The sequence below is a fragment of the Myotis yumanensis genome, unplaced genomic scaffold, assembly GCF_028538775.1.
Source record: "Myotis yumanensis isolate MYYU_CA2020_CCGP unplaced genomic scaffold, mMyoYum1.0.hap1 SCAF_5, whole genome shotgun sequence".
Classification (NCBI taxonomy): domain Eukaryota; kingdom Metazoa; phylum Chordata; class Mammalia; order Chiroptera; family Vespertilionidae; genus Myotis; species Myotis yumanensis.
Window position 1 is genome coordinate 72,680,538 of NW_027223756.1, and position 72,089 is coordinate 72,752,626.

At 40.1% G+C, this 72,089-nt stretch overlaps 1 protein-coding gene and 1 non-coding gene across 2 annotated transcripts; both read right to left on the reverse strand.

Moving 5' to 3' along the window:
* Positions 1-8,648: 8,648 nt before the first annotated feature.
* Positions 8,649-8,755, reverse strand: LOC139011989 (U6 spliceosomal RNA). Its single transcript, XR_011471778.1, has one exon. It is a non-coding gene; the product is annotated as a U6 spliceosomal RNA (small nuclear RNA).
* A 3,779-nt stretch (positions 8,756-12,534) lies between these two features.
* MTMR9 (myotubularin related protein 9) lies at positions 12,535-44,707 on the reverse strand. Its single transcript, XM_070415496.1, has 10 exons — positions 44,126-44,707; positions 35,162-35,270; positions 30,813-30,938; positions 29,499-29,672; positions 27,600-27,817; positions 26,611-26,772; positions 23,754-23,895; positions 22,205-22,425; positions 20,815-20,966; positions 12,535-17,735 (listed from the first exon to the last, which is right to left on the reverse strand). The coding sequence occupies exons 1-10, from the start codon at positions 44,305-44,307 to the stop codon at positions 17,572-17,574; spliced, it is 1,650 nt and encodes a 549-aa protein (XP_070271597.1). The 5' UTR covers positions 44,308-44,707; the 3' UTR covers positions 12,535-17,571.
* Positions 44,708-72,089: the final 27,382 nt, after the last annotated feature.

Here is a 72,089-nt window from a genome sequence, read left to right on the forward strand (position 1 = left end):
ATCTATTTCCTCTCTTCCCCGTGGAAATAGTCTGGCATGAATACCATTAGCCTTCTGCTTCCCCCAGCCAAGGGCAGACACTTCCTCCAGACTTGAGTGCTGATTGGAATGACAGAGAACCTAAAGATGGCAGGTGCTGTCTTACCAGCAGAGGCCCTCCAGAGTCAGTCCTGCCCTTGGCCTCTGCCTTGGGTTCCTGCCCCTTTCCAGGCTGGTTCTCCAGCCTTGTCAACCAGTGTGTCCCTTCCTCATATCCTTTGGCTTAAGTCAGCAAAGTAGGTTTCTGTTCAGTGATAATATTCACTTTCCCTCCATGGTCAGGATTGAGTACTGGCTCTGTGGGAGCACTGGTCCTTGATCCTGCTTGGCTACACCAACTGTGGGAGCACAGGTCTTCAGATGCCAGGTATTAGACGGAGCATACACGAGAAGTCATAGGCATATATAGGAGAGACTTTATTGTACACCAAGTAGCCATTGCTACTACAGGAACCATCAGACAAAGTAGTTCTTCAAAGTGGCCCTGCCCACCTGGCTGGTCAGTGGCAACTTATGTACCCGCTCAAACAAAAGAGACCTCATGCCAATTCCTGACACTTGTGCCACATTAACATAAATAGGTTACATCCTTGCCTGCACGCATGGGTATGGCAAATTGGCCTTGATCATCCAGCGTACTCTGATTAGGGTTCCCACAGGCTCTCAGATCACACACCCAAATAATAAATAAAATAAGTATCTTCCAGTCCATATTAATATAAATAAATAAGAGAAGGAAGGAAGGGAGGGAGGGAGGGAGGGAGGGAGGGAGGGAGGAGGGGTAAGGAACAACTATTTCTTTTTATTTTTAATCTTTACCCAAGGACATGGTTTTATTGATTTTTAGAGAGAAAGATAGAGATGTGAAACATTGATCTGTTGCCTCCCCTACATGCCCTGACTGGGGATCAAACCTTCAACCTTTTGGTGTACGGGATGAAGCTCCAACCAGCCAAACCACCCAGCCAGGGCACAAGTATTTCTTGCAGAAGAATTCCTACTAATAACTGTGGAAAGAAGTAGACATTCCCCATAAGCACACACAGCAATAATTGCTGCAGGCAAGATCCACAGAGAGGTGCTCAGATTAATGGGTGAAGACTTCAAAGAGAAGCAGGATATTTGCATAATCTCACGGTATTTCTCCCCAAAATAGATGTTTATCGATAACAAAGGGAAAAATAGTAACTTGATGGTGAAGAACTGCCGGAAGCCGGCAGGAAAGAATAAACAACCCAATCCGAGAGGTGGCTGCTGATTTACATGCGCTGTCATTTAAAAAATAAAAAAGGGGGAATTTGCTGGGAGCCAGTCCATCCTTGCTACTTGACACAGTCGCTGCAGGGAAGAAACATCTGCACAGCATATGTTTCAAGGGACTTGGCGTATATGGCATACTGTTCTTAATATGTTTGCTCACCTTCTTGGCGCTATGTGTTTTAACCAAGGTCACCTCTCCGAGAAAGGTTGTTTCCCCAGGTGGGGATTTTTCCCTGAAGTTAGGGAGGGGATAAAACCCCTTAACTAAGTGCCAGGTGGGTAGTTAATCACTTTAACTACGAACAATCACGCTTAAGCTACATAATCTTTACTACCTGGAATGGAAATAAGAAACGCCCTAACCTTTGGAATAGAAATTGACAGGATTAAAATCGACTGGTATAAATACAGGTGTAACAAGACAATAAACATCAGATCCTAACCAGAACTTGGCTGGAGATCCCGACCAGAACTTTGGCTAGAGATCCTGGCTAGAGGTCCTGACTAGGCTGCTGATCAACTGAAGGCTGTCTTCGTGTCATTCCTTCTTCGCCAACTCCGTCCACACCTTTGGGGACCCCTGGACCTGCTGGGGTTGGACTCCAGCAAAGAACACTGTCAGTCATTCCCTTAACCAAGTTACTAAGGTTAACATCATCAGAAATAAGACTTGCACCGAAACCGGTTTGGCTCAGTGGATAGAGCGTCGGCCTTTGGACTGAGGGGTCCCGGGTTCGATTCCGGTCGAGGGCATGTACCTGGGTTGCGGGCACATCCCCGGTGGGAGATGTGCAGGAGCAGGCTGATCGATGTTTCTCTCTCATCGATGTTTCTAACTCTCTCTCTCTCTCCCTTCCTCTCGGTAAAAAAAATCAATAAAATATATTTTTTAAAAAAATAGAACATAGGTGATCAATTTAAAAAAAAAAAGAAATAAGACTTGCTAACATCACATACATAATGATTTGATTCACTGGGAAGAGCATTTCACCTCTGTCATCTCTTTCCTAACGATGCATAATCCCAATTCGTTGTAGGCAGCGGGAAGGGCAACAGGTGTATGATTAGTGGGGTAGACCAAACCTGGGCTCAGCAACCTCCGTACGTGGGTTCTGGCTAAGAAAAGAATTCAGATCCAAGACCCAGACTGTAAGAGAACATTTATTTGGTAAATCACAGAGGTAGAAGAAGTAATTTCTACAAGAAATGGGCTTAGGAAATAAGTTACAGGGGTAAAGGAAGGAGCCTTGGAGTTGGGGAGTGAGGAAGCAAATGGTAACACGCAGGGGTTGGGGGGCGGGAGGGGGGAGGGAAAGGCATGGGCACACTTCCAGGAGGGAGAGCCCACTAGGTCCTCTGTTCTAAGGGTTTTAAGGATGGACATTTTAGGGGAGTTCCCAAGGAAGAGCTCAATAGAATACTCAGTAGCTTTCCAGGTGTGGCTATTCAGGGTTGTAGTCTCCACTGATTGGCTGGCACCAGGAAGGGGGTCATTATTCCAGGCAGCTGGTGCTGAGGTCAGTTGTGGCTGGTTTTGTTGCTTATCTGGGCCTGGAGCTGAAATACAACTGAGGCCTAGATGTTATCTAGGGAGGAAAGGTCAGGGGATCCAAACTTCAAGACCAGTGACAGGCTGGGGGAGGAAAAATCACCCTGGAGGCAAGGTCTTACCCTACAATTGATTGTCCATTGCTAGGCACCTGGGGCTTTCCATCCTGGTGACCTTCTGTACCTGGCCATAGTCCCTGCTCTGTTCATGTCTGTCTAACTGCCTACAATAATCTAATTATGAGAAAACATCAGACAATACAAATAAAGGCACATTCTACAAAGTAACTGACCAGTGCTCTTCAAAAGTCTCACGGTCAGGTAAGATAGGAACTGTCCTAGATTAAAGAACAGTGTGTGTTACATGCGACTGAGTCAGCTATGACTCCTAGTGACACTGTGAACTAGTGATGTCCACAATGTCCTCTCCTCATTAGCCCTGCTCAGCAATTGTAGACTCATGCCCATAGCTTCATCTACAGAGTCAGTCCACCCCATACTTCGGCTTCCTCTTTTGACTAAGTGTAAGGTGGGATCCTAGATTGGATCCTGGAACAGAAAAAAAAAAATTAGTTGAAAAAACGTTGAAACCCGAATAAAATTTGTAGTTTAGTTTGTTTTTTGTTTGTTTGTTTGTTAATCCTTGCCCGAGGATATTTTTCCATTGATTTTTAGGGAGAATGAAAGAGAGGGAAAGACAGAAAAATCAATGTGAGAGAAATATAACACATTAATTGGTTGCCTCCCGCACAAACCTTGACCAGGACCTGGGCCAGGGAGGAGCCTGCAACCAAGGTACATTGAACCCAGGACCCTTTGGTCCATAGGCCAATGCTCTATCCACTGAGTCAAACTGGCTAGGGCAAAACCCTCAGGACAGAGGACCCAGTGCATTCTCCCTCAGTAAGCATTCCCATGCCTTTAGCTTTTCCCCCCAGGCATGTTACATTAGCTTCCTCACTCCCAAGCTCCAAGGGCCTCCCTTTACCTCTATATCTTATTTTTTTAAGCCCATTTCTTCTAGGAATTACTTTTTCTACCTCTGTAATTTACCCAATAAATGTTCTCTTACAGTTTGGGTCTTGGCTCTCAATTCTTTCCTAGCCAGAACCCAAGTACCACAGTTGCTAAACCCAGGTTTGGTCTGACCCCACCAGTCTAACACCTGGTGCCCTTCCGCTGCCTACAACACTTCTAAGAACCGATCCCTGTCTTGCTTTCTCTCACCTTCATGTAATTTTCCTTACACTCTCTCCTTAATCTCAAATGCATAAAAGAAACTGCAAACTGTTATTCTCAGAAGCATTTTTATGTCTGTTGATATCTTGCTTCCAGGCATATCTTCAGTTTGACTCAGATAAATTTTTATAAAACTTCTCTATAGGCTTCGACATTCTTAGGTCAACAGATGAAAGCAGTGCTGGTAACATAAAAATAATCATCCAACACATATTCTGTAATTCATAACCTCTTGCTAGAAAGAGATTAATATTTCTGAAATAAATGCTTAAGGAATTCTTTAAGATTTGCTCTAACAAGCTAGCTACCCACCTCCCCACTCACTGTCTGCTGACAGTCAGGAGGGTAGTGACATTGAACCAGACTTTTTCTTTTTTTTTTTAAATATACTTTATTGATTTTTTACAGAGAGGAAGGGAGAGATAGATAGAGAGTTAGAAACATTGATGAGAGAGAAACATCAACCAGCTGCCTCCTGCACATCTCCCACTGGGGATGTGCCTGCAACCCAGGTACATGCCCTTGACCGGAATCGAACCTGGGACCTTTCAGCCCGCAGGCGGACGCTCTATCCACTGAGCCAAACCGGTTTTGGCCAGACTTTTTCTTTAAGCATCTCTAGCCTAACAATTATTATCAAAGCCAGTGGTTCTCAAAAGTTAGCATGTGAGAGAATCACCTGGGAGCCTGTTAAATCACATAATTCTGGTCCCCACCCCAGAGTGCCTGATTCAGTAGATACAGAGCTGGTTCTGAGAAGGTATTTCTAGCAAGCACCCAGAGGAGGTTCCTGCTACTCGCCCAGGGACCACACTGTGAGGGCTGCTGCTCTAAAAATTAATTCACTTTTCCAGTTTCTTATTTGACAATGTTTCCCCTGTAATGTTAGCATATCAAATAGGCCTAATTAGCTTAATTCCCTTCTTTTCTAAAGAGAGAGTTCCTTTGAAATGTTTCAGGGATCCTTCTGAAAATGTCAGAGTTATTTTCAAGTTAAGAAGAAGAAAATTTAATTTTGAATTTTGGGAAAATTTATCAAACATACCAAAAGTTTTAAAACACTTGGTCAAATAAATACAGTCCTAGGTCACTATGAACTAATATTTATTTAATCATGGTGACAAAGACGTTGCAGGCAAATACAGAAAGTTAAATGGTTGTAAGCAAAATTTAGCTCTTTTAATATTAAGAAGACTTGAAACCTAAACAGTCAAAGACCTGATGTCACAGGATAGGAAATAATTTTAATAAAACACAGAATCTTTGCTTTCCCTTCAGAATTCCTTAAGAGCATACCAATAGTCCAGGAAAACTTGGCCCTTTTGACAGTAAAAGAACCAAACTTCAATTTTGCACCAGCTTACTTTTGATATTTAATTTACTTAATTAAGTTCTTTTTAATGATATTTAGCTTGACCACACAAAATTTCTTTCTCAAGACTCCTTTCCCACAAACTTCTACAACATTGCTTGCCCCTTTTAGTCTGTCTCTTTTTATTTATTCAGAAATAACCACCTTGTTTTATGAGAAACTATTTTCTTTTAATTCCCTCAAAAATACATTTCCATACCTTGTACCTTTTTTTGGTTGTTTGGTTTGTTTTGTTAATCCTCAGCCAAGCATATTTTTCCATTGAATTTTAGAGAGAATGGAAGAGAGGGAAAGAGATAGAGAGAGAAACATCCATGTGAGAGAGACATATCAATTGGGCATTAACTAGAATTCTTAAGCCTTAGAAACCTTAATTTCTAATGACAACTAAAGAGTAAGCAATTAGCATTCTTTAGAGTAACAAATTTATGAATACTTTCCTAACTTCTAGAAACATAGGTGTTTTGTTTTGTTTTGTTTTACTGGAAAATTTATTTCATAATTTTTAGAAATATATGCTTTTCAACAAAGCTCAAAACATATTCATGCCTGGCCAGTGTGGCTCAGAGGTTGAACATCGACTTATGAACCAGGAGGTCACGGGTTGGATTCCAAGTCAGGGAACATGCCCAGATTTGGGGCTCAATCCCAGTGGGGGTCAGTCATGCAGGAAGCAACCAAATAATGATTCTCTGTCATCACTGCTGTTTCTCTCTCTCCTTCTCTGAAATCAATCAAAATATATTTTTAAAAAACCATATTCATTACTAGATCCAAATTTATTTTTCAGTTTCTCTGCAATAAGAAGTCAACATTAGATAGACTTAGTTTTATTTAACAATTAATGTCTCAGTATTGTGGATGAGAAGGGGCCACATGCTAACTTGACTAGCTCAGGGAAGGCCTGCGTGGCAGCCTTGCACATTCAGAGACCTAAAGTAACCAAAGGATAGTCTGAAATTAAAAATTTTTAAATTAAAAAGCAGTCTGTGGTGGGTAGTCATGTCCTAGGCTGGTATCTTCCCTGACAAAGATCAACTTTGACCTTACCCGAGTCTATTGTCGTTTTGCATCTATGATAACAGACCTTTGAAATGTCAGGATAACTTCCCTTTTTTCAGATTCCTCAGGGCACAACCTATGTACCAGGGCAGAGACTGCAAATTCCCGCATTGGAATTGTTATCCTGTTCATTGTTGACTGCTAACTATCCTATACCCACCCTTGTAAAAGAAGCTTGTGACTAACATTTTACTTTTTATCCAATCCCAGAGCTTCCCTCCCCCCTTTGCTTCCTCCCGCCTCCCTAATCTATCACCAATGGATTTCATGTAACCCATTTATGTCTCCTCTTTTGATTGTATGTATAAAACAAGATGAAAAATTCCCATCCTCCAGAGCATTATCTCAATCTGTCAAGATTCTGCTACTTGGCAATTGTTGACAGTTTGGCCCAAATAAACTCACAACAATTCTTTACAGGTTTGAATGTTTCTTACATTAACCATATTTTATCTTATTTGTATATTATATATTCAATAAATTTAACTTGACTCACTACATAACTTGACAAAACTCTTACGGTTTTTAGTGACCAGAAATGTTTGGGAAACTATTTTTTTGTGTGTTTTTTTAAAAATTATATTATATTTTTGGGAGCTATATTTAAGTACACACGTCACATAATTACTGCTATTAAGTTTTACCTAAAAAAAAAAACCCCACTCTTATTCTATTTACATCTATTTAATTGTTTTCAATAATTATATTTAGGTTATTTATGAACATTTTATCACATCAAATTATTTTTCTTGTTCACAAATTTTGCAACAGAGATAACATGAGCTTCTTTGGCTAAAAAACCCAGGTAGGATAAAAGTGTTATACTTAATGTTTATAATTCTAAATCCACATCTATTTAACCAACCAAAACTTAAACCAGCTTTAATATAAAGTATTTTCTTAGCTGATGTCATCCTGAAAAGCATTTGGGTTAGTTTCTATTATTTGAGAATTTTTAATATAATCACTTAACTCCTTTAAGCCAATTAAACAGAACTCTTTACAAACCAATTCTAATAATATCCTCTGCAAGTAGACATATATTCACATATAAGGACAGGTGCAACCAGAGATAGTTTTGTGGGTTTTTAAAAAATTTATTATTTAATTAAATCTTTATTGTTGAAAATATTACTTATGTCCCCTTTTTTTCTCTTCTACCCCTTCACCCCATGCCCCAGGCTGTCACCATATACTGGTACGTGGGGGTTTATTTCTGGGCTCTCTAATCTGTTCCATTGGTTTTATGTCTGTGTTTATGCGAGTGAGTACCACATTGTTTTGATTACTGTAGCTTTGTAATATATTGAACCCTGACTGGTACTGGCACATCATTCTTGTTTATTAACTTTTCTGAGTCACTTTGTTTTCATTTTTATATACAGCAGAGAGTTTGGTTTTGCTTTGGTATAAGACAATTTGAAGATCTTTTCTTTAAATAAATGAATCAAGCCCATTAACATTTTTATACGTCTGATGTTTGGTTTTAATTATCACATTGTTTTGTTATATTTACCATGTTTTATATTATATTTACTATACTTTTTAAAAAAATATTATTTATTTCAGAGAGGAAAGAGAGGGAGATAGGAGCATCAATGATGAGGGAATCATTGATCCGCTGCCTCCTGTACTCCCCCTACTGGGGATTGAGCCAGCAACCCAGGCATGTGCCCCTGACCGGAATCGAACCCAGGACCCTTCAGTCCACAGGCCAATGCTCTATCCACTGATCCAAACCGGCTAGGGCTACTATACTTCTTTATGCTATTCCTTTGGAGTTTTTATTGTCCTGGATATAAAATGATTTGAATTTTTTCTGGAGATAACTTTATAATACTGTATTTGAAGGTTGCTATAGGCACCTTTGTCCTAACTCAATGTTCTATAATTTGATTTGTTTTACTTAAATGATATCTGACTTTTATTAAATGACAGTCAATAAACTTATTCTATTTTCTCCCTCTTTTCTCTTATTAAAAAATGCATTGTCTCAACTTTGTCTTAGTTTTGGATCTGTAGTTACAATATATTTTAGGCCCTAAGCTATAGTTTTTCCAGTCATCTCCAAATTGGATGAAACTCATCCTTTCACAGATGTCTCAGGAAGCACTCTTTTTTTTTTTTTTTTAATATGGAATGCTTCACAAATTTGCATGTCATCCTTGTGCAGGGGCCATGCTAATCTTCTCTGTATCTTTCCAATTTTAGTATATGTGCTGCCGAAGCGAGCACAGAAAGCACTCTTGACTGTACCATTACCCAGTTCTTGTATGCTTAAAAACTTTCACAACAGCTTTGATTCTTTATTTTTATATATTTTATTGATTTTTTACAGAGAGGGAGGGAGAGGGATAGAGTTAGAAACATCAATGAGAGAGAAACACCGATCAGCTGCCTCCTGCACACTCCCTACTGGAGATGTGCCCGCAACCAAGGTACATGCCCTTGACCGGAATTGAACTTGGGACACTTGAGTCCACAGGCTGACACTCTATCCACTGAGCCAAACTGGTTAGGGCAACAGCTTTGATTCTTAAAGTACAGATTGGCTGAATATAAAATCCTTGGCTAACAGTTTTTCTTTGTATTTCTCAAAAATACTGTTCTCTTTATTGTCTTTCTTTATATGTTGTTGTTGAGAATCTTAATAGCAACCTCACTTTTTTTTTTATCCTTACCCGAGGACATGCTTAGAGAGAGGAATGGAGAGAGGCCTAGAGAGAGGAAGAGAGGGGCTGGAGAGAGAGAGAGAGAGAGAGAGAGAGAGAGAGACGATGGCTTTCCCCCATGCATACCAAACAGGGATCCGGCCTGCAGCCCAGGTATGTGTCCTGATCAGGAATCCAACTGGCAACCTTTCGGTGCACTGGATGACGCTCAACAATTGAGCCACTATGGCCACGCCCAACCTCACTTTAAGTGACTCTTTTTGCCTAGAGGATGCTTTGGAATTTTTTTTCTTCATATTTAAAGTCCAAGATATGTCTTGCAATTGACTAATCTGTATCCAATTCCACTCAGACCTTTTATTTCTGGAAACTTTTCTTGGATTATATGTTTAACTGTTCATATTTCACTTTTCTTCTTCAGGGATTCCAATTATTCATACACTAGAGGCCAGGTGCATGAAATTCATGCACGGGTATGGTCCCTAGGCTTGGCCGGTGATCAGGGCCAATTTGGGCCTTCCTTTCCTCCACACCATTCCCTGGTGGTCAGTGCACATCATAGTGAGCAATTGAACTCCCAATCTCCTGGGCAAACTCCCAAGGGACAATTTGTATATTAGGCCTTTTTTTTTTATGGTTGTGATTTCTTTATTACACAAACAATCCAGCCATTAGGAACACGTTGTGTTGCTATGCAGCGCTGCTGATCGCCACCAGGAAGCTGTCATTTCTGCACCCGGCTGTTTTGTAGACAAGTCTTCCCCATGGGGCTGGGCTGGCCCCTCAGCGCGCCGATTCCGCTGGCACCTGGGAAGTGTGAAGCCCGTGCCTGCGGCGTGGGGCGCTGGATGTGGTGCCCTCGCCTCTCCTCAGGAAGAAACAGGCCAGCCCAGCTCCTCACCGGGTCCGGCTGGGGACTAGGAATTGTTCTCAGAGCCAGAGGTCAGAGCCAGGGCAGCCCCAGACAGGGCTGGCCTTGAGTCCCGACCAGTCCCAGGAGTAAGTCCCTGCTGGAGCGACACTTCCTGCCCCTGGGTGGTCCGGGAGGAGGCAGGTCTCGTGGCCAGGCAGGCCAGGAAGAAAACCTGCACTTTCGCACTTTCTGCAGTATCGGGCTCTTCCCAAGGCCAGTTCGGACCCAGCTGGGCCCCTGCAGGGCTGAAGGCAGAGAGGCCGGGCCAGAGTTTGTGCTGCACTTGGAACTCTCCCAGCTCTGGTCATTCTCTTCACGGGCCCATATTAGTCTTTTATATATAGAGAAGATTGGCTCCTATGTGTGTGTCCTCTATGTTGACCACTTTCTCTCTGACCTTTGTGCTTATTATTTTCACTCTTGGCCTTTCATACTTTTGTTTAATAATTTTTCATTTGAATCTAGCTTTCCTTGAGTACCTTAGAATTCATCATTAAGATGACTTTGTGGCCAAAACCGGTTTGGCTCAGTGGATAGAGCGTCGGCCTGCGGACTGAAAGGTCCCAGGTTCGATTCCGGTCAAGGGCATGTACCTGGGTTGCGGGCACATCCCCAGTGGGAGATGTGCAGGAGGCAGCTGATCGATGTTTCTCTCTCATCGATGTTTCTAACTCTCTATCTCTCTCCCTTCCTCTCTGTAAAAAATCAATAAAATATATATTAAAAAAAAAAAAAAAAAAGATGACTTTGTGGAGGTTAATGGGGGGATGAGGACACATTTGTAATACCTTAACCAATAAAGAAATTAAAAAAAAAAAGATGACTTTGCTTTGTCTGTACTCTTCAAATTCTTTTCTGAGTTCATTTCCCAAGTATCTTCCTGTTTTGTTTTGATCCTGTTTCTGTTCTGAGTTTTGTAATTTCTCATTTGAGGTGTTTTTTCATATCATGTCTGGAAGTTGTGTTTTTGTTTTTTTTTAATCCTCACCTGAGGATATTTTTCCATTTATTTTTTTTTAGAGAGAGTGGAAGAGAGAGGGAAAGACAGAGACAGATATTGATACGATGAAAGACATTGATTGCTTGCCTCCTGCACATGCCCTGACCAGGTCCTGGGCCGGGGAGGAGCCTGCAACTGAGGTACATGCCCTTGATTGGAATCGAACCCGAGACCCTTTGGTCCGCAGGCCAGCTAGGACTGGAAGTTTTGTTGAAAGGCAAATATTCCTTTTGGAATGTGATAGGTTTTTTTTTTCTTTAATATTTTTATTGATTTCAGAGAGAGGGAGAAGATATAGAATCAATGATGAGAGAGAATCATTGATCAGCTGTCCCTTGCATGACCCCTACTGGGGATCGAGCCCGCAACCTGGGCATGTGCCCTTGACTGTAATTGAACCTGAGACCCTTCAGTCTGCAGGATGCTCTCTCCATTGAGCCAAACCAGCTAGGGCGGTGGGGTTTTTTTTATTTTTATTTTTTTATGTTTCATTTATTGGGGGATAATTTTTATCAGCTGAAATATTTTCTCCTTTTAATTTTATAGTTTTGTCTGATGCCACCTGTTTTCTGTTCACTTTGTGCTTTTAAAAATGTTTGAAATAATTTCAAATTTATAAAAAGGTTTTCCTTCTATAAGTTTCATAAGTTCTTTAAAGAATACAGACAAGGTATTTTATAGAATGTCCCTCAATTTAAGTTTGCCTGATCTGTCTTCATAATTAGATTCAGATTGGGCTTTTTATTTTTTTGTCTTTGCAAAAATGCGATGCTGTGTTCTCTGTGAATATCAGAAGGCACATGATATTGATTTGTCCCATTACTAGTGGTGCTAATTGTGCTTGGACAAGGTGGTATCTACAAGGTTCCTTCACATAAAGTTATTCTTTCCCCTTTGTAATTAATAAGTATTTTATGGAAAAATACTTTGAGACTAGATTCTTTTCCTCACAAGCTTTATCCTACTAGTTTTAACATCCACTGATGGTGACTGCCTAGGTCAATTATTACTGTGATGATTGCCAAATAGTGACTTTCTAATTTTATCATTCTACATTTCATAGTTGACAACCTACTTTGAGTAGCTTTCCTTTACTCTCAATTATTTATTCATAAAAATACATACCGAGTAAACAGTATGTAAATACATACTCCTAATACCTGTGAAGTTCTTAGGTGGAAAGATCATCAAGTCTGCAGCTTGCCCTCAAATGTTTCAGCAAAATAACATACACACACGTATACACATACACACGTTAACTCAAAGGTGAAAAAATGTAAGTTATTCAATTTAGGTGAACAGAATATGGGAGACCACTGTACTACTTTGCAACTTTTTTGATGGATCTGAATTTTTTAAATAGCAATTTTAATTGAAAACTGCCACAACCTTCACAAATATTTGAAAAAAATTAAAGTCAGCCTACAGATTTAATTTACCAGTTTTTGAATATATTCAAATTTTATTCCCATTGTCTATAGAAATTTAAACAGTAGCATCTGTGCAACACTCCTCTGAGGCAGAACACCACACACAGATCTTACACACTAAGATAACAGTACCACGTTTGACAACACTGTTTCTGGGTTCAGTAAACCAAGCTTGACAAAGCAGCCAACTCAAAATGAATGATTCCAGTTGTAGGACTTAATGAATTTATCACTTAGGGAACATTCTAAATATTAAAGTGTTACACAGACTTATGAAGGTTCAGTATTTTTCCCAAAGACTATATAAACAGGTTCATAATACAGAAACCTGTACATTACAGCACTCTGAGGTTGAGCAAAGCATATGTTATAGACACATTTACCATACAGTGCAATTTTATTGTATGAGACATGAATAATAGTGCAGTTAATTCCAAGAGTCACATTCAAATATATCAAGAGTACATTCAAATACCCGCTATTGAAGAAATACATATTCTTTTTTAATAACTAAGTTGTGCAAGTACAACATTTTTAGTGTAGATGGTGATAGAGCTATAAGGATCCTAAACAACAGAACTTGGAGTGTTTGTGAAGAATAATCCACCTCTCCAAAGATATATGTGCATTTTAAAAGTGAAATAAATGTTTTGGGCAGACAGACAGACACAGGCAGTGTTGTACAACTTGTTTTTATTACAAACCACAAATGTAGTTAATCGATATACTCACAGATGATCAACCAGGATGACTCTAAAAGTCAGTAAGTTCTCATCAGGAATTATTTTTCAGGACAAAGTAGTGTCTACAGTGAGCCCCACTATCTTTAACTAAATTAAGCACAAGCTAGAGTTCCACAGTGCCATTCAAAAATAGGACCTTGGGTTTCGTGGAGGGAATATAGATAAGAAGTCCAGATTTTCTACAACCTAATCATAGAGTTTCAGAGGGTCTTTTTTGGGCTGTTGGTTTAAAGGAAGCTGATGCTATGGGCACTACATTATAAAGACTGAGTGAAGGTAAAAGCAGTTTTATTCATTAAAACAAAATTTAGAAAACTGATATGGTCAGAAAATCAGCATTTCATATCATCTGAGAATAAATAATAATGGTGAAATCAGTCTTAATTTTTTTCAGTTAGGATGGTGAATTAACATAAAAACACTATTTGGTAATAACTTAGGATATCAGCTCTGGGAAGGGAGGGAAGACCTGACATACTAAGGAATAATAAATAACTCATCTATATTGCCTTGAGGTATAACATAAACCCGGATCAGATGTACTGAATGACTTCATTTTCTGGTAAATTTCATAGCTGCCAGAACAGAGGATCAACTATTAAAAAATTGCTCAGTTTTGGTCCAAGAAATAACTTTCTGATAAAGAGTGCTCATAATACCCTCATACACTTTTCACCCATTAAATCTGGATATGGATAAATACCAAAACTTTTGTCTCAGGTTAAGATCTTACAATAAGTGAACCTGATAACCCAGTTAATACTGACAATTAAAATAGCTAATCCTGAAACCAGATTAACTAAAAGACATATCTTTAAGCAGATTTTTAAAATGCAGCAAAATGTCCCTAGTTTTCACTTCAGGAGACAATCACTGGTTAAATCTTTTCCATGATATTGATTTTTTATTTCATATAAATACTAACTGAATCAAAGGCTATAATCTCACTAAATTTCATCCTTTACAATGAAAAGCAATGACACATCACCTCTTAAATCAGCGTTCAGAGTCAAAGAAAAGTTTTTTAAATTCCCCAACAGAATCTGAATGACTGTTTACTGTCTTCTAAAACTTCCCTAAAAATCACTTTAAAATCTTGTTTCAATGGCTTAATTTTTCTTAGAAATTAAACACATTTATAAGTTGTTTAAACCTGTTAGATTTAATTTCTGCTTGTTTTCTTCCCATTAAATAAAATCAAAATGAAAAATTTTGACCAATTAATTGCCAAAAAGTCTAATCAGTGAAAGTTTCAGCATTTTTATATTATCAACCATGTTTTTCTGATTTAAAAAAATAATTTAAATATAAAGATCTTTGTATGCTAACAGGAATGATAGCAATCCTTTATATTTTTAAGATCTTTGTGGGGAGTACTTTTTGCATCCCAAAAATGTAAACCAGCAGCCTTCACTACAAATGAATACGGAAGATGCCTAATATATAAGAACTCATTTATCTCACTGGATTTTTATTGACTCGTATGGGCCAATTTGCTTGCTCACTATTTCTGCCATCATTCTCTTCATTAAAGATTTTAAAGCCACATTTGTCAAAGACAATTGTCCAAACATAATGTTTTACAAGTATCTTCTCAAAAGCATATCTATTGTATGGTATTCTTCTTATCCAACGGATGGGTGACTTAATAGTATTACTAACAACCCTCTTTGCTATATTTTTAATGCACTTGTTTTTGACAGAATTCTTGAGTTTGGGAAAACCTTAATCTTCACATAATTAGATGACTCCTTTGAAAGTGCACTCCTTTACACCAAAGTTTGTTTTTATAAGCTATAATCAGAACTGTGATTTGGGCAGTCTATATATACAAAAGCCTAAGCGACTGTCTTAACGTTCGACTGTCCGACCAGTAGCTATGACCGCAATGACCACTAGGGGGCAGACGCTCAACACAGGAGCTGCTGAGCTGCGGTGACTTGGCAGCTGCAGTTCTTGGGTGACACACCTGGAACCAGAGAGGAGGGAGACCGATTCTGGGGCGCATCACTCAAGAACTGCCCTCTTGCAATCCGGGACCCCTTCGGGGATATTGGAGAGCCAGTTTTGGCCCAATCCCCGCAGGCCAGCCAAGGGACCCCACCTGTGCATTAATCCATGCACCGGGTCTCTAGTCTCTAATTATAAATTAATACTAAAATGCAAACTTGTCCAAACAGCTTAAGACTGCTGTCTCAATAAAAGAAATAAAACGAAATTAAAACACTATGCTATTGTACTCTGGCTCACACATAAAATGTGCATCAGGAAGGTGGGTGTAAATTAATGGCATACAATTTCTCCATGACCAAACCTAATGAAAACTCCATCTAAAAGTTAAAACCCATAGAAGCCCTATGGCCAATCAATAACACTAGTGGGGGGCCACTTTTTAAAAAATTACTAAAAAAAGAGAAATGTCTAGGTTTTCCTATGGGTCCATTAACAGAGAAGGGGCACCTTCTTCATATGTAATCTTGGGACAAAATTAGGAGAAAACAAAAAAGTCAGCTGCCTGAATAAAGCAGCAAGCAATTTTGAGGGGCCATAAAAAAGCTAGGGTGTTTCCTCTTTTAAAAAAGATAGACATTTCACACAATACAGAGGTATATATAACAGGATAGTACACCTCCTTTGTTCCTTGCCTTAGCCTTTTGGTGAGGGCTTTAATGCCCGAGATTCACAACTATAGCCAAGAAAATAAGTCGAGAACAAAACGGAGTTGATAGGAGAAGGTAGGCACATTTACCAAAAGAGAGTTCTGACTGTGAATTGTTGTCCAGCCTTTTGCTGCAAGTCTGAGGAGACAGAAAAAAGATAAAACTTGGGCAACTGGGGATACAAAGAATTTGTCACTTTCTAAAGCTTCTGAATGTGGCCAGAGATTCTGATAGAGTCAATTTATAAAAATTGTATTTTTAGCTCAATACATAGCTCTAAAGCAGGGTTCAGACTTGGTATGTTTTACACTGAAATGGTTATATGTAGATGGGGTAGAAATGGTATTAATGATTATTTTTCAACTATCTTTTTAAAGAATAACGGAAATTGACAGTATTTGTTAAAATGGGCAATTCCACAAAACAGAAACGTACATGGAAAGCACTGAATTGCAAACTTTGAGTTTCAGGCATGAACTAGCACAGCATAAGTATTGTCATCACTTTTCCTCTAACATTGAAACATTTCAATCTGAAGTTTAAAACATAGCTGCATCATGTTCATAATCTTTCACCTCCACTTAAATTACATTTGCCTAACATATAATGGACAAATCAGCAGAGCCCAGATACATTTTCAAAGGCTCACACCACCATGAAAGTTGTAATTTTAGTATTCGTAAACACTTAGAATACTTAAAAATAAAACAAAACAAATAAAACATACACATATATACATAAACCAGTACAATAAGAATGTCAGACAAGGGCAGTGTATCTCTGGTTTAAGGAAACCATATTTGTAGCTTAATTATAACAAATTAACATCTATTATAAATGATGGTTCAATGTTACATCCAGCATCTGATACATATTTAATATGTATGATAAAAACCTGAAAAACCAATTCAACAGTAACAATACCATATCAGTAACAAATTCCTACTTTATTTCTATATTGCACATACTTTTACTGTCTACTGTTAAATTTACTTCTTAAGGTAAATAGCAGAGGACTATACCTGTTGCCCTTGTAAAAATAATTTACCTTGAATAAATATTCAGAATTTCCTCTCCTGACAAACCAGAGTGAGACTGAGTTCATCTTTGTTATTCCAAAACTATTTTAAAGAGAATGGCAAAGGTATTGGAAATGGCATGTTAAACATAACATTCTTGGTTTATCTACCATTTCAATTTTGAAAAATATTTATATTTTCAAAATGTTTAAGCGTCTAATCTTTTTTTAAAAATTAACATATCCCCTAAAGAGATTAGCCATAACCTTGACTGGTCTGAAGCACTGTTTGGAAAGTAGACACAGAAAGCTTATGATGAAATGGTGCATAACACTAATGGTATTACATAGGTCACCTGGTTCGCATAAAATAAAATAAAATAAAATAACTAGCACCTCCTTCCTGCTCCCAAAGTAAAAAGGCCTAAGAGGCCACATGAAACATGTGTAATTATAGTAAATTGCATTCATAAAGTATTGAGAAATCCATTAGATTAGAGGGTTCTCATATCTAAAGCCTTAAGTTCAAGACTACTATGTAAAAGTGAGCTAAAGATCAAAAGGAGAAGTGGGATACGGGTGTGGGAAGGTTCTACACAGGTGTGGGGACACCTTTCAGGGACTCTCCTGCATCCCATCCTTAGTCTCCAGTTCTGCCAACTGCCTCCTAAGGAGATTTACTTTTGCTTGTAATTCCTTATTATATTCAATGATGTTAACCATTTCTTCATATGCTTCATCCAAATACTTGGAGGATCTGTTCCAACGCAGGAAAATACCTATTGAGTCCAGGAAAGGAAAACAGAAGGGAGAAAGATACATACAATGGATTAACACTAAAGGTGTGGATAATATATAATTCCATGTATTAATTTTTTTCTTTTTTTCACAGTTCACATCTATGTTTTATTATACTCTAAAATACACAGGAACTCAAGCTACTAAAATAACATAATTGAATAGAGTATTCAAGAAATCACTATTTCTATGTACATGCTCAATTCTTAACCCCGCCCCACACACAAAATTATGAAATAGATCAAAGTACTGTTCTCTAATATATTCAGGAAAACAAGCTGATAATTTAAAATGGCATAAACTTTCCATTTTTTAAAAAAAATATATTTTATTGATTTTTTTACAGAGAGGAAGGGAGAGAGATAGAGAGTTAGAAACATCGATGAGAGAGAAACATCGATCAGCTACCTCCTGCACATCTCCTACTGGGGAGGTGCCCGCAACCCAGGTACATGCCCTTGACTGAAATCGAACCTGGGACCTTTCAGTCCGAAGGCCGACGCTCTATCCACTGAGCCAAACCGGTTTCGGCTAAACTTTCCATTTTCATAATGGAAATCTTTCCCCCCACAATTACAGAACTTTATTCAGACCTGTGAGACCTTCTATATGTGTGAAATCACTTTTGCTGGAAATGTAAGTTACAGAAAAGCAGAACCACACAAATTTGTTATTTAAATCCTAAATTTCATCTCTCTCTCTCTCTCTCTCTCTCTCACTAAACAGGCAGTCTTTCAATTATGCAGGCAATTGATTCTTTCCCCAAATAAAAATTATCATTTTATTGTTGACTAAAGGAGACATTTCTCTCCTCTACATAGACCTATGTTAACTATATCATCTCAAATTAATGGCTTAAAGATATCAAAGTAAGGACGAACAAAAACTTTCCAAGTTGGCAACACGGCAGTGGCTGACAGGTTTACAAATGTTTTATGGTTCGTTAAAATATACTCCATAAACGAAACTCCAAACTGCCACGGACCCTAAAGAGTCTTTCTTTTAAAAAAAGAAAAGTTTTTTATTATTTTCAGGAAGGGAGAGGGAGAGAGGGATACAAGCATCAATGATGAGAGAGAATCATTGATTAACTGCCTCCTGCATGTCCCCTACTGGGGACTGAGCCCACAACCCGGGCATTTGCCCTGATCAGAAATTGATATGTGATCTCCTGGTTCATGGGTTGATGCTCAACCACTGAGCCATACTGGCCAGGCAAGAGTCTTTCTATATATGTCCAAACGCTACTCTCTATCAGAAAGGTAGAGAAACATAGCTTAAAGATTGACTGACCTGCGTTGATTTTTCCACATATATGAGCCTATTTTTAAAATCCTGTTCTTCAATACAAGAATTACTTAATATTAATGGTTAACTATGATGTAAATGTAAACAGCAGAGAGAGATAATAAGAGCAGTCTCATTATACACTCCATATACCTACTACGAGAAGATTTTATGTAACACAGAAAAACTAGTTTAGGTCATCCAACTCCCAAATCTGGTTTTTCTCCCAAGTAAGCTAGTCTCTCATTTCAGTTATTAAGCATGACAGTGGCTTTAGGTAAACTGTCCCAGACGTCTTAAACAAGAAGTACAGCTGAAATCTCCCATTGGAGAGATCACTTCTCCTGCACCGGTGACCACCTACAACAATCAGGAGAGTAAGCAAAGAGAAGTTCTGAGCAGCCTCAAGTTCCCAAAGCACTAACACTCAGGCTTAGAGAACCCCGAGACAGAGGCCATTTCCCCATAATTCTGACGAGGAGACACCCCCACAGATAAGATTAGAAGCACAAAGTAAGGAGGAAGAAGGCAGCTCTTGAAGATGTGCTAAAGAACAACCAAGATGTGAGAGCGGATGTCCAGAGAAGTAACAGAAACAGATTTGATCTCAAGCTGAGAGAGCCAAGCAATCTTTGACACATATAGAGGGCAAACCGCTCTCCACACATGAATTGTCCTTGAGAGCATATCAGAACACGGTAGAACAACTAACATTCATGAAAATTCAGTTCAATTTACCAAACAGCTGCCATCCTTGTGTATATGCCTGATGCTGTTTTACTACAAAGATGAATAAAGATAACCTTCAAAAAATGATTAAAAATAAATTAAATGGTATATTTCAGTCTTTCTTTAATGAATGGCTAATATATATATTTTTAAATATATTTTATTGATTTTTTACGGGGAGGAAGGGAGAGGAATAGATTTAGAAACATCGATGAGAGAGAAACATCGATCAGCTGCCTCCTGCACACCCCGAACTGGGGACGTGCCCGCAACCCAGGTACATGCCCTTGATCGGAATCGAACCTGGGACCTTTCAGTCCGCAGGCCGATGCTCTATCCACTGAGCCAAACCAGTCAGGGCGAATGGCTAATATATTTTAGATAAATTTTGGCTATTAAAAAAAAACAAACAGGCTTTGGTATTTAAGAAGATAAGCTTTAGGAGTCTGAAAAATTAATGTAGGTGAAACGCCTCCTTTAGAATAGATTTGAAAATTAAGCACGGATTATTGTTCGACATGAGCAATGCATTGATGGATGGCACTGGTATGTGTACAGTGTAAACCCTAACTAGAATGGCTAGCTCATTCACTCTTCAGTAGCATTTAACAGAAGAGCCTACCCTAATGACTGCTTAATAAAGGAAACCGAAACCATCTCCTAGGAGCTTACAATTTATTCCTGTCCTAACTGTCTACCAACTTTTCTTATACAAAAAGTTACTTTCCCTCATTTCCATTAGGATGGATTCTACTGGGGCGTGAGGGTGTGGGGTGTGGAACCCAAAAGGAAAGTATCAAATCTTGGCAAGGATGTGAAAAAATTGAAACCCCTGTGCACTGTTGGAGGGATTTTAAAAAGGTGCAACAGTTATGGAAAACAGTATGAAGGCTCTTCAAAAAATATTGAGAAAAAAATACACACAGGACTGAGAGTGAGGTCCACCTTACCATCTTCAAATATCAACAACCACATGTCCTCACAGGCAGCTAAAAGCTCATCCTTGACTAATGATAGAAAGTTTGCAAAGGATGCATGGCTTACCCTCCCAGAGCTGAAGACTCTGTGGAGCAACCGAAGGCCAGATGACAAGGTTGTTGGCTTCAAAGAGAGGATTGGTGAATTTACTCAGTTCACTGGGCCGATTGACCCAAGACCACAGAGACATCGTTTTCTGCTGTAGCTTCAACTTACATCTGATCAAGAAAAAAAATTGCCATTAGAGCGGTTAATTTATAACAATCATCAAATGCTTCTCCTAATAGGACAATTTCTTTTCTGTATATTAGAAGGTGGAATGCAAGATTTTTAGTAGCGGAATAAAATGTTGTAAAATAAAAATATCTGTCAGAAAATTCACCACTGTAATTCTCAATAACAACAAAACCAGAAGAAGGAAAAAATGAGAATCTGGTCATGTCATACACAACATTGTATCTGAAATTGTATTTTAACTCAAAACATCTAAATAGATTAAATTAAATATGTATCTTGATATAAATATAGATTTAATCTCTATTCATTTACAATGAACAGTCTTCACAATAATCCTGAAATTCTGTAATGCTCTTTATCGTGGAATAAATTGCTAGGGATGAAAAATAAATGGGCACATTTTAGAAATTATGCTAGTAATAATCCACATAGTCACAAACCCCATGTAATACTAGCATTTAATTGCTAGGACAGCAAGTCCCATACTATGTCCCCAGGAACCAGGCATGATGAGGATAAGGAACCATTGCACCACTGCTCCCTCCAGCCCCTGGCCCCAAACCCATGACTAGCCAATCACTGAACTTTTTCAGGCTAAGCCCACCCTACACAGCTTCAGAATCCTCCTCAATTAAAGGGGAATCAGAATGTGAGATAATATCTATTTGTGAACCCTATTTGAATGTATGTCTGAGAGATATTAATAGGTACAACACCAAAAAGAATCCATAGTCAAACACATTATTTAAATGCCGAATTAAAGTTATACCCACTGGTTTAACAGAGAAAGGCTAGAGCAGGAATAGGAAGACCTGTACTCTAGCCCGACTTTTACTGACCAGCTGGCTATGTGTCCCTGGACAAGTCATTTAACTAATGTGCACATTACCTTCCTAAATCTATAAAACCGGATGGAGAGTGCAGTTATATGTTAAGGCTTCTTGCAGATGTAAAATACTATAATTCTATGTGAAGAAATTATAATTTAAAATAGTTACCCAATTTATTCAAAGCTTTTTAATCAGTATATGGACTAATTTTAATCTAACGAAACAAAGTCGTAGAATAGGCTCATAATAAGAATACATACACTTCGCATAATTTATACTAACTGTAATCTCTACCATCTTATAAATAACATTAATGCAGAAACAACTCTTTTAGGGAGTGGCCAAAACAACATAAAATGAAATGGCCCCCATGTGAGCAGTGTACCCACCTTTCACTTTCATTGTTGCCCAGAAACGTTCCAAATTGTGAGGCATAAGCGTGCTCAAAGAGCATGATGAGGAAATTCTCATTAAATTCAAAAGAACAAGGGAACTGACGAAGTATCTGCCACACGCAATCCAAGAAGAGAAGAAATACAGGCGACTCCCATTTCTGCTTACTATTACAATAGGCCGACTGTGCACAGCGCTGTTGGAACGGGTGACCAGCCTATAAGAAAAGAGGGAAATGATAAGGAAAGAGGGAAAAGACAGTCAGACCCTAGTGAAAGTCCACATTCTATTAAAATTATTTCACACAGGTGCAATGCAACTCCTATTAAATGGAACATCATATAGTTTTGGTGACTGCTATTTAGATTAATGATTTCTTGGTTTAAAACAATTTCCAACTACTTAACCATAAGAACCCAAACTGTCCTTGGAATGCCAAATGGAATAATGAACTTCAGTAATGATAAACTTATAAATTTTTTGTCTGTGTAATTTGGAACATAGTCAAAGAACATAAGCTTTTCAGGTACAAAACAAAGGGCAGTTAACACCTTCTATCTATCCAAAGCATTGCAGACTATTGTCAACTACATAAGCCACACCACTAAATGGAGATAAATATGGGGCTCTGTAGACACACTCTATAAGTCACTCCTGATATTGTTGTTAGTTACATATGGAAAAAAAGTTAGTTATTGTCATGAAGAGATCTTTATGAATATCTTTATATTAGAGATAAAGCCCTCCTTAATGTCCCTCTTTTCCCCCAAAGAACTAGAAGAGTCTGGTATCTACTGACCAAAGGAAATTCAAGAATCACTGGCTCTGGCCCACACAGAACCTGAGTACCACCCTTATCCCAAATCACACCCTTCTAGGAATTTCTTATCTTTGGGTCCTTAAGTGTGACTAAGATAATGCCATGACCATTTTCCAGTAGCTAATGGGATTTTATGCTCATTAAAATGCCAATATATAAGTATATCATACTCATTTGTTTATTTGCTCTGTAACATAAGGAATGTAGTCCAATAGATTTCTACCAAATATTTAAGATGGTCTGGGTTAAACAGAGATAGTCAGTTATCAGGCAGGGTAGACAGAGTACATGTAACAGTATTAACGCATAATAAATCCAAATTGTAACTAGAAAAGCCAGAAATTATTTTCTCCAGAGATACTTCCATTCCAAGATATATTTAAACAGATATTTTTAGTTACAATTGTTTACTACGTTACACAGTGTATGTACATTCACGAATTAACCTCTGCTTTGGAGGATTTCCTCCTGTTTATGAGGCCTTTATTTCAGTTTTCATCCACAGCCTTATGTGACAGCAGTGCTTTGTACTAAGGATAAACAGATGAACTGGGCAAGGTCCCTGACCTCAAAGAAGTCACTTTGTTTTGGTCTAGTTCAGGAAACAAGACACAAAGAAAATGGCCCTAACCATCAAAATGTCATACATTATATCCGCTCCCACACACCAGGATCACGACATCAATTATCAGCTGTTCCACTGCACACAAAACAGCTTTTCTCACCTGCAGCCACTCTCTTTCTATCAGGGCCTCAAAACCACGGATGGTCCTGCTTCTTGGTTCCAAGATGATCTGGGCCAGGGAGGTCACCTGAAGTGTGGAATCAGTGCCTTCTGTTCCATGAATCAATATGGATGCTCCTTCCCTGATAGGAAAATTCAGGGTACAAATGGGATACTCCCAACATGGTATGAGTCCCAAATTTCACACGGCAAGAACCCCTTCAAGCTATAACAAATTTTACAGATTTTTTTTTTTTTTAGCTAAAAGTTTTCTATCTTTACAAAAACAAAAGCAGTCCTTAACACACACAGTAAGCACTTACCTCGTCTGCTTTAATAGTCGATTAAAGGCTTTTCTCATTGAACCTAGAAACATACTTAAAATTATTTTTCTGTATCTCTCTGACCTTGATTCTGCCTTCTCACTATCAGCTAGCTGACTGTAAGGACGCCTTCATCAATTATAATGGAAACAAGTCTTGAACTATACTTTGAGAAACATGAAACAGGAAGAAACAATAATAAAACATTTAAAAAAATAAAATTGTCAATCAATCTAGAAAGGAAGTGGCAATGATACCACAACACTTAGGATGTCTCTGGGACCTCAATATTCTAAAGAGTGTGGGACGAAGCATCAAAAACTAAATTAACTACTTCTCCCCTCTCCTTCTTCCATGTTTTATATTGAAATGACAGTGAAGAAAATTTTAGGCAAAAAAAGAAAAGAAATTCACCACTTTCTCATAAAAGTTTCATGTTTGATTATTACTGTTAATTGTCTTCCCATGTACATATATACTTTGTATAGCTGCAAGGAAAAGTAATTTATTATTATTTCCACTTTTATTATAAACATTTTCCCATGCATCTATGCCATCTTTAGAAGTATTGTATTAATGGTTATTAAATATTGTATTAAGTGAACAACTATAATTTATTTAATCCTATGGTTGGATATTAAGGTTACTGCCAATTTTTGTTACACGGCAGATAATGCACTTAGCTTTTTGCCTTTTGCTGAATTGAGTTAATTTGAAAATAAGCTCCCTGATGTTCACTTATGGCTAGGCTAACAACTCATTTGTAGCATTAAATCTAATGAGTAGCCTGAAAAAGATATGAGCAAATATTTTAAGGCTTCTGATATATACTGAATATATATCTTGTTATCTGTGGTATATTCTGAATTTAATTTATTTAACTTAAGGTCAATTTTTACATTTTTAGTAATTAAATATAAGGGCAGATTTTTATGTAGGTACAAGTAACAAGCTAATATATATCAGAAAAGGGAAACAAAACATTGCAAAATAACCAAAATCTTCAACTTTCCTAGGAGTGTGGAGGTTCTTGTTTGTTTAAGGCAGCAGCTCAAACTAAACGAAGGTGGAGATAACAAATATTGTTCTGCACCTAGACCTGCATCATCTCATTATTATGGCTGAAAACTTGGACAACATGGTGATAAGTGTCTATTACAATTCGTGTTTCATAAGAAAACAGGAGCCTCTGTATTTATCTTGTAAGGGGAAATCTTTTAAACTTAGGCTAAAAAGAAACAAAACCCTTAATAGTAGCACCTCATCATTCTGTATTATTCACTTCCCATATTTTATTAGATAAATGAGCTTCGTCTAAAATAAAAGAACAGTGACAGCCTGGGAATCCTGACTGCAAGCCCATTCTTGGTTCTGTCACTAACTTACCACGTGATTTTAAGCAATCCATTCTATAATCAATTTCTCACTAACCATAAAAAATTACATATATCATTCCCTAATTTGGAAGCATCAATAAAACAAATTAGATTCTCAAAGAAAAGTGCCATCCAACTATGTGGTGGCAATACTTATACCTACCTATTGTTTCAGTGGGAATCCCCTTCTTAAAAAGGGCATGCTAAGCTTCTGCCACAACTTATACCATGCTTCTGCCTCTGTTCAAGTCTTCTGCCTCAAGTCTCAAGGATTAGCAACCTTCAACTGAGTGAATAAACTAAAATCACTTCATATACTTCACATCACTACCATCAGGTTTTCTCAACTTTGAGATCCTGATATAACTGCACACATCGAATAGTTTGTAATAAGATATCTGAGATTAGAAAGGATTATTTTACTGTGTAACAAAATCATATGCTTCCTTTCATTGTAAAAAGGCAAGCTTGGCCCTCAGAGAAGACATAGAAAAACTTCTCACAGTTTCAGAAAAGGAAAATTGGTTGATTAGTAATTTAAGGACTGTATAGAAAAAAATTAGGTCTTTGGTACTTAAAAAAAACTTGTGTCATCAAAGACATATATGTACATGGTTCACAATTCATTCAACAAACATTAATTATCAATTAAGTGACAAACTCTATGCACATACATCATCGATAACTGAATGCCATTGACTATCTTATAGTAATTTATAAAATGATCTGAACATAAGCTATAGAATAGGCCCAAACTTTATTGAGCTTCACTTTATTGCACTTTGCAGATATTGCATTTTTTACAAATTGAAGGTAAGACCCTCTACCAGCATAAAGATTACAACTCACTGAAGGCTCAGATGATGGTTAGTTTTTTTAGAATAAAGTATTTTCTAATTAAGGTAGACACTTTTTTTTTAAGAATACTATTACACACTTAAAAGACTACAGTATAGTTAAACATAACTTTTAAACGCATCGGGACACCAAAAATTCGTGTGACTTGCTTTATTGAGATAGTATTCGATTTATTGCAGTGGTCTGGAACCAAACCCACAATATCTCCGAGGCATATGTTAATATATAAACATATGTCTGGATAAAAGCAAGTCTAGTTAGCAGTGCATGTCCCATTCTGGAGCACTAAAATGTACTTTACCTGTCGATACACTGAGCCACTAGACAGGCAGTTGTCAGAATCTCTTTGATGTGAGTCAGCCAGTTGGAAGACTCCAATTTACTAAGCCATCGGTCCATGTTATGTGTTTGGTCATTACAAGCTTCCACAAGTTTGACTAAGCTCTCCTGAAGAATGTGATACCTTTCAAATATGAGGAAAAGAAAAACAAAACAAAACAAAAACAATGAAGGAAGAAACCAAACCAAAACTCAGCCTCCAATCAATCCAAGAGCAAAAGTAGCTCAAAATACTATAAAATGTTTACCTTGCTATACAATAACCTAAGGATTAAATAATGAAAAGTTAATATTTCAACATGATTGCAAAGATGCTTAAAATGTCTGTCAAGGTAATTGTTCCTCATCCTAATAGATTAAACACCAGTCGAAGAGCTGAATTATCTGATTGGGGAGAGAGCCAGAACACTGCATTTTGACAGGTCAGAGATAGCACCACTGACATCTGCAATCCTACTCCAAAGGGTCTACCTGGTACTATCAGCAGGGGTGCCCAAAGCCAGCTCCGACTCCCACCCACCTACCCAAAGTACCTACTATAAACCACTAATTGCAAGCATAAACAAGAGAGGTAGAGGAAACAGGGTGTGAAAATAGGTGGGTATGGGGGAAATTAAATGTCTAAAGTCTTTGACTAGGAAAATATAGTTATCCATAGCCTATCTGGATAAGTTTGGTGACCACTGATCTCTAAGTAGAGGAGCAGACCTTGTGGGGATGAAATTTCAGAGCGGACTTGAAGAAACAGTGCTATCTGACTAAAACTCACCTGTGAGCATCCAAGGTAAGTTTTCTGTTCATCTTACAAAACACGACGACAGGATAGCCAATTTTGGACTCTAAGTTAATGTTTAGATTCATTTGAAAACTTGTGATTTTTGAACAGCTAAAGGTTCACCCACTCTAATTAGCTTCAAATAAGAGCCCATCACTGTCTCCAGAATCTTTTACCTCTCAATGGACTTATGAATCCGCCTCCACTGGGGATAATGAGCTTCTTGCTCAAAGCCACCTCCTTTGGCTCTAGCTTGCTGAGCTACATTTAGAGATCGAGTATCAATGATGTAGCCACGCTTTCCTGCTCTGAGGGTAGCATTGATCAGCTTCTCATCTTCTTTGCACCGTCTCCCATTTGTGCCAGTCAGTGGCTGACCACTTCGCATAATTACCTAGAATCACAATAAAATTTAAAACTTAAGCTTTAGCTGGGTAGTTAAGTTGGTTAGAGCATCATCCTACTACAACAAGGTCACAGGTTCCATCCCCAGTCAGGGCACATACAAGAATCAACCAATGAATGCATAAATAAGCAGACAAGAAGTCAATGTTATTTCTCTCTCTTTCTCTCTCCCCTTTTCTCTCTCAAACACAAAAAACTTGATAGTAGCTGCATTTAAAGTTTTTGAAAACAGAAGTAAATTAGCTAGATTAAGGGTACTTCAAAAATAAGTGGGATGGATCTGATCCTAAAACAAAGATACATTTCTATTTATTGACAAAGTTAATAACTGTAAAACAAAAATAAGCCTTGCACTTTCAAATGATTTTTCTTCCCACTATCTCAAAATACTTTCACATAATATTTTAGTTCCTTTTAAAGATGAGCTATTATAATACATTTAGTCAGTGAGTAATTATCCAGTTGATCTAGCCCTGTAATGAAGATAATAATAATGGCCTATGCACCAGTAAACTTTTGCTTCAACTACCTAAACTTAGGGTTGGCAAGAATTATAAAGAAAAAGGCACCAATGGCAAAATAAAAAAAGTTTACTCATTATTCTTGTTTTGGGAATCATCTTCAATATCTTGAAAGCTGCTTGGTATTACTTATCCTCCAGTAGCCCTCTTCCATCCTTTTCAGTATTCCAGGACTTAACCACTTGTCTCCAGATATTATGAACTATATATTTTGAAGGTTTGCTTTTGAAACTTTTCTCAAGAAATCAGTAACTGTTACACTGATCTCTTCCTGGTGAATGGCTTGGAGTTATTTCAACTTCACCCCATTATATACATTGTTATCTTAACTACCCTGAAATTTAACATGATCAAGAAAGGTCATTCACAGGATGACAATAGCTAACTCTCAGATGGCATTCACCATGTAAATGGATACTCAATATTTAACATCAATTATTAAAATACTTTGTAATGAACCCTAGTAAAAACAGATACACTATTAAGCAAGCAGAATAGACGGCCTGATGCAAAAATAGCAGATTTTTAGAAATCTTTTTATCTTAAATATCCATGTTTGACTTAATACCAGGGGAAAAGAAAAATAGGTGATAATAATTTATCCACCAATTTACTATTGGTCTCAAAATGAAGCAGTTCATTGACTGAGAAAAAGTAGAGGACAGAAACAGATTTAGAAAATATCTAGGAAACAAATACACCGCAAGCACTTGCCTATTCAATTCCTGATGCCCATGTTTACTTACTGTGACTAATGACATGTGCCACTCTTCTCCCTTTTGAAAATAAAAACTTCTGCTCAATTTACCAGTATCTTACCATTATTCTGATCAGAGAAATTTACTTTTCTGCCTGAGAACATTAATTTAAATAGCACATGAACATTATTAGTTCGCTTTGTATTGAGTCCTGAGGATAAACCTAGCTGGGCTTTTCTAAGGTTGAGCAGCATCACAGAAAGAATTCAAAGTCATAAACTGATCACAGAAAACACTCTACTCCCAATTCCCTGAATTTTAAATGAAGGAAGTCCTAGCAGGAGTGACTAACCACTTCAATGGACAGGTACATAGAGAAGGGAACCATTTCTAAGAAAAAATCCTCAAACCAAGTCTTTCAGTAGACTAAGCAGCAGTACTGTACACTTACCATTCCATTTTTTTTATGATAATAGCTGAGTACTGGGAAGCGTCCTCCATGTCGAAATGTAGCCACCTTCCGAAGAGCTTCATCATCAATGGATTTGGGTACTATGACAATTGGCGGGTAAGAGGGGCAGACCGCAAATTCCTTATTAACATAGCTTAACCTCCAGTCACTGGTCTGAAAAACACATAATATTTCAGAGCTAGTATCTCAGTGTCACAAAATAATCTGAAAAAATTTAAAGGACCTTAGAGATCAATTTTCATACAATGAAGAAGCCATCTCAGAAATTTAATAGAAGGATATCTATCAATACTTAGATACTTCCAGAGAAAACAAGCTCCATTCTTTAGTCAGCTTTCTGCAATGCTATATATCCCCAGTTCCTAGAAAGTTCTTCCTCATATTTAGCAACATTTGTTGCTCTACAACTTCCTCTATTGGTTTTTACCATGATTTCAGTACAAGTTCCCTATCTTACATGACATCCCATCAAATGTGTGAGAGACAGTTGTTTCTCCCTTCGTCTTCTATTCTCCAAGTTAAATATATTAAGTATATCCATGACTATCAGGGCCAACATCATCTCATTCATCCTCTTAAAGTATAGCAACAGAAAGACCGTAATACTTCATATAATGCTGAACCAGAACAGAAGAGAATAGAGCTACTACTTACTTCAAATCCCTTGTTCCTTTTCTATTATTTAAAAAAGAAGAGCCCTAGCTGGTTTGGCTCGGTGGATAGAGCATCAGCCTGTGGACTGAAGGGTCCCAACTTCAATTCCAGTCAAGGGCACATGCCCGGGTTGTGGGCTCGATCCCCCGTGCGGGGCATGCAGGAGGCAGCCAATCGATGATTCTCTCACATCATTGATGTTTCTATCTCTCTCTTCTTGTCCCTTCCTCTCTGAAATCAATAAAAATATATTTAAAAAATAAAAAAGGAGAAAGCTCTGGTTGGTGTTACTCAGTTGGTTGAGTGTTGTCCCATGCACCAAAAAGTTCTATTCCTGGTCAGGGCACATGTAGGCTCTATCCCCAGTAGGGGCATGCAGGAGGCAGCCGATCGATGGTTCTCTCTCATAGATGTTTCTCTTTCCCTCTCCCTTCCTCTCTCTCTCTAAAAAAATCAATAAAAACATATTTTTAAAGAAATTAAAAAAGAGAAACCAGTACAAGGTGTGATGCTGAGTTCAGTGCTATGAGAAAAGGCATGAGTAAGTCAAATGCACCTTATCATTCATCAAAAGGAAGTAAAGTAAGGTGTTGTGTTATTTCTCAACTATTATCCATAGTTTTCTCAAAAGTTACTCACAGCTGAAGAGTAGAGCTCAAATTCTTGCTCAGGAAGGAAAGAATGCCAGCCATCTTCTATCACTTCAAACATGGGCCGGTAAAAGAAAGGGTACATCAGAGTGATGGAGTCCAGGGTAGATAATGCCTAGGGGGTAAAAAGGAAATAAAGAAAGGAAAAAGGAACATACCACAATTTGAAACACTTTCTGACTGCCAAATTGGTATTAAACAAATATGACCTACTAATGATGGGCATATTTGTCTAACATTATATTTATCACTAGATACAATTTTAGCTTACTGAAGCTAATTTCCATGTTTCTGGAATCTAATAAGGTATCTGACAAATAACATATACTCAATTAGCATTTGCTGAATGAACAGAATTTTAAAATGTGCATGCCTATTCTAGAAGAAAAATGAGATAACTTTGACATCATTTAATAAAGCCTAATAAAACAGTTTAAATACTTTTTGGGGATCAGAGAACAAACAGGTTTTGGTAGTAAAGCCTTGGCTCAAAATCTAGTTTATCAACTATATAAACATTTTAAAATAATTTAAAATCAGCATCTGTGCCCAGCGGGCATGTTTCAGTGGTTGAGCATAGATCTATGAACCAGAAGGTCACGGTTCGATTCCCAGTCGGGTTTCGGGCTCCATCCCCAGTGAGGGACGTACAGGAGGCAGCCAATCAATGATTCTCTCTCATCATTGAAGTTTCTATCTCTCTCCCTCTCCCTTCTTCTCTGAAATAAAAATATCTTTTACAAAAATAAAAAATAAAATAAAATCAACATCAGTGATAACTGTAAAATAGGGTGTTAGAGCAGACTGGAGTCAGACTGCTGGACTCAATTTCCAAACCCCAGTGCAATAGTAATTAAGTTATGTAACTGCTCCATGCCTCAATTTCCTCAGCTGTAAAATTGGGGAAATAATAGTATCTACCTCATAAGGCTGTTACAGGCATTCAGAGAGAGAGAGTGTGTGGGCCTAGAGCAGTGCCTGGCACATAATAAACTCTAAAATAATCTTAGCTATTACATGGTCCACATATTATATACTCCACATATGCCCTATCAATGTTCATTCCCTACCTAGAGTGATATGCCATTTGGTCAGGTATCAGCATATCTTTATGCTACACTGACCCATTTTCAAGCCAGGACAATAACTCCACGTTCCCACAATGAGCCTATAATCATCTGCAGCACTTGAATTCTGGGTGGCAACCCCAGAAAGCTTGACTGGACAGAAACAATGGACAGACAGAACATCCTCCATTGAGTGGCAGTTTCATCCTTCAGAGAGGGTAATTATGGAAAGAATTTCTATGGTGGAACAAAAAAGCACCAAAATCAATTAACATAATTCAAACTGCAGTAATTATAGAGACCCACACCTGGAGGTTAGAGGGCCTAACATCATGCTAATACCCCAAAATTCTCAGAATGAAGCTACCTCTTTCTAGGTCATAGAAAGACCAAACACAAAAGGATGGGCACATGACTTATTAAAAACATAGACTGAACATGTCATTCAGCAAAAACATCCCCATCCAAAGTTATTCTTCTTTCTGTCCATAAATCATGAAGCCTTCCTCCAAAGCTCATAAAACAGAAACTATGGAGAAGCATGGCTCACTAATCCATTATCTACTTCTACATGTCTTTGGCTGCCAGTCACACTAAACAGAAGCGGAAAAGCCAGTATCCATATCTGATATAGGCCAGGGCTATTATTAGTCAGTTCAAACATTATTTTATTCATTTGTTTATTTTTAAGATATTCTTTGCAACATTTAGAAAAAATTTCATCTTTACTGAAATACAATTGATAAATAAAACTGTAAAATATTTAAAGTGTACTATATAATACATGCACATAGTGAAGGGATTCCTCCCCCACACTGAGTTGACACACTATCACCTCACATCACCTTTTGCTGTTGTTTTTGAGAACACTTAAGTTTGACTCTTTCAGCAAATTTCATTCAAACAATATAGTGTTTTGAAAAATAGTCACCATGTTATGCACTAGACCCACAAGCTTTATTCATCTTATAGCTGAAACTACTTTCTATTCTCTATTTCTATGATTTTGGCTTTACTTTTTAAGATCCCATATATAAGTGATACAATGCAGTACTTGTCTTTGTCGGTCTGGCTTATTTCACTCAGCATAATACCCTCTAGTTTCATCCATGCTGTCGAAAATGGCAGGATTACTTTCTTTTTTTAGGCTGAATAATTTCTCTAATATTTTCTCTCTCTCTCTCTCTCTCTCTCTCTCTCTCTCTCTCTCTTTTCTTTATTCATCCACATCCATCAACACTTAGGTTGTTTCCATACCTTGGCTATTATGAATAATGCTGCTATGAACACGGGAGTACAGGTATCTCTCCAAGATAATGATTTTGTTTCCTTAGGTACATACCCAGGAGTGGAACTGCTGGATCATATGATAGTTCTATTTTTAATTTCTTGAGGAGCCTCCATATTGTTTTCCATTATGGCTGGTACAATCATTATTTTAAATGCAAGTAAGACAGCACCACTCTGGCAGGCAATAAGCACTTGTGATTGTATTTTATGTCACTAGAGATAGGACTTTTCCTTTAAACACATTAATGCTGAAAGAACTAAAAACATTTCAACCCCCAAAGGAGTTGAAAGTACACAGAAAACAGCTTCATCAGACTTCCTGCTATAATTTAGAAAACTAAGCATTTGCCAGTTATCCTTCCAATGGGATTCTATTTGTGACAACAGAATATATTTGAGCATATGGACTCCTGATCACAAAGAATAGCTCAACTATGCTATATAAGAATTTCACTTATTACTCCCAAATTATGTCAAAATGTATTTGGGGGAGGGAACTGGAAGACAGTAGAAGGCTAGAGGCCACGTTCACTATGTGTATTTACTAAACTGTAAAAAAAGAAAGAGAAGAGGATTCTCATTCTGACGTCAAATTATGAGAATGGCTCATAATGTATGGCTTCTTTTCAGCCATAACGACTTCCATATAATTAGTCATTTTCTACAGAGCATTCGGTAACATCTACAGCTAACTAAAAAACTGGTTAGCATTACTTAGCTAAATAAATGCAATCAGAAAGAGGAATAATAAGCCTTGCCCTATTTCTCCATCACTACGCTTCACCATGGGCCACTTCACTAACACACACCAATCAGCTATCTTACAAGTTAGAAAAGGGATAAGAAAAATGTAGATAGGTCAATGAAAACCCAACCCCACAACTGAAAAAACAAACAAACAAAAAAAACACAACCCAAAAACCACATGCTTAACTGCAGTGGGTCAGCAGCATTCTCCTGCTCAAATAACAGGACTGTATTTCAATTTAACAGCCTAGAAGCCTTTGGCATTTCTTACTCATGTTAGTGAATTCAGCCAAATCAACATTACTGTGTTACTTCCAAATGACAGCTATGTAAGACAGTTTGGCTCATCTTCTCATTTCCTTAAGTAAAATTTAGCAAACTCAGAAAAATGTTGCCTACCAATTTTTGCAGTACCACAACAGTTGTTCCTTTATTTTTTTCTTCATGTTTAAAAAAACAAAATCCTAGTTACAGATTTTTAAGCCTTTCTGCCCCCTTGTAATAGTTAAAGCAATAACATTTGTTTCGGACACAAAGCTCAGATTAGTCACTTAAAGACAGAACAAAAATCAGCATGTCTCTATAGTTATCAAGAAAATATTATAAACATAAAGTTAATTGCTACAATTTAGCAGCAGTGATTTAAAATAAGGCAATTTAAAATTTAAGTGCATATCAATATAGTTGGTCAGAATGGGGAAGGATATAGTGTGAGCTCTTCAATTTAAATATTAAATTATCGAAGTAAAATTTCTATTATTTATAATCTGAACAGATATTCAATATTATTTAAACAAATAGAAAACAAACACATCCTATCTTAAGCAAATCTGATATATAGAAATTCAGATTTACTAAAAACAAACAAGAGATAATAATCATCAGTGATAATTACTTCCTTTATAAAAGAAATAACTTTTTTTTAAAGTCTCACCATATACATATACATATATGTATACATATACATACAATGGAATATTACTCAGCCTTAAAAGGTAAGGAAATTGTCACATGCTAAATATGGATGAACCTGGAAGAATAAGTAACCCTAAAATCCTATTACATTCCTATAACAATGAATCAGGGTGACGCTTTTCCTATCAGTTTTTAATATTTGAGTTATAGAACATGAGCAAATATTTAATGAAGAAACATAAGAGCTACAATGAGTCAGAATATAAGGCTTTTTAAATTACTTTTTAGTTTCAACACATTTTGCTTCCAAAATGCTTACCTCAATGGAACTGGCTATATTCAAACATTCCTCCATTCCAGGAATATCCAACTGAATTATTCGAAAATCTTTACACTTTATGATGATGGTACCCAGTGGCCCCACAAATCTGTAAAAAAATTATAAATTATGGTTAAGAACATATAGGTTTCTAACTTTAAGCATATGATTATTTCTGTGAAAAGAGAATGTAGTTATAATCATCATCTATATTAAACTATACAACTTTCTTCTCCCTAATTAATCTAAGGAAAAGTCAAGCCTGCATCATAAAAATGTGAGCCACAAGTTATTTAAAATCTATATTGAAAAAAATTTCAAACATAAAGTAATTTATACTAGGCCAAATCATCTAACAAAGATTATTTGGGGCCTGGCCAGTGTGGCTCAGTGATTGAGCATCAGTCCAGGAACCAGGAGTTCAAGGTTCAATTCCCAGTCAGAATAAACCTGGGTTGCAGGCTTGATCCCCAGTAGGGGGCATGCAGAAGGCAGTCAATCAGTGATTTTCTCTTATCACTGATGTTTCTATCTCTCTCTCCCTTTCCCTTCCTCTCTCTGAAATCAATAAAAATATATTTTTTAAAAGCAAGTATTACTGTAACAGTGGTTTGTAACTACACTTTTTGTTTTCTACCTAATTTAAGAGACTAATGCACTACATGAATTATTAGTTTATGTACTGGGGCACACAACACATAAAGATGTAATTCTGTAACATTAGCAATGAAAAGGGGGTGAGGACAGAACTGTAAAAGGGGTAGAGTTCTGCATATTACAGAAGTTAAGCTGGTATAATTTCATATTAGAATATTATAACATTAGGATGTTAAATGTAATCCTCAGTGTAGCCACAAAGACAATAGCTACAGAATATACTCAAAGGTAAATGAGAAAGGAATTTAAACATTTCACCACAAAAAAATCAACTATATACAAGACAGTAATTCAGGCAATGAGGGACAAAAAAAGCTATAAAGCATATAAAAAACAAATAACACATTAACAGAAGTACCTCCTTATCAATACAGTAAGTTCTCACTTAATGTCATCAATAGGTTCTGTGACTTTAAGTGAAACAATGTGTAATAAAACCAATTTTACCATAGGCTAATTAATATAAACAAGAGTTAAGTTCCTATGGCATCTCATCAATGTTATAACAAAACGACACTGAACACAATTATGTCATTCAAGGACTTGCTATAGGTACTTTAAATGTAAATGGGTTAAACTCTACAATTAAAATACAGAGATTGGTAGAATGGTTAAACACACATGATCCAACTATATGCTGTCTTACAAGAGACTCAGTTGGGATACAAAGACAAACAGGTTGAAAGTGAAAGGATAGAAAAAGATATTACATGTAAATAGTAACCAAAAGACAGCAGGCTATACTAATATCAGACAAAATAAGCTTTAAATGAAAAATGGTTCAAAGAGACAACAAAGGACATTATCTATAATAATAAAAGTATAATATGCTAATTAGACCAGACAGCCGAACGACCTTCCAGATGACCTTCCGGATGAAGCTGGGACTGTGAGGGCAGAGGCAAGCTGCTGCGAGTGTGAGGACTGAGCCCCTTGCATGAATTTCGTGCATCAGGCCTCTAGTATATTAATAAAAGGTTCAACACAGTAAGAAGATATAACACTTATACACACTTATACAACTAACGACAATCAAAATATATGAAGCAAAAACTGACAGAGTTGAAGGGAGAATAGAGAGTTCTATAATAATAGTTGGAAACTCTAATACCCTACTCACAATAATGTACTGAACAACCACAGAGAAGATAAGTAAGGAAATAGAGGATTTAAACAACACTACTACCCAACAACAACAGTACACATATTATTCTCAAGCGTACATGGAACATTTTTCAGGATATGGAGTACATGTTAGGCTTCTAATCAAGTCTTAATAGATTAAAAAAGACAGACATCATACTAGGTATAGGCATACCTCAGAGATATTGAGGGTTCAGTTCCAAACCACCATAATAAAGCAAGTACTGCATTACCAGTATAGTAAGTTGTAATCCAATGTGAAGCATAATAAAACGATGTTTGTCTGGTATCTTTGTGACCACAATAGGATACAGTTAGAAATCAATAACAAATGGAAGGCTGAGAAATTCACCATATTGTGAAAATTAACACACTTTTAAACAACCAATGGATCAAAGAAGAAGTCACAAAGGCAATTAGAAAATACTTAGAGACAAATGAAAACAAAAACACAACATTACAAAACTTATGGGACACAGTGAAAGCCGTATATATTATATATACATGGTTTAAGGAAGTACTTCTTAAGTAAGACTTAAAAAAACACCAACCGTAAAGTAAGAATTGACAACTTTTTCATTAAAATTAAGGACTTCTGTTCAACAAAGACCACCACAGAAAAGTTAACAAATAGGTGAGAGTCTAGGAAAAGACATTTGCAATATCTAAGTGAAGAATTAATATCTAGAGAGTATACAAGGAACTGGCGCAAATCAACACAAGGCAACAAACCCAGTTCTTCACATAAAGGAAAACATTTTTTAATTGAATTGCTAACAAATATACAAAGAAATACTTAAACTCACCAGCAATTAGAGAAATACAAATTAAAACAAAGAGATATATTTCACAATCATTAGACTGGCAAAAATTAGGAAGACAATAATACCTAATATTGGTTAAGAATGTAAGAGAGCAAAGTAGAATAGTCATTTTGGAGAGCTGTCTAGCATTACTTTGTGAAATGAATTATGCATCTACTTTCTGGCTTCCTCCCATCCTAAGCACAATCTCAGGCATATGGACTATAATGGGACCCAAGTATGTTTATCCGAGTTGTTTGTGATAACAGGGAACTGGAGGTTACCTAAAGGGTCAGATAAATGTTGTAGACTCTTTGGAATTCTATACTTCAGCCAGGAGCAGTGAAATGAATATATACACAGCAATATGAAGAGATTTTGAAAAAGAGTACTGAGTTAAAATGTTGAGAAATAGAAGATCTACAACATGATCTTACTTTGGTAAATTAAACTCACAAATGCATGTGTGCACATACCCACACACAAGAGTGCTATATACTTACAGAGATATACATATAACCAAGGACAAACAGCAACACTTAACATAGTTACCTAAAGGGATTGAGGATGACACAGAAAATTCTAGTGAAAATTAGCACTAAAGAAGAATAAAACAAAACACTGAGAAAACCTTATAATGAATCAATGATGGAAATGATGAGTCATCAACTGAGTAGGAGTAACTCAAGTGTCTATATCTAAGGTCCATAAAAAAGAAAAAAAGTACAATTGAAAAACTTGTTTACAGCCTTCTCTTCTGAAAGGATCAAATAAAATCATATATGCAGTGTACAGGAATGTATTTTATAAGCTTTAAAGCATTATTCAATATGAATTTCTACTAGATATGAGAGGGGTTGTCTTTCTCTTATGTGATAAACTGAGATTCATAGAGGTTAAGTAGCTTGTCCAAGGGCACCTATCTAACAAGAGACAAACTGAAAGAGTCATCCTTAATACTACTCTCCCTCTCACACCCCATTTACAATGATCAGCATGGCATGGCAGCTAAGCCTCGGAAATACATCCCAAATCTGTCTGCTTCTCCACTAATTCCACTCTAAGTCACCATCAACTTTAAAATATATATATTTTTACATTTTTTTCTTGATTTCAGAGAGGAAGAGAGAGGGAGAGAGAAACATCAATGCAATGATGAGAATCATTGATCGGTTGCCTTCTGCATTGAGCCCCAAGCCCAGGCATATGCCCTGACAGGGAATGGAACCGTGACCTCCTGATTCATAGGTTGATCCTCAACCACTGAGCCACGCCAGCCAGGCAGTCACCATCACCTTTTACCTGAACTACTCAACAGTCTCCTAACTGGGCCTGCTGCTTCCACTCCTGCTTCTCTAGAATCCATTTTCCGCCAGAGGCCAGGATCATCTTCTAAAAAGTCTATCAACTGCTACTTCCTTATTTCAACTCTTCAAGGGCTTCCCATGAAAACCATCACAATGGCATATAAGGCCCTGCTCATCCCTCTAACCATAGTTTCTGCTGTCCCAGTAGCCTCTACATCTTGCTCACTGCCCTCCAGCCACACTGGCCTCTTTGTTTTTCCTAGTTCATGCCAGCATGTTCCTGTCTCAGGTTTTTGTATCTACAGTTCCCTGACTGAAATGCTCTTTCCTCTGATATTCACATTGCTAGCTTCCTCCATTCAGATGTCATTCATTCAAATGCCATTTGTCTTCCTGACATTCTCTATCCTCCATCTTCCTTCCTGGCACCTATTGCCTGACATTGTCATATATTTACTAGAGGACCAGTGCACAAATTCGTGCACAGGTGGGGTCCCTCAGCCTGGCCGGTGATCCGGGTCCATTGGGGCTGGCCGGCCAGGGGGAGGGACCGCAAGAGGTTGGCTGGCCTGCCCCAGGAGGTTGGCTGTGGGAGCACACTGACCACCAGAGGGCAGCTCCTGCACTGAGCGTCTGCATCATAGTGACCGGTCAACTGGTCATTTGGTCGACTGGTTGCAACAGTTGCTTAGGCTTATACAGAGAGAGATTTGTTGATTTATCTGATGTCCATCTCTTCCACAGTACATAAGCTCCTCACCTGTCTTAGTTACCACTGCATTTGCTCAGTACATAGAAGACACGTCGAAGTGAATATTTCTGAAAGCAATAAACAACCTCTGACCTGACCACCTAGCTCATACTTTCTATTACATCATGCTGCTCCCCAGGAAAAAAAGACAAATGTGTGTACAGCTTATCATTTATCCCCTAAAAGATTAAAAGGCCCATGTCTTATATACTACCTTAAGCCTACCAGACCCAGCATGTAGTAATGCTAGGTAAATATGATGAAGTGAAAGAGTGAAAAGCAACCATAAAAAGAGGTAAGTCATGGAGAGAAACCAAGATGGCGGCATAGGAAAACACCTGAAATTGCTGCCTCGCACAAACACTGGCTGAGTGGAAATTCTACAACTAGAAGGAAAGAGAAAAGAACACTGAGACTCAGAGGAGGTGCAGAAGTAAAGTACAGAGGTACGGAAGTGTGCACAGAAAGGACTGTCAACTGAGGGAGGGAGACACAAGCTCCCGACTGCTCTGAACTCCAGTTCTGGACTCATACGGAGAGAAACTGGACTGTCTGGCATCGGGCAGAACTCGAGGGCGGCTTTCTCTCAGAGGTGCCTGCAGCAATTACCGCGGGACACTGAGACCCGGGACCTCTTAGGGCAGGGCTGAGGATCAGCCATATCTGTTTGCTCTGCCCTGTTGATTCCCTGAGACCCCGCCCCACCCAAGCTGTGCGCAGAGGCTTTTGCATATGAATGGCCTGGCCCTTTGCAATCTAAAATTAACCTAACAAACTGCAGCTGGGTCAGAGAGACCCAGAACATCCAAAAGAAGGCCCAAGGCCCCACAGCAGCTTGCATTGCTTCACAGCTGGGCCTCATCTGGGCACCTCCAAACCCCAAACAAGGAAGAGTAATCTGCAGATCTCTCCATAGCTCCTGCTGGGTAGCCTCAGGAAGAGGCTAAATTAGCACTTTCTTATAGATCCAAGAGCCAGTGTACCCACTGGTTAGAGTGGAACCATCCAGATTACAACTCCTCAGATCCATAAGGGACATACTCAGGGGGCAGACTCAGTGAGCACCAAAGTCCCACTGAAGCAAGTCTTGCCCCATAAGGGTGTCTCCAGCACAGAAGTTCTCTCACCATAGACACAGCTGATTCTCACAGCCAATTGTCCTGGAGGTCAATTCCTCCCAGTGATACCTACAACAATCAAGGCTGAACTACAAGACTGTGCACAAAGCCCACAAAGGGGTGCACCAAGAGTGTCCACCTCAGGTAATTGGGGAGGCTGAGCCACTGGGCCCTATAGGACACCTAGCACACAAAGCCACTCTATCAACACAGGGAAGCATAAAAAATGAGGAGACAAACAGGTCACAAATGACAGAAATGGAGGAAAGCAAACTACTGGATATAGAGTTCAAAACCATGGTTATAAGGTTACTCAAGAATCTTCTAGAAACCGCCAATAAATTTAGTGAGACCCTCAAAGATATGAAAAAGGACCAACTAGAAATTAAGCATACACTGACTGAAATAAAGAATAATATACAGAGATCCAACAGCAGTCTAGAGGATCACAAGAATCAAGTCAAAAATTTGAAATACAAAGAAGCAAACACCCAACCAAAAAAGCAAAAAGAAAAAAGAATCCAAAAATATGAAGATAGTGTAAGGAGCCTCTGGGACAACTTCAAGCGTACCAACATCCAAATTATAGGGGTGCCAGAAGAAGAGAGAGAGCAAGATATTGAAAACCTATTTGAAGAAATAATGACAGAAAACTTCCCCTACCTGGTGAAAGAAATAGACTTATAAGTTCAGGAAGCGCAGAGAACCCCAAACAAAAGGAATCCAAAGAGGACCACACCAAGACACATCATAATTAAAATGCCAAGGGCAAAAAACAAAGAGAGAATCTTACAAGCAGCAAGAGAAAGAAACTCAGTTACCTACAAGGGAGTACCCATATGACTGTCAGCTGATTTCTCAACAGAAACTATGCAGGCCAGAAGGGAGTGGCAAGAAATATTCAAAGTGATAAATAGCAAGAACCTACAACCAAGATTACTTTACTCAGCAAAGCTATCATTCAGAATTGAAGGTCACATAAAGAGCTTCACAGATAAGAAACAGCTTAAGGAGTTTATCACCACCAAACCAGTATTATATGAAATGCTAAAAGATATTCTTCTTTAAGAAGAGGAAGAAGAAAAAGGCAAAGATAAAAATTATGAATAACAAATACATATCTATCAACAAGTGAATCTAAAAATCAAGTGAATAAAAAATCTGATGAACAGAATAAACTGGTGAATATAATAGAATCAGGGGCATAGAAAGGGAGTGGACTGACAGTTCTGAGTGGGGGGAAGGGAGAGGGGGTGCGGGAAGAGACTGGACAAAAATCATACACCTATGGATGAGGACAGTGGGGGAGGGGGGGTAAGGGCAGAGGGTGGGAACCGGGTGGAGGGGAGCTATGGGGGGAAAAAAGAGGAACAACTGTAATAATCTGAACAATAAAGATTTATTTTAAAAAAAAAGAGGTAAGTCAGAAAGAAAAATGTGAGTCCTGGCTTTAAGGGACTAATATATGTAACTATCCAAATACAAATTTTAACATAAATTTATGAAAGAGCTATAATTAAAGAGCTATAGGATTTCAAAGTTAGTTGTGTGACTAACAGAAGAATCTATGAAAGAGATGGCAGTTAAAATGGTTAAAATGAATACTGATCGATGGGTAACAATTGGATGATAGCCTATAAACTCCTGAAAGAACTATATTTTATTCACGTTGGTGTCCTTACTACCTCACAAAATATCTGCAATATGACATTCAATAAACGTTTAAGAAACTTGGGAGGAGCAAGGCACGCCCTCTATTTTCTTCAGTGTCAGTATAATATAGACATGAGCCCTGGCAGGTGTGGCTCAGTTGGTTGGAGTATCATCTTGTACATCGAAAGGTTGTGGGCTCGATTCCTGTGAGGTGGATGAGCAAAAATAGCGAAGACTGGCTAGTAAAAAAAAAGTTCATGAAAGGGGATGGCAAGAACTAAGGTGAGAAAATTAGGTGACAACAACATGGAGTGCCATGAGTGACAATCTTTATTATGCAGGCAAGGAGAGAACACTGTAAACTCTTACCAGGAGGTGATGATATGGGGAGTCTAATAGGAGACCTCTGTTTGAAAAAATAAATTTATTACCACTTCACCCATACTGTTTAAAATTCTACCACTAGGAATTATTTTCTCTTAAGGCATAACCTTGTTAGGAATCTTCTTTTTTTTTTTTTTTTTTAAATATATTTCATTGATTTTTTACAGAGAGGAAGGGAGAGAGATAGAGAGTTAGAAACATCGATCAGCTGCCTCCTGCACATCTCCCACTGGGGATGTGCCCGCAACCCAGGCACATGCCCTTGACCGGAATTGAACCTGGGACCCCTCAGTCCGAAAGCCGACTACGCTCTATCCACTGAGCCAAACCGGTTTTGGCAGGAATCTTCTTAATATGCAAATCCTCTTGAGAGGTCATAGAAAAAGCCATTGTCATTCGCTTATATGTTAGTATTAAGTTGGATAATCAATTTATCTTCTCCTGACTAGAGTGAGTACACAGCCATTGGGGAAATGGGAATTTTGACTTCACTCTGAGACACTACTTTGGAAAGACAGGGTGCAAAAACAGAGGTTAATTAATACCGTTGCTTAAATGCCAACTCTGTTCTTTCCAAAAGCAGAACTGAGTAAAGAGAAATAAAAGACATTATAATCTCCCAATGTGTGAAATATTAAATGGGTGGCACAAAAGGTAATAAATAAGGAAAAATGTACATAATCAACTGAACATTTTTGGGGGTGGGGTGGGGTAGGGTTTTGTGGAATTTAGACACTACATACTGAGTTGAGTTTTCCTCAAAAGTGGCAAATAATGACTTTACCTAAATCACATTGAATCACAACTTCATGAATAATTGTGATGCACAATTATTATTCAAAGAATATGATGGTGCTAGGAGAAGAAATTTAAAAAGAAAGTCACAGAAATAGTGTTATCTACCAAAAAATAATATCAGGATAACAGCCATGTGATAACCCTGGGGCTTCCATCCAGATTTAAGAGAAGCCAGGGATCTCATGTAGATGGTTTTCTGCTTTCTACAAGTCAAATCCTCAATCTAGGCCGGACAGGGCTTACTTTGCTGGCTGGTTTGCACGCAAGGAAAACACTGGGGCGCGTTTCCTCTGGGGTCCACCAAGGGACCCCAGGTTCCCAGCGGAATGGGGGGTGGGATGAGCACTCACCGCTTGTCGATGGCATCGATGTTTGAATGGAGGAGCCATAACTCCTCCGTGTTGTCCTGCCGGGAGGACAGGATCAGGTGGTGGCCAGTTAGACACAAGGTCCCCTCAACGGCGGGATAGAATGGTCGGTGGAGCACCACATTGTCCACCCGCGGGGTCTTAATCAGCTCCGCGAACTCCATGGTCCCCGGCGGCCCGAGCCAGGGGACCGCCGCGTCCCGGGGATGGAAGGCGGTTACACCGCCGCAGGGCTCAAGAGAATGACCCGGCGCGGGGCTGGCCGGAGGGGCGGGGTCCTGGGCGGGAAGGCCGGGCCCCGCCCCAGGCCAGGGTGGGCTCGGCGAGGCCTGCGGCCACTGTCACTGGCTGCCGGGGTGTTCCTGCCGCACCTCCCGGTCCTCCGCGGACCAAGGACTAGGCCCGAGAGAACGTCCCCGCGACAGGCCCAGCAGCCGCCGCCCAACCTGGGGACCTGGCCTGGATGGGCGGGCCGAGAGGAGAAGGAGGAAGCTGTTTTAGGGCCAGTTTCCGAGCCCCAGCCACTAGGGACTCCTGGCGGAAGTAGCTGCTCCCAGCCGGACCTAGAGCAACTCTGGGCGGAAGCGGCGGAGCTCGAAACTCGGAAGACAGGAAGTCAGATCCGGAAGTCGCTCCCCGCCTGGGTCCGTAGAGAATGCCTCCGGAAACATAGTCCAAGTCGAAGATTTGTGTTCCTACTAGGAGAAGGCTCTTCTTTGCCTTCATGGCTACAGCTGTACCCCTTACACCCTTCAAATATTCCGTATCTGAAAAGGCCGGGGAAGATGGGACGACGAGAAGAGGTCCCTGACCTCCCTCCCTCCCTCAACTTGAGTAGTAAGCCCTCCAATGGCTCTTCAGAGCTCGGGCTGCCATCAGTTGTGGCGATTTCCATCCATTCGCGGTGAAGAGATTGCAAGTGTGGGATGGAATCGGTGATTGTGACCCCAGAGAAGACGCCAAGTGTGAGGGTCGGACGCTGCAGTCTCCCAGAGAGCGCCGCGCTAAGGCGCTGTGACCTTGAACAAGAAAAGAAAAGCATCCAAAGACCTATGAGAGGCCCTAGGTATAAATACATGCAATGCACAGAAGAGGAGGTGCTCCTATCTTGCGAGGAAGTTCAAGTGACTTGCTAAAACACAATTAATTTGTATCACGGACTGGACTTCAATTTAGATCTATGAAATACAAGGCATTGGGGCGTTGGTCACCACTGCCCAGCCTCCCCATTAAATACAGTACAACCAAACTACTCCCAGGCACCTAAATTATGCCAGGAAGTTAATTTTTCTTTCCTGGGTGCTTCCCTCCCCTTTTAAACTGGCGTTTTTCATTCTAAAATAGGGAATTAGTGATGAATGTGCAAGGATTTGAGTCCTGGTCTACTGTCATTTTATTGACTTTTGAAATCCTCACTATGTAGTACAGCAAGTTGGCTAAAGTCTCACAGCAAAGACAAATTGCCTCAAATCTCACCCGATTATTCAACACATGTTTCTGCTTCTGTCCCTGCCCTTCCAAAAAGGTGCCGTTCTTAGAACCTCTTATATGATTGTTACAGCTGACAGTCCAGTTTCATCTGCAAAAGAATAAACTGTAACCAATAGAGAAGGGGGAATAAAGGGAAATGACTTGTAAAGTTATTTTTTATTGGAATTTTTGTTGTCCTTCCATTATGCGGTTCATTATAACAATGACCAATTGTGGAAAGAAGAATTTATTCCAGGATGAAGAGTGAGGGAAAGTTTTATGGAGAAGGTATCATTTGAAAGGAGGAACTTGAAGGATGAGTAAGATTTATACCCTAAATGAAGTATAACCAGTTTAATGATGTCTACTAGAGGTAAGGAAAAATTATTCATAAATTTCATTACCTTTTTTTAGTTTTTTTGGTGGGTGGAGGGGGGCTATGAAAAGATCATTGTGTCATTAAATTTTAAAATGTTTAATATTCCGTAAGGGTTTAAACTCTTTTGGGCCATGAGAGAAAACCATCAATATCATGCTGAATTGTTATTTTAAAAAAATCAGAAACTATTAGACAATTACATCTATTTTGGGTTGAAGCTTAAAGCACAGAAAGCCCTTGAAGTCTGAAGAAAACACACATTGAGTAGTAAATAGAGGTGGTGGAGCGCACAACCTGTTAACTTATTGCATGAACAGTAGATGGCAGTAGAGTTTGACAGTGATGAAATAGGCTTCCATTCTATTAAAAATTATTCAACATAACTATAGTCAAACAAGTTATTATACAAATTGCCTGGATATAAGGGTCTCAGAGGAACCAAAGAAGATGATGGCATTTATAATGCATGTAAAACACTCAACACCTTACAGATGTTATTCTTTTTATCATCTTATGAGATAAGTGACATTGGTAGATGTCATTCTATCAAATAATCAACTAGCATGCATTAAGTGCCTAGTTGGTCATCAGCATTGTGGGAATTAATTCAATAGATTTTACATGGCCCTTGTCCTCAAAGTAATAGCTAATTTGGGAAAATCAACACACCCCACACGATTTACGAAAAAAAAAACAGAGAGTGCTAAACTTTGAAGTACTGATTTACCTTACTGGTTTTGTGTTTCTTTACTAGGCCTTGAGTAGTGAGTAGAAATTGAGGCAGTTTGAAGGTAGTTTGAAGAAAATAGGTCAACAATTGCCAAAAGTAGCAGGAGCATCTCTGATGGAGAAGACCCTACCTATCTGTTCCATTGATGAGCAGTTCTTCTCCATGTGCTTTGTTATCATGTGTGAACTGTGGGCAACTGAAATGAACCTGATAACCTCATGCCCTGTCTTTCTTGTGTTCTCCAGCCCCTTTATCTCCCACGCAAATCCACCACCAAATAAATTGTTGATTGTATTTTCTAATAGCTTTTGAATTCCCCCACTTCTCTCAGTCTTTAAGGCCACCTAGTTCAGGCCACCATCATTTCTCACCTACTGTCATATAACAGAAAAAGCCTCTTAGTTGGTCTCCTTTCTTCGAGTGGGGTTCCCCTTCTTCTGATTTTTCCACTTGCCAGCTAAAGCCCTCTTTGCTGTTCTAAATTCATTTTTCTTTTCTGCACTTGTAAGTCCCTTTGTGATTTATCACCTTAGGCAGTTATCAGCATCACAGATCTCATCTCTCCTACTCTCTATCCAGTACAACAGCCCCCAACCCCTATTCTCTACAATTTTCATGCCATCTATTCTTTATTTTTTATTTTTTATTTTTTTCGCTAAAAGTATTACAAAGGGTATTACATAAGTGTCCTTTTTTCCCCCCCACCCTTGACAAGCCCCTGCCCTCCCTTACCCCCCAGTGTCTTATGTCCATTAGTTATGGTTATATGGATGCATACAAGTCCTTCGGTTGATCTCTTACTCCCCTCCCTCCTGTCCCCCAACCCTCCCTGGCCTTCCCACTGCAGTCCGACAATCGGTTTGAGTCATGCCATCTATTCTTAAATAGCTTGCCGTTTCTTCTTGAAAATTTTGCATCCAGTTAAAACCTTGCTACTGAGTGGAAGTGTAGAACAGATACCAGCATCATCAGCTTTCTCTGGAAACATTGTTAGAAATGTTCTATTACAGGGCTACTGATTCAGAATCTGCACTTTACAAGATTCCTAGATGATTTTTATGCACATGAAAGTTTGAGAAATCACTGTTTGAAGAATCTGGATGTTCTGCCTGGTGTATACTCATCTCACAATACCTTGTCCCTTGACTTGTTAATTCCTATCATCCTTCAGATCTCATATCAGATGTCACTGCTTCTGGGAAGCCTTCCCTGATTTCTCCCTCCAAAACTAGTTCATACTTTTGAGTGTTTACTCAGTGTTCCAGATATTGCGATACATGCTTTACATATATTGTCTCATGTAGTCTCTTCACAATTTTTTGAAGTTGGTTATTATTCTCCTTTTACTTATGAGAAAACTGAGGCACAGTGATCTTAATAACTTCCACAAGGTCAGACAGAATAAGTGGTGTAACCAGGATTCAGACCCAAGCAGTTGGGTACAGAGTCTGTGCTTCTCACCACCCTGCTACATCACCACCCATGAGACCTGAATCCACCTTGGTTACTCTCTCTGATTTTACCTCTTAATAAACTGTATTGAAATAGACTTTATATATGTCTATAACATTCCACTACATCAGCAGTTCTCAACCTGTGGGTCGCGACCCCTTTGGGGGTCGAATAACCCTTTCACAGGGGTCGCCTAAGACCATCGGAAAACACATATATAATTACATATTGTTTTGTGATTAATCACTATGCTTTAATTATGTTCAATTTGTAACAATGAAAATACATCCTGCATATCAGTTATTTACATTACGATTCATAACAGTAGCAAAATTACAGTTATGAAATAGCAACAAAAATAATTTTATGGTTGGGGGTCACCACAACATGAGGAACTGTATTGAAGGGTCGAGGCATTAGGAAGGTTGAGAACCACTGCACTAGATAGTAATCTCCTTGAGAACAAGGACCATTTCGTGATTGCGGTATGCCCAGAATCTTAGTGCCTATACATAGTAGCCACTCAATGTATATTTGTTGACTAGAAACCCTGTATTTTACTTAATATATTCCACTCTGATCTCTCCTCTCCCACACCCCCATTCCTACTCTGGCTGATGTGGCCCAGTCACTGCTTTACAATTCGCAAAGTATTTTCAATTATGCTATCACATATGGGCCTCTCAGTGGCTGGTGAAGTCGGTATGAGCGGTATTGTTTCCAGCTCAGAGAAGAAGGAAGAACTGCGGCCCAATGACAGAACCAAGCAGTGAGGCACAAAGGTAAAGACAACTCTTTTGCATCTAAAACCCAGGCCCTTGCCATCACACTAATTTAAATTAGACTTATTTTTCACAGCTTTTGTCTGCTAAGATTCTGAACTGTGAATGTTGGGAGAAGACAGCCCTTCTTCTTTTAAACAAATATTTTTATTGATTTCAGAGAGGAAGGAGAGGGAAAGAGCGATAGAAACATCAATGATGAGAGAGAATCATTGATCAGCTGCTTCCTGCATGCTCCACACTGGGGATCGATCCCGCAACCCAGGCATGTGCCCTGCCCAGAAATTGAATCGTGACCTCCTGGTTCACAGGTTGATGCTCAGTCACCGAGCCATGCCAGCTGGGCAGAAGACAGCCATTCTTAAGCAAAGGAAGGCTAAAGTTTCATCAGGACACAGCAACAAAGGGGAAGCTCTGGGGACAGTGATATGATCAAAGAGTCTATATTCAGATACTTCATTCTAATAGCCACATTCCCTGTGCTGTTTCCTGTGTCTCAATCACTGAGCCACTTCATTTTTTGAGACCAATCAGAAGAACAGGAACCTAGCACTTCAGAAGAAAGTGGCAAACTGGAAGGAAGAGGGATTATTGCTGTTGTGCATAAAATAAGTCAGCCGAAGCATAATTGCTTAAAACAACATCCAGCAGTTGGTAGCTAGAGCTGGAATACAGGGAGGAGGAAAGGCTGAAGCAGCTAGGGACTGCTCAGGCACCTCTTTCTGCTGTTCCCCATCATTTCCTTGGGACTTAATTTGGTATTCCTTTAGTACCCTGGCCTCAGGGCAGGTGGGCTGCATATATGGCAGCTGAGGGTGTCAAGAATGAGTATTCCTACTCTGGATGGTGTGGCTCAGATAGTTGAGCATCGTTCTGTGCACTGAAGGGTTTGCCAGTTCGATTCCCAGTCAGGGCACATGCCCAGGTTTCTGGTTCGGTCCTAGTTGGGGTGTGTGCGGAGACAACTGATCGATGTTTCTCTGTCACATCAATGTTTTTCTCTCTTTCTCTCCCTCTCTCGCTAAGAAAATAACATATATATATATATATGAGTATTCCCAAGAGCATAGCAAAAGCTGCATCAACTTTTTTTTTTATGGTGCCAATTTTAAATAGTTTTATTTAAGACGCCGCATTTTCCACTTTACAATACAGTTATAAAGTGCATTATATTTCCTTCCCCTGTGCACAGTCCATATTCAAGTATTAAGAATGCCCAGTTATTTACTATACAGAAGCTCAACTTTTAAAACTGCCATAGAATTTTGCTACAAATTTGGGTCCTTCAATATTTTGTGTGGAACAATGCTAGATCTATGCTCAAAGCTGGCTTTTATGACCTATGTTCAGATGACACATAATATCACTGCCACTGCAGTTTATTGATCTTAAACAGTTAAATAACCCATTAAATTTCAAGAAGAGAGGACATAGACCCCCATCTCCCAATAGGACCAGTGTTAAAGAATGTATGCCTCAGGGATGAAGGTGGCAGTGGGAAACACATATGAATGAACTCGACTTCCCTTGTGCACACTGGCAGCTGGAAAGAGGAATAAAGAAAATACCCCAAAAGCACATCTTTTTGTCAAAATGCTTTCCTGCTCATAGCCATGATAAAGTGAACTAAGAATATGAAACTACATTTAATTAGATATAATTAAAATAAAGAGGCACATCTAAAAAAGGCATAATTAAGAAGTAGAAAAATTTACTAGGTGGGAATGCTAATCCAGTGATTACTGTTGGAGTTTATTTTATTGTCACTGAACCTAAATCAGGTTCCATATCCAATACTGTCAGGAAGCAACCTCCGTCTGCTCTCCACACGTTTAGTCACACCTTCCTAGCTTTCCATTTCTTCTTTCCCCACATTATTGAGGGGAAGCTCTCTATATAATTTTCAGTGTGACATATAGTTTTGTTTTCAATTCTTGAGTCTGTTTCATAGACTATGACACCAGTTCCAATTTCCCCTCCTATGCCTTTCTTTACTTTTCTTCCTGTGACTTTCCTCCATTATCCTTTTTCTTTTCATCCTATTTTGTCTTTCTCCCAGCTTTTTTTCTCAGAGACGACTACCTCAAGGGGAATGCTACACAATAATCACCCCCCACAAAAATGAGGAAATAGGGAGGAACAGCCAGGGACTTGCCCCAAGTCAGGGAAGTGAAAAATTACAAAACCTTGGTCATTGTAAATGTCATTAGGCCAGCTGTGTCTGTGAGCTGGCAGTTACTGAAATCAGGATTCTATCTTTCCGCAGACTGGGAGACAAGGACCCTATCCTTCCTGAGGGCTGCCTTTCAAGGAATGGCTTTGAGGTCTTTGAGGAAGACATGCCTGAGTTGTAGGAGGTATGCATACATCTCAAAGGACAGAGGAAGGATCGACAATTCACAGTAGACTCCCCAACCCCTTATCTATGAGGGATACATTCTAAGACCCCTAGTGGTTGCCTAAAAACATGGACAGTACAGAGCCCTATATACACTGTTTTTTTTCCTATACATTCATACCTATGATGAAATTTAATTTATAAATTAGGCACAGGTAGAGATTAACAATCTATATTTATAAAAAGCCAGTGACCAGAACACCATAACGACTGGAAAGACCAGTTGCTATGATGCCCACTTTGGCCAGTGAACCAGCCTGATTGGGGGTGGGGCTGGCCAGCCAACCTCCTGTGGCCCCTCCCACTGGCCAGCCCTGCCCCTGATCGACCTCTCCCACTCTGATTGGCCCCCAGCCCCTCCCCCCCAGCCAGGTCCACCCTCAATTGCCCCCCTTCCACTCCGATCAGGGGCAGGACTGGCCAGCCAACTACCCATGGCCCCTCCCCCAGGCTGGCCCCGATCGGCACCCCCCAACCCCATTCGGGGGTGGGTTGGCCAGCCAACCTCCCACTGTCTCCTCCTCCCAACAGGCCCAGCCCCAATCCGCCGATTGGGGCTGAGCCGGCCGGACCCCACCCGTGCACGAATTCATGCACTGGGCCTCTAGTAATTATAATAAAATAGAACAATTATAAAAAACAATACAACAATTATAACATATACTGTAATAAAATTTATGTGAATGTGGCCTCTCTCAAAAAACCTATTTGTACTATACTCACCTTTTTTTTGTGAACATGTGCGATGATACCATGCCCGCACGATGAGATGATATACTCAGAATGGTGCACAACTTAAAACTTATGAATTGTTTATTTCTGGAATGTTTTATTTAATATTTTTGGACAGTGGTTGACCATAAGTAACTGAAACCACAGAAAGCAAAACCACTGACAAGGGGAAGCTACCGTAAGTCATTTTTAGTAAATTCTCAGTAAAGGCAGGTAAAGGGCCTATTATCACGTGTTGACTGGGACAAGCAGTAAATTCTTTGGTAGCCTTAGTTTTGTGGGGTTTTTTTCAGGCAGGTGCTTTAAGGTGGCTAGGCTCATCCTAAGGATGAAACCTTAAGCTGTTAGAAATCATGTTAGGGTTTATCCAAGGCTTTAATGTGTGTGTGAATGTGTGGTGATGGTGGATGAAATCATTTGTGCTGAGAGTCTGCAGTTTTTATAGGCCAGGGTTGAGGCCCAAAAGATAAGAAAGCTCAGAGGGTCTGACTAGAGGTCAAAGAGAGAATCTTTGTCATCACTACCAAGGAAACATAATTTTTTTAAAAATCCTCACACTAGGATATGTTTTTATTATTTTTAGAGGGAGAGGAAGGAAGGAAGCGAGAGAGAGAGAAAGAAACATCAATCTGTTGCCTCCCATACACCCGCATCCTGGGTGTGTGCTCTGACTGGGAATTGAATCCGAGACCCTTCAGTGCATAGGATACATGGGATGACACTCTAACCAACTGAACCACACTGGCCAGGACAGGAAACATATTTTTTGTTTGTTTGCTTTTTTTGGGGTCTCATCAGGGAACATAATTTTGTAATTGGCCTCATCCACTGTATCATCAAATTTTAATCTGAAAATTAAATATGGTCACATAATTACTTAGTTCACACTTGACATTCCTTTCCTCATTCCCATCTTTCTCTCCTTTATAATATTCCTGATCATATTAGTTTCTCACTAGACTTTATGCTCCTTAGAACAAAGGTCTAAATCCCATTTACCTTGGGGCTTCTTCCCCTCTCAGAGCTCCTCACTGTGCTAGGTAGGCAAATAGACAGTACTCAACAGATGTCTGTTAGTTAAATAAAGAAACAATAAAAAGGGGGGAACCATGTCTGTCATTAATTCTATAAGGCCAGAAAGTAAAGTTAGGGAAGCAATGTGAGAGAAGTTCTTACAGTTCTAATTGGAAAGGGTTTATTCTAAATTTAAAGTTAACTTGTGGGTCCTTATCCCCAATATATTTATTTGCCTTTGTTGTCTAAAGCATTCATTCTTACTTAGAGATTAAAAAATGTTATTACCCATCCTGGCCACTGGTAGGTTAATTGATTGTCTTTGGAGTAAGACCAACATTTTCTCCCATACGTGTACTTAATCCTAATGTCCTTAAGCTAACATCAAGCTATGGAGGAGGCCTCTGCAGATCCTATTAACACATACTACTAGTTATATAGTCTTGAGATGGTCACTTCTACTCTCACTTTCTACTCTTGTCTCACCTGCAAGATGAGGATAGCCATACCTACCTAACAAAGTTACAGTAAACATCAAGTTCATTATGAAATAAAACTATAAACTGTAAAGCGCCATGGAAATATAAGATCACTGTGATGTTTAGGTTTCTATTATAACAGTGTGTTATTGTAATGATGGTACTTTCAACTGATGTGACATTTTCTACGTTGTTATAATCATGCAGAAAAAGAATTTGAGGCACACATGAGAGAAGGTAGCAGGTCATCATCATGCAGAGGAAAATGGTGGAGGAGGATCTGTGTTTAACCACTATTTTCTTTTTTTTTTTTTGCGGGGGTGGGGGGTGGGGGGCGGGATTTGGGGGAAGCCCAAATAGGACTAAAGACAGGTATGGGTTGAATTGTGTCCTCCCAAAATTTATATGTTGAAGTTCTAACTCCCAGTACACCTCAGAATGTGACTGTATTTGGAGATGGGGCCTTTAAAAAGGCAATTAAAGCCCTGGCCTGGTAGTTCAGTTGGTTAGAACATTGTCCCAATACACAAAGGTTGCAGGTTTGAGCCCCAGTCAGGGTACATACAAGAATCAACCAATGGCCCTAACCGGTTTGGCTCAGTGAATAGAGTGTCGGCCTGCGGACTGAAGGGTCCCAGGTTTGATTCTGGTCAAGGGCATGTACCTTGGTTGCAGGTATATCCCCAGTGGGGGATGTACAGGAGGCGGCTGATCGATGTTTCTCTCTCATCGATGTTTCTAACTCTCTATCCCTCTCCCTTCCTCTCTGTAAAATCAATCAATCAATCAATCAATCAATATTTTTTTTAAAAAAGAATCAACCAATGAATGCATAAATAAGTGGATCAACAGATCAATGTTTCTGTCTTTCCCTTTCCCTCTCTCTCTCAAATTAATCAATATAAAAAGGTTATTAAAATTAAGTGAGGTCATTAGGGTGGGGTCCTGATCCAGTATGACTAATCTAATATAGATTATATAAAAGGCTAATATGCAAAGTGTCCCCTCAGAAGTTCGACTGGGAGACCAGGAGTTTGATCGCTCACTATGACATGTGCTGACCATCAGGGGGTGGCATGGAACGAAGGAAGGCCCGGCTGGCAGATGGAAGGCCCTGCTTGACCCTGATTGCCAGCCAGGCCTAGGGACCCTACCAGTGCATCAATTTCATGCACTGGGCCTCTAGTACCTTTATAAAAAGAGGAGATTAGGACACAGATACACACAGAAGAAAAGCCATGTTAAAACACAGGGAGAAGACAGCCATCTATGAACCAGGGAGAAAGGCCTCAGAAGAAACCAACCCTGCTAACACCTTGATCTTGGACTTCTAGTCTCCAGAACTATGAAAAAATAAACCTCTGCTGTTTAAATCTCTCAGTATATGGTAGTTTCTTATGGAACTCAAGTAAATTAATGCAATTGCATATATACTAATATATATATATATTAGAGGCCCGGTGCACAAAAACTTGTGCACTGGGGGGGGGGGGGGGGGGGGGTCCTTCAGCCCGGCCTGTGCCCTCTCACAGTCTGGGACCCCTCGGGGGATGACCATCTGCTGGCTTAGGCCCGCTTCCCAGGGGATTGGGCCTAAGCTAGCAATCAGACATCCCTCTGGCAGCCCGGCAGCCATCGGGGGATGTCCACTTGCCAGCAGAGAGCAGGCCTAAGCTGCAGTCGGACATCCTTAGTGCTGCTGAGGAGGCAGGAGAGGCTCCCACCACCACCGTTGTACTGGCAGCCGTCAGCCTGGCTTGTGGCTGAGCAGAGCTCCCCCTGTGGGAGCGCACTGACCACCAGTGGGCAGCTCCTGCATTGAGCGTCTGCCCCCTGGTGGTCAGTGTGTGTCATAGTGACCAGTCATTCCCAGTCGTTCTGCTGTTAGGGTCAGTTTGCATATTACCCTTTTATTATATAGGATAGAGGCTTAGTGCATGGGTTGGGGCTGGCTGGTTTGCCCTGAAGGGTGTCCTGGATCAGGGTTGGGGTCCCCACTGGGGTGCCTGACCAGCCTGGGTGAGGGGCTGATGGCTGTTTGCAGGCTGGTCAAGCCCCCCCCAGTGGGGACCCTCACCCCATGGAGGTTTGGCCAGCCTGGGTGAGGGGCTGATGGCTGTTTTCAGGCTGGCCACATCCCCTTTAGGGTGGGGGGTCCCCACTGGGGTGCCTGGCCAGTCTGGGTGAGGGGCTGAGGGCTGTTTTCAGGCTGGCCAAGCCCACTGGCGGCGGAAGCACGCAGCCTCTCCTTTTTTTCTATTTTTTTCCTTGGATTTATTTACCTTCTGTAATTGAAACTTTGTAGCCTTGAGAGGAAATCAGAGCTGGCCAGGGTGAGCGGGAGGGAAGCTTGACTTCCTCCATCGCCAGGGGCAACTCAGCCTCCTGCTCGCTCCAGCTCTGTGGCCACGGCTGGTTGAAAGCAGGTATCTGGGGCTTATTTATCTTCTATAATTGAAACTTTGTTGCTTTGAGTGGAGTTCAGAGCTGGCCGCAGCAGGGGCGAAGCTTGGCTTCCTCCATCATTGGGGCAACTAAGCCTCCTGCTTGCTCCAGCTCTGTGGCTTCCGGCCGCCATCTTGGTTGGGTTAATTTGCATATAGTCACTCTGATTGGCTGGTGGGTGTGGCTTAAGGCATAGCGAAGGTACGGTCAATTTGCATGTTTGTCTTTTATTAGTGTAGATACACACACACACACACACACACACACACACACACACTAGAGGCCCGATGCAGGAAATTCATGCAAGAGTAGATCTTTGCAGTCCTGGCTGCCTTGGCCCTCGCAGCCCCGGCTTTGTCTGGAAGGTTGTTCTGCTGTTTGGCCTAATTAGCATATTAGCTCTTTATTATATAGGATATAATAAATAAATATTATATAGGATATACATATATCCTATATAATACGGATTATGAAATAACAAGAACAGCCCAGACAACTCTGGTCTCCTTCACTCCTTCATCATGGTTCTCTGTGTGACATTATTCTTATCTCTGTCTCATATTTGGGTCACAGCTCATCAGCTTGTCCTCACAACTTCCTCACAGCTTCCTGCAGTGGCCATCATCCTGCACACAGGCTTTTGTATTTGTCCACTGTGGGAGAAGTTAATCAATGAGGGAACCTGGGAATGCTGTGGACTAAGCAGAGGCTGGATCCCCAGGTCCATGCTGCTTTTCCAGGGGGCATTCCCTGGGGACAGCAGTCGCCAGTGGCAGAGAAAGCCTACTGTGTGGGTCAGGTGGTGCCTTGTGGCAGCCCAGCATTCTCCCACAGGCCGTCAACTCATTGAAAGATTGTGGAGCCCTGACTCAGCATTACCCAACTGTGTGGCCTCCACAATTCACAAAACTCTCAGAGCTTCAGTTTCCCCATCTATAAAATGAAGATTGACAGACTTCCCAGGGTTGTTGAGAGGATTAAATTAAATCCAGTAAAAATTAGTTACAATGCATAAAGTGTCCCATACAGGTTATGTTCCTAACACACAGCCTGCTGCTTCTCAACTATTCATACAATGGAAAGCAGTGCACTACTGTTTGCTGTTTGGCTAGGCACCTTCCGTTTGACTCCTAGGACTGTTCTGGTAAACTTTATATTTGTGATTGTGAGAAATGGAGAGACTGTTCCTAGGAGGATTTGCCAAAGCCTTTCCTGTGACCACTTTAATGGATTCCAGGAAGGGGCATTTTGATAGTCAGCCTCATTGAGGAGTGACCTGCACAGATCCTCAGAATATCAGGTCTGCAAGACAGGAGGATGGCCCTGCAGATTCGGAGACTGCTTTCTACAACTGCTCTTACCCTGCTTTTGCTTGAGAGCCTCCTCCTGTCTGTCTTCATCCTATAGGGGTTACCTTGGCAGTGATAGCAGATCATTATTGGCTATAGGCAGTGTTTCTTGAACTGTGGAGTGCAAAATATTTATATCATTAAACCTGGGGTGGGGGTGGAGCTTGGGGGAACAAGTAGATTCTTGGGCTCCTCCCCAGGCCTAAGGAATCAGAACCTCTGGGAGCCTAAGCTTGTTTCACAAGTTCCCCCAGGTGACTCTGAAGCTGCAGGAACCATCACACCTTGATCATCACACATTGATACAGTGAGTGTTCAAAATGATGGCTAGCATATGTGAATGATGGGGAAGGTGGGGCAGCCAGCTTGATATTTGTTTTTGTGTATCATTTTGCTTCTAAAGCTGAACTCACCAGAGTTCCTAACACACATTCCTTCAGTCAGAGCCCATTGTCCACTGTACCTTTCCTTTTATACCGTTTGAGTCTACATAATTGAAATTTAGCCCTACTTAGAACTAATCACAAAAATACATTCTAGTTAGAAATAAAGCTTTAACTATAAAAATACCAAAACTATTGCCTTCTTTTTTTTAGCAATAACCACCATATATAGGTGTAAACACCTATAAATGTCTTTTTAAAACAAATATTTTAAATATTTTAAAAATGACAAATTATTAAAGGCATATAGTTGGCCTGGAAAAAAATAAAAGAAAATCCTAAAACCCAAAAATAATGGAAATCATGAATTCATAGAAGAAAACAAGGATACTGAAGCAGTTATTGCTTATAGAACATCTAAGGGCCTGGATTTTCCACTTAAATAATTTGGTTGAGGGGGAGAGAAGACAAAGTCTAGTACCTACACAAGTGCAAAGTCTATCTGGAAACCTTCCTTCATAAGGCTGGAAACCTGGAAACCATGCCTCATTGGGTAATCCAGGAGAAAAAAAAATTCACCTTTTTTAAGGAGATAGAAAAAACGAAACAGAACTTGTCTATCTTGACTTTACCTCTGAGTCAAGGGCACACAAATATGTTTAAGAATTTCACCCCGAGAAGTTTACATTTCACTCTCACATAGGTTTAGGGTCAGAATGTATACCATCTGAGAATTCTGTAAACACTTAACTGATAATCTAGTTTAAAGATATTCTGGCTTGCTAGTCTATCAGGTGCCTGCAAAAGCAAATGCAAAAATTCACTCGAGGAATGCACTTCAAGCTCAAGTCAAAGAATGAATAGGTTCCATGGAAGAATATCACAGTGTATCAAATTAAAGCTTACATTTATATTATTAAAATGCAGTCATACCTACTGAAATTTTTACAACTTTGAACAGCAAAAGATTTTTCTGTGGAGTATTTTATCACTGATGTTATCCAGAATTGCTGGCACATGGCAACCTAAAAAAACACAACAAACTGACTTTCAGTCAGTTTTATTCTTGCGTTTAAATTCTCTACAAGCATTGCATCCGTTACTGCCTGCACCTGGGGAAGGCTGCTTCCACAACTCTGTCCTTCATCTGTTGCTATTCTAAAGTGGTGGCCTCAACACTACAAGGTTATGCATCTATCTTTATTTAAACTGACAGTCTTGAAGTTGAGCATTTTTATTTTAGGTATAAGACCTCTCAACAGTGAAGGGACAAACAAATGTAAAGTCTGCTAAATCCCTTTTCTCAGGCCCCAATGCTTAGGATTTTTAGAGCATGTTTTACAAATTGGAGAAAAAACTGAATAGCCTTTCAAGTTCCAGGACAGTGTCTGGCGCCCTCTGGGGGACAGTTTGAAAATAGGAAGATCAGATACTGTAGAAAATAATAGCATACACTGTTTTCTAAGTGCCATGCATTGGGCTAAGTTTTATATGCATTAGCTCATTCTTGCAACTGTTTACAAATTAGGCATCTGATTTTAATTTAACAAGTATAGAACTAACTCCCGGAGGTCAGGTAAATTAGCCACAGCTACACAGCTAGAGAGTGGCAGAGCTGGGATTTGAACCTAGTTTTATCTTATTCCAGAGCACAAGCTCTTAACCCCCAACAACACACTACCAGATCCATATCTCAGAACCTGGAGGCTTGAGGAGTGCAGACCCTAAACTGTGCTTCCAGAACTATAGTTACTTGCACAACTGTTCTGGTAAGATCTAAAAGTAATTTTCTGATGTTCACTAGAGGTTGTAATTTTCTCTCAAAAGTAAGCCACTGTGGCTTGATTTGTCATTATTTTCTTGCTATATTTTTGTTTCTTTTGTGTCTTAACATGTTATGGCCAGTGCATAGTAATGACATTTGGCGACTAGCAACAGTAACTCTCAAATTTTAAAGAACATTAATAATATACTTCATCTGTGAAGCCTCAGCAATCTTAGGGCCATGGAATTGAAGTGAGCCAGTTTTGGGAGAAGCTTGGGAGTTGTCGATTTAGTGGTTTTTGCAATGTGGGCATCTTGAAGAACCCATGGAGGAGGTTTTGGTACTCACAATGATTGGAAGGTGCTACCATGTTTAGTGGGAGGGACACTGGATGTCCTGCAACGCCCAGGCTGGCACCCACCCTGGACAGGACACCCTTCCATCTCAGGGCTGCTGGGACCCACCCACACTCACTCAGACAGGGGCACAGCAATCACCTGATGTGCACATCTTTGGGGAAGTGGGAGGAAACAAGGGTCCCCAGAGAAAACCCATGCAAGCAGGCGGAGAACCTGCAAACTCCACTCAGTAGCCCTGGCCGGGAATTACTTTTTTCCTCTCATCAATGTTACACCGAAATGACTGAATGAAATGGCGTTATTCGAGGACCTGCTGTAGATGGAGTCTGATAAGACCTTTCCAGATGCCAGGGAGCTGAGGACTCTGAGTAGCCACCAACACGGGATCCATATCCTGCAGAATAGTCAGGAGGGAAAGGCAGAGCCCCTTGACACATGTCTGGTATCTTTTCTCCAGGACAGTAGCAGGAAACTGGAGCACACGTGCTTTTCAATGTACACGTGTGACTTTTGGTGCATCAGACAGACATCTGTTCAGTGCTCTTAAGCATCTGCCCACTAAGGAGTTTCAGATGCACTCCTTAGATAAGCGGGTTTTTGTGTTTTTTTCTTTTCCATTGCAAATCACTGAATGACAAAAGCACAGATCCTTGCCGGGGCTGCGGAATGCTGGCAGTGTTACCCTGAGGCTGCTATGTAAGGAAAACATTCTGCTGAGGCCTTTTGGACAACATGGCTTCATGCGCTCATTTATTTCACACCCATGTTTTAAAATAATTCTTTTCGGCTGAAAATGTATTTTCACTTAAGATAATAGATGGACGTTGTGGGCTGGTTATATTTTCCAAGGGACATTAGCATATGTGCTGCATTTCCTCCTGAATCCCACCCCCTCTCTCCTTCCCGATTTTCTGTCTTTTCCTGGTTCTGAGGAGGAAAATTTGGAAAGAAAATGATACCTGTATAATATACCTCTTACTTACCTCCCTTCCCCCAACCTTTTTACAGGGGAAGGTGGGTAATCTTCTGGCCCCAGTTCTACTTTATTAACCAGTAAGGGGCCTGTCCTTCACACCAGTCCCACATTTCCAACCCTCAAACCTTGCCTCCTCCCATCTGGATCATTACAGTACCTCTGATACCAAATTTTTGGACTGGAACCTGGATTCTTTGTCCACCGGAATAGAAGAGTGAGTCCACAGACAGAAAGTGGTATAGCAAAGATGGAGATTTATTGAAGAACAAGTACAGACTCCCACGTAGGGAGGGGGAAAGGGTCCCACTGAGTTCTCTTTCCTCATGGCTTATAAAGGCTGCAGTTCCTGTGTCCTGATATCCCCTCTGATTGGTCAATATTTCCCTTCGAATTGCTTACTATAGTGATTCCTGAGCCCTCTTTCCCTCATAGTCCTTCCATTTCTCTGGGCTTTCTTCTTTTCCATCTGAATGAAGGGTTTCCTTCTCTTTATTTTGTAAATATAGACCTTACCTGGCTACTTACAGTTCCCTTGTCTTATGTAAATGCAACTGTTGCTGCTCCCTAGTCTTCTGGAGATATAACTGCACCTGGCTTCCTTGTGTTATGGAAATGTACCTTCTCCCAGTCTGCAGCCCCGCGCTTTTCCAGGGACCCCAATTCGAAAAAACCCTAAGCCTGCCTATGTTACCCCCAAATTCCTGCTTCCCCTCCATCTTCTCCATGTGATCCTGAGATCTTTAGTTTTGCCTTATAACCCACTGTTTATGCTGCAAGCAGGGTGATCTCTCTAAAATCACAAGTTGGGGGTTCTGCTACTCTCCTGCTTCACCCTTTTGTGCTTCCCATTAGTTGTGAGGTAAATTCAACCACCCTACTAGCCATTCATCTCTCACCCTTCTGCCCTTTGCCAACACTCTACATGGTTTTAAGTGGTTTTCCTTCATTGTTCCCTGGCAAACTCCTAGTTGCCCTATGGCATGTGGCTCATCCATCACTTACTCTTGGAAACATTTCAGATCTGAACTGACCACTTCACCTGAGTCTCCTTTGCCTTGCATAGCCCCTGGGGGGCTCCGATATTGGCACTGCTTGACTGAGCACCTGGCTATAAGGACTGACCTTCCTCTTCTTTGCACCTCCAACACCAGTCCATTGTTTGATTCGAAGTAGACTCTTTAGCCTGACAAGAGTGGCTCAGTGGTTGAGTGTCGACCTATGAACCAGGAGGTCATGGTTCGATTCCCAGTCAGCACACATGCCCGGGTTGTGGGCTCGATCCCCAGAAGGGAGCATGCAGGAAATAGCTGATCAGTGATTCTCTCTCATCATTGATGCTTCTATCTCTCCTTCTCCCTTTCTCTTTGAAATCAATAAAAACATATTAAAACAAAAACAAAACAAAACAAAGTAGACTTTTTAAAAATACATGTTGAATTAAAAAGCTACATTAAAGAGGTTTGCTGGCTGGTAGCAATGGGAGGTCCCACCCTCTATGGTTATTGGCAGGGTGAAGTATGGTAGCAATCATCTCAGGTAGAAACTGTAGTTTAACTCTAACCCTGCTGCTTGGCTTAACAATAGAAAAGTTATTTTGATTTTCTGAATTATATAAATCATCCCATTTGATTGAATGCCTTATTGATTGTAATGTGAATACCCCATTGGTTGTGGTCATACTGATTTTAGAAAGCACATTCCTCTGTACCTGGGAACCGGGGCAGCACAATTATCCCAAGACCTGAGGGTTCCAGATAATGTTTCCCTGTCAACTCAGTGGTCCCAAGACCAGGACAGCACAATTACTCTATATTGCCTCGATGGCTCTAGATAATGTGTTCCTGGCAACTCAGTGGTCTCAAGACCCGAGGGCTTAGATAATGTGTTCCTGTCAACCCAGCGGTCCCAGATAATGTGTTTCTGTCAACTCAGTGATCCGGAGACCCAAAACTATAATTAACATGCTTAATTCTGCTTCTGTAAACTGCTTTTTTTTGCGAACCAGGTTCCTCATTCCAAACCCTGGAATGTAATCAATACCTTTGTGATTCTTGCCTATATAAATCTGGTTTTGCAGCCATCTTAGCACTTCGAGATTTGGGAGAGCGAAATGCCCCCTCGGAGTCCCGGATTGCAATAAATGTGACTCTTTACTTTGACTTCTTGAGGCGTCTTTCTGTGATTCGCAGGGTACATTACAACAGGGTCACTCCAATTTAACAAATATCTGTGGATAGTTCACTCTGCCATGTGCTCTTTTAGGTTCATTGTGTCCAAATGAACAAACAACATTACTTTAATTAATGAGCTCACAGTTGATCAGTGAAAACCAGCAAGAAACGTTACTAATAAAAAATGATAGGTACTAAACTAAGGGTAAAAGCAAAATATGTCAAAGGTTTTTAATCATGGCTGTACATCCAAATCTAGGAATTTTAAAAAAGTATATGCATGATTCCACTTGTATGAATTATCTAAAATGGTCAAAGTCATAGAAGCAAATAATAGAAAGATGGTTTAAGGCACCGGAGGGAGGGGAAAATGGGGAGTTGCTAATCAATGTGTATAAAATGTCAGTTTTGCAAGATAAATTAGTTCTAGAGATCTGATGTACAACATTGTATTGCACACTTAAAAGGCTCTTAAGAGGATAGATCTCATGTTAAGTGTTCTTATGGAAAAGAGGAAAGAAAAAAAACAAAAGAGTCAGTGCTGCCAAACAAGATAGAAAAATATTATTTAAGTTAATTTGTAAATAGGTATATTATTTCTCTGGAGATATATATATATATATATATATATATATATATATATATATATATATTTGGCCTGTATTACGTGGCAGCTTCAAACAACAATAAACCTTTATTAAATCACACCACTTTGGAGGGTATAGAATTTGGGAGAAGCTTACCTAGGTTGTCTTGGAAGGATATACCATAATCTTGGATAGAAAGAGTTAATATTTAATGCAGTTCCAATTAAAATTCTAGCAAGGTGTGTGTGTGTGTGTGTGTGTGTTTGAGCAATCAGAGCATGTATAGGAGCTCTGCAAGCAGTGGATAGAAAAATGGAAGAGCCTGAAGAAGGGCCATGCCAACCGAAGATGGCCAGAACCACAGCACGAGTGTCAGGGATAGCTCCTGCCAGAGCTGGGAGTGCTGGGATTGGAGAGAGAGGAGTTAATGTACAAATCCATCTACCTTCCCAAGACTTCTCTTTCTCTTCCTTCTTGTATTCTTCCTTCCTGACCCCACCCTGCCTCTTTCCATTTTATCTCTTTTCTTCCTTCTTCAGCCCTCCCCACCCCCTTCCCTTTCCCACTTTTCCTTGAACTTCTCTGCCTTGCTTGCTACTTATCCTTCAATTCTGGGTTGCTGTGAACATAGCTGCTTCTCCCTGTAGCCTTCCCTTCCCTGAGAAGACTCAATAGTCTTTCATGGGTTCAATCTCACCCCTAGGGCCCAGGACCAGCCGTGACAGGAGACAATGCAATATTGCTTGGCCAACACTCACCTGAGCTCCACTTGTCTTCCAGGGACCATACAGGGGGCTACAAGAGCCCAGCGGAAAAATGAGGTCTCTGTCCCCAAGGCACCAGGGGCACAAAACACAGAGGGAAGGGGTGAGACATAGTAGAAAGTGAGAAAATGTTATGAGACGGGTACAACGGGATTTCACCAAAAATCTACACAATGTGTTGCCTTTTCTACTTCCTTTCTATAATTGCCTTTGTCCATTGCTCACCTGGATCCTTGTTTATCTGGTTTACTGCTGTGGCCTCTTCAGACCTTGAGCATGCCTCAGCATTACCTGGAGGGCTTGCTAAAACACAGAGGACTAGACTTTCTCATTCACCAGGTCTGGGGTGGGCCTGAGAAGTGGTATTTCTAACAAGTGCCAGGTAACCCTGTTGCTGCTGGCACAAGCACCACACTTAGGAATTACTGTTTTCATTGATCTTGGCTCTTATACTCCAAGCCATTCAATTACAACCAGTAATGAGTTGTGGTTTTTTGTTTTTTTTAAAAATATATTTCATTGAATTTTTACAGAGAGGAAGGGAGAGAGACAGAGAGTTAGAAACATCGATGAGAGAGAAACATCGATCAGCTGCCTCCTGCACATCTCCTACTGGGGATGTGCCCGCAACCCAGGTACATGCCCTTGACCGGAATCGAACCTGGGACCTTTCAGTCCGCAGGCAGACGCTCTATCCACTGAGCCAAACCGGTTTTGGCGAGTTGTGGTTTTTAATAGAAATCTGCTCATGTTTTTCTTCTACTTAAAACCAGCATTTTTGCCTTTGTTTTAGGGGCCACGTAAGGACTCACACCCAGCAGAACTACTCACTGATCTGCTCTCTTCTGCTTCTGAGGCTCTGCTTATGCTGTGTCTTCTCCCTGGGAGTCCTTCCCCTCTGTAATGCTTAACGCCTAGTAGTCTTCAAGAACCCTTAGTTCCCCAGCCATGGAAACCCTTCCCACTCTACCACTCACCCATACACTCTAGCACCCTCTGCCTACAGGCATTCATCGCTTACCACACTGGCATATCTTCCTGGCCTTTCTATTCTGCCTTACCCACTAGATTTTGAGCTCTCTAAGGACAGGGACAGGCCCAGACAGTGTCTTGGTTTGGGCACTTCATACATGTGCCTGGATTATCCCTTTTCTGTCCCATCTTTCTCTCTAGGCTCCCATGGTGCATATATACTTGTGTTTATATGTTTATTCATGGCACCAGATATTGGTAACTCACATAGTTGTATACCACTCTCCTGCAGTAACAGCCTCGAGCCATTTTTGATCAAGTCTCACTAAGACACGGGCCCAGCTTCTGAGAGTCTGCCTTTACACACCTGCCTGGGACTTTAGGCCCTTCAAGAAGGTGCCACAGCAGGTGTTTTAAAATGTGCCTTTATGCTTCTGATATGGTGACGTTTCTAAAAGCAAAGTGTTGCAGCGTAGTGAGCCTTTTTAAGCAGTCCAGCTAAACCCAACTGTCCTCTGGCCTCTTCCGAGAATAAGAGTTGCAGAGAAAATGGGGGCGAGGTGAGCTGTAAATGTTAAAAAAAAAAAAAAAAGGCGCATATTTATTCCTTAGGATCGTCAGCAGCAGGCACTATTTAAAACTCTTGGATAATTCGATCTTAATTATATGGTACGCAGAGGCACTAATAAGTTTACAAATCTGCCAGCAACACTAAACACATATGTCTTAGAAAATGCTACCCTTTTCCTTGCTTATTGTAGGACCAGGAACTTGGGTAATTGTGAGCAATTAAGAGGGAGTGACCGAGCGGTGATTCAGAGGACTCCTCCAGCAACAAAGATGCGGGGGAAGCAGTCTGCTGGGTGGGCAGGGGATCTAGGGGCTGGGGAAGCAGCCTGGAGCCCAGAACTTTGGGGTTGATTCATCACAGCTGAATGTGTTCCGGAAAAGTATGCCAGGAGAGCCATGTAATGTCTCTTTCTTACCTCACATGGATACCAAGAGGCACAGTGATGCTCTGAGAAGAAAAACGCCATGTGGCAAACATAAGCTTTCACTCCCAGCGGCTCATGCTGTGGTGGAGTAGAAATGGCGTGGGCCTTGGGACCCAATAGTGTGCAGGACTCCAAACTTGGGTCTGTCACTCAGCAGCCAAATGCCACTGTGCAATTGACCATGGGTGTCCTCAGCTACTTCATTGTAGAAAGGGGAAATAACTCATGGGAGTCATGTCATAAGTAATGGGCACAGCACATGTACAACCTCAAGGAGATGTGCTGGCACATAGTAGGTGTGTAATTAATATTTATTCATCTCCTTCCCTGCCTCCTTTCTTCAATACAGGCCATAGTAAGGTCATCTATGATCTCCACATTTCCTGGCCCGTAGTAGGTGCTTCATCAATATTGGCTCAAAGAAGGAACAAATTATTAGTCGATACTCTTTCCTGCTAAATCAAGAAACTAAAGTACAGAGAGGCTAAGTAACTTGGCAAAAACACATGGCTAGTAGCTGGTAAACTGGCCTTTAGTCACAACAGGGGGGTCCAAACTCAGCAGAGCCAAATTCAATATGATGGAACCAAACTATAGTATGGGGCTCTGTCCCTTGATCTTTATTCTGAAGTTGCAATATTTTACAAGAATGTTTATTTCAAAGAGGATAAGAAGAAATACCCCAAATGCTAAAGGAGTGTGAATGCCTCAATGGCTTCTTTGGATAAAAGAAACTTTGATTCTGTGGTATACGTGTTTATGCAGATTAAGTTGATGTTTGATTACAAACTCCAAGGTAGAAGGAAAATAAATATGTTCATGAAGACTAGAAATTCCAAAAGGGAAGAAGAGAAAAAAATTAGTAATGAATACTCTAATGGTTGCTGTCTAGGAGAGTCTAGATTGAGCATGCAAACTCAAGGCTCGCCGGCTGCATGCTTGGTTTCGATAGATTTCACTATGGCATCTCTGTGCTCAGAGGCTGGCAGTGGGGACCTCCCCATTTCCCCAGATCACACCCACAAACACAGCACACTCTACTCTCCTGTTCTGTCTGAATTCACCATGTTTGCTGGCCTTATTTCTCCTGCCTTCCCTGCCTGCTTCCTCGCCTAAGCCACATAGCAGGTTACTGTGGCCTGAACACCTTCTGAGCTCTCTTGCCTGAGAACTCTGCACCCTCCCCTTCTTTACACGTTCAGGAATAATAATCGATCTTGAAAGGCCAATTGAAATGGATAAATCCCCTCTAAGTCCTTTCCTAGCACCTTGGCAGGAAATGATTGCTTCCTTGGCAGTCCCAAAGGACTTGGTAGTTTTCTTGTTCCATTCATCAAAACCTGCCTTTTATTAAAATGACATTTATTTGTAAATGTGTCTGACTTTTCCTCTGAAACTATAAACACCCTCTTGGTCCCTTACCTACTGCACCCTGCACATAGTAAGCACTCAAAGAATGCTAATTGAGGGAAAACAATTTAAATGTCCTCAAGTAGAGGCCCCAATGAGTTGGGTATGGTCCAGGCATGCAGTGGGTTTTATGCAACCATTACAAATGTGATATGTGTATTTAAAGATACAGAAGCATAGCTATTGACATTTACATTTCTACTGCCTTGGCATGACCACCGCTACTCATGGAACATTCCACCTGCTTTCAGGCATCTCTCTGTCCCCTTGCAGTGAGTTAGGTGGAGGCAGGTGTGTGCGTATATAGCCAATGGAATGTGAGCACGAGTGTCCATTAGTAAATATATTTATTCTACTAAAGCAATGAAAAGTCCATGCATGATCCTCCAGGCTTTCTTCTTCCACCCTGGAGACCAAGATGGCCATGGAGTCCAGATGGTGTAGCTATCAAATGGCGGTGCCTCCAACTGGGTGCCCAAGTGACCACATGGAGCAGAGTTATAATACATATGTTTGCAAAGTGAGAACTAAACCTTTGTGATGTTAAGCCACTGGGGTTTTGGTGAGTGACACACAAAACAGGGATGTTAATACTTCTTTTACAGGTCATTGTGACAATGACATGACATTATAGTAACTAGCATGGTGCTTGGCATATCTAGGCACTTGCTAAATGATAGTTCCTGTCTCCCTGTCTATTCTCCCATGTGGTGAACTTCAAACTGTCCATTAGTAAATATAGTTATTTAGCAGAGTAGATGTTGTGATGGAGGATTTAGAAAAATCCCAGACCGTGTCCTGTTGCACTTGCTTAAAGTCCCAGATGAGTTGTCATGGAGGAAACTGAGAGGACCAGCAGGAAGGCTCTGGGCCTCCAGCAGGGATGCAGGAATGGGCGCCTAAGGGTGCCCCAAGTTTAATGGCTTGCCTTCTGTTTTATTTGCCCTTTCTTATCTAATGGAAACAATTAATTCTTGCCTGAGTGGGGCAAGAGGTCGAGGGAGACAGAGGAATTCCTGGACGATCACCGTGGTGCCTAGGGCAGAGAGCTAGAGAGCTGTGTGTGGGGATGAAGGTTGTGAAAAGGGGTGAGTCGTGGGAGGCTCACCAGAGAAAGAGAAGTGTCACGTTTAATCCCATTTGTCCTATGGGAGTTTTCCAAAGCCAGACAAAGGACATCGTATCTAATGCCCGGTCTCACACACAGGCGTCCAGGACAGTTTTTGTGTTCTTTTTAAACTCTGCACACACTTGGCTGCACAGATTTGAAGAAGGACAAAGGTTGTTTTAATGGTGTTAATGGGGGGTGATGGGCGAATCATAATCTTTTAACCAAAATGGTTCAGTCATTTGTGTCAGCTATTGAAAGCAAAGACTCTTCGGTAGGTATAGAAAGAAAGGAGAAAAGGATTTGAAATTGCTTGCCACCCACCTCCTCCACAGGAGTGTTGAGTGCATTAATGAGGAATGTCTCAGCGCTGTGAACGCCCTGGAAAGAAGTTGCTTTGCCAGTTCCAAATATTATTGTGACTTGCTTAGGCAGAGCTGAGGGAAAGATGGGGGTGGGAGGCTGGCTACTGCATGCCGTGTTTTTCTTTTGGGGCTCCCAGGTTGTTCCAGAAGCAGAACTACTGCTGAGAACGACCCCAAAGAGAAAGGAGCACATATTCTGGGTTCTTATTCCCACAATGTGCTTGCCTTTCTGGGAGACCCTGGTCTACGTTTGGTGCCTTGCTGTGGCTTCAAGTGGTTTCTGCTGCTGACTCTTAAACTTAGTTTTGAAAGGACACATAGAGAACTGCAAATAACTTGAAGCTTGTTGGAAACATGGAGCTAAATAAATACCATTAGAATAATAATGTAATGAAGGTAGAATGTAAACATTTTGTATCATCTTCTTTGCAAAATAGCTTAACATGCTTCCAAGAAAGGCTTTTGTTGGCATAGAGATGTGTGTTGAACTACTGAAATGAATTTGGGTGGCAGATAATAGTGACAGTGATAGTGACTGTCTTGTATTTGTAAAGGTTAGAACTTACAAAGCACATTCCATGTGCTCTATCTTCTGTGATCCTACAGCACTGAATTCAGGTAAGCAGGTGAATGTTGCTGTGATTATCTCCATTTCATAGATAGAAACATTGAGCCTCCCCAAAGGGAAAACTCTGAGAAAAATAGCTAGTAATTGTTCCAACAAACACACACACAAAGAAACATACCCCCCTTAAAACAAAATAACCAAGAAAAATAACAAAGATGCCTACTCAATAATTTTTTTTAAATGTTAGAAGTGGTGAAGAAAAGCTTTACAGAGATTTCAGCAGTGATTTTTAAACAAATTTTGCTTTTTGCTTAAGGAAACTGTGGTATAATTTGGTGGAAGAGAGGGGGAACCAGCCTGGAAGAACAGAATATGGAGAGTTGTAGAGGCTGGAGGGAACATAGTATTTTGCTCATCTGAAGATACAATGAACGCAAGAGAAGGCTCTTATATAAATTAGTAGAAAACCTCAGAGCCAATGATTAAATTTGACTCAAGAAGCAATTAGAAGCCTGCACAAGTTTAAGAAGGTGTGTGACAGAAGCAAAACACTTGAGAGAGATATACCAAATATACCAAGCCATGAAAAAGGGGGAAGTGGGCATACAATTGGGAGGCATTTTGGAGGAGAATGAAATCCAAGACAGAAAGGAGCCACAGTTGTTTTCAGATCAGTAGCTGCGTGGGAGGAGGTATGTTGGGTGCTGACAATCAGAGTTACCTAAGAACTTATAAAGACAAAAAAATCTCATCCTCCACACCTATCCTGCTCTCACACTCACCTCTCAAGATTCCAGATAGACTTTCTAAGGGTTTGGTGTCGATGGTAAAAGCTCTCCAGGTGATTCTGACATGGGATACAAAGAAGGATGAAAAGTAAGATTCCCATCCCAGGAGATCTTAGGTCTGACCCATGAATAGATTGAGATGAATGAGAACTCCAATACTCTGTGCTGCATGGTATGATGAAAGTATGTAGAGAAAGCCCTGAAAGTCATGTGAAGGAATGATTCAGCCTACATAGAGGAGAAAAGGGTCACAAGATGAGTTGTTCTCAACCCCAACAGCACATTTCAAACAACCAATTAAATCAGGCTCTCTGCGGGGATGGGGCCTGGGTAGTAAGTATTTTTAAAAAGCTCCTCAGATGATTCTAGTGCACCTAGGATTGGCGATAGATGTTAGAGATCAAAGTTACCCCACCCTTTCAAGAAGGAGTAGATGTTTTTCTAGGCAAAAAGAGTAATGGAACTGACACAGGCACAGAGACATGAAAGTAGCATGCTTGGAGAACAGGGAAGAGTCTAGTGTGGCTAGGACTTTGGTAATGAGGAGGAGATACTGAAAAGGTAAACTGAGGAAGCAATGTGAAGATGATGGTGGTGGTAGTGGTGGTGGTTGAGGAAGAGGAGGAAGAGGAGGAAGAAGAGGACAAGGAGGAGGAAGAGGAAGAAGAGTAGGGGAGGAGGAGGAGGACGAGGAGGAAGAGGTCATCCTGAAAGCATTATGACATGTTTTTTTTCGAAAGAGTGAGAGGAGAGACCTATGTTTTGTAACAATTCTGGAGGGTGAAGTTGGATTAAAAGAGACATAAGGATGCCCAACTTTTGGCTTAATTTCTTTGGACCATTGGGCCCATTTTTGCCTATAGTTGTGGTAAAGCAATGGCTAGTGAGTCTTTGAAATTACTATGCATGGTAGCCACAAAGATGATTGTCTTAATTCTCTCTCTCTTTCTTTCTCCTTCCTTCCTTTCTCCTTTCTTCCTTCCTTTCTTTCTTCCTTTCTTTCTTTCTTTCTTTCTTTCTTTCTTTCTTTCTTTCTTTCTTTCTTTCTTTCTTTCTTTCGTTAATCCTCACCTGAGAATATTTTTCCATTTATTTTTAAAGAGAATGGAAGGAAAGGAGGGGATGTGTGAGATAGAGAAACATTGATGTGAGAGACACATCAATTGGTTGCCTCCTGCGCACACCCAGACTAGTTAGGATGGAACCTGCAACCCAGGTATGTGCCCTTGACAGGGAACCTAAGACTCCTCATTGAGTGGGCTGACACTCTAACCACTAAGAAACACCAGTCAGGGCTGTCTTAATTCTTCATGAGTTTTTTTTTTTTAATAAAATGAAAAGTATCAGGGCCCACTGTCTTTCCAAATTACCAAAGTGTGAGCCTATCTCCCTTTCCCCCATCGAAGATTAGAAGTGATTTCAAGATTGTCTATCCTTCCAAAGTAGGAATTTAAACCCCTCCTCTGGCTTTTTGTAACAATTTCAGCCAGTACATACAAATATTA

What these genes read in the sequence shown, in the direction of transcription:
- MTMR9 (XM_070415496.1), bottom strand. Translation starts at nt 44,307, where the DNA reads ATGGAGTTCGCGGAGCTGATTAAGACCCCGCGGGTGGACAATGTGGTG. An exon ending in ATCGATGCCATCGACAAGCG is followed by an intron (nt 35,271 to 44,125) that starts GTGAGTGCTCAT and finishes ATTTTTTTACAG; the next exon opens with ATTTGTGGGGCCACTGGGTA. An exon ending in GGCAACAATGAAAGTGAAAG is followed by an intron (nt 20,967 to 22,204) that starts GTGGGTACACTG and finishes TTTCTTGATCAG; the next exon opens with ATGTAAGTTGAAGCTACAGC.